We start from the raw sequence: 72,089 nt of genomic DNA on the forward strand, positions 1-72,089 counted from the left end.
GGTTCTAAAATCTAGAATTCATAGGATCATTGTAAATCATTGTAAATGTGGTCTCCCACAGCAAGTGTATTTAGCATTATGTCTAGGAGTGGGCTTGAGATTGAATTTGAATCTGGTCCCGCATTTGTGCTAACAAGTTATCAACCTCTAGGGGATCTTTGATATTATACATCTTGTTTCTCCACATAATTCTGAGAGATGCCGGGAACTTCATTTGGACTGTAGCCCCAAGTGATTTTAATTCGGGCATTTTTTGGCCCAACTCCCATTGCCTGTCTTGTGTCGCCTTCGCAATGTCAGATCGGATTCTAAAAGACCAGTCATCTCTGTTAAATGTCCCTATTTTTAAAGCCTCACTCAGAATCCTCTCTTTAATATTATATGATTTAAAATTCACCAGAATTTTCCTAGGGTTCTTTCTTTCTTTAGGTTTCCCAAAAGGGTCACGGTGAACCCGCTGGATATCATTTTCTAGGTCTGAGGATTTACACCACGGAAAATATTCCTCTAGTAGCGAGATGATAAATTTCTTTACATCTGACCCTTCTTTCCCTTCTGGCACATTAAGAAATCTCAGGTTTGATCTCCTAGACTGGTTCTCCAAGGCTTCCAATTTTTCTTCCATACTTTTGTCCTTTGCTCTTAGTTCTCTTATATTCTTTTCTGATGCTTCCACCCTCTTTGTCAAACCCACAGCTACAGCTTCTACAGAAGAGACTCTCTCATTTAGTGCCAATAACTTTGAGTCCAAAGATTCAAACCTTTCATGAAGTTTGGTTTGATTTTCTTCTGATATCTTAAATCTGGATGTCATCTCTGCGAACATTTTTTCCATAAGGATCTCCATACTACTGCTAGACTCACAGAGATTTTTAGTGGGGTTATCAGATTTGTCAAAGTTAGAGTTAGTGTTAAATATGTCCAAAGTACTGGCGTCAGGGGGTACAGAAATTGCATCATTCTCTGGCTCTGGAGCAAACGTCATAGTGGAACAACCAGGGACAGGTTTATTTCCAAGGGAGCCTTGAGGAGTAGTCGTAGTGTGAGATTGCTTCTGACTAGAAGTTTGATCCTGAGGTTGGGCTATCATCCGTGATTCTGCGAGGTCCTGACTTTCTAGTTCCTTCATTGAGAATTCAGACAAGAAGTTTACCGGATTGTTTATATCCCCCATTAGTGGCTGAGATAACGTTGGTAACTCTGGTGAGGCGGACTTTTCCATTGTTGATATGGAATGTATTCTATCTTGGGGTTTATCCTGCACTTTGAAATAAGTCCTCAAGGAGGGTGTAATTTTTATTACAGATTTTTTCCTATTTTCCGCCGGTTCCTGCCTTACTTCCAATACTCCTTTCTTGTTTATTGGAACCCCTTTATCTGATTTAGGGGCTTTACGCGAAACTCTCTTTGTAACTCGCGGAATTACCGGCTGTTTAAGTACAGGGGGAGCTAATTTTTTAAGAAAAAGCCTATTCCTTAGACAGTAGGAGGATTTCTCCTGACGAAACAAATCAAGTTGAGGCTCAGCTTTAGCATCCAAATCAAAAGAGTCAGCAACAACGGTTTTAATATTGGCTGTACCTGGGGGACTATTATTGGAGGAAACTCTTGTCTGTATTGCTATCTCTGGGATTACTGGGGGTGTGGTGGTGTAGACTATGCTTTCCTTTTTTCCCTCCACTTTTATTCCAGCCAGTCTCCCTAAAGCGATATGTTGGAGTTGTAACTGAAAAGGTTTTAACTGTGTATTACTCTCACAGGCTCCTGGTTGAAAAATCTGCTGGGGTAGATCTCCTGTGCTGATTAATTTGTATCTTTTATTTAATCCCCCCCGAACTGAGTTATCAATAAAAAAACAGGAGCAAGTCTCAAAGTTAAAGCACTTCGCTGTACAAACTGTCCAGTTTCTGAATACTTCAACAACTCCCGTCCTACCTCCAGCGCAGAAGGAAACTCGACTCACTGCTTTCCTGCAAATCTGACGAGCACGCAGGGCTACCTTCCACTTTCCAAAGTCTGAGGACTCTGAATCGAGCCCCGAGCCGCTGATGGGAAGGCGTCTCTCACCGATGCTCTCTGTCCCGAAGGCGAGGGCTGGAAGGAAATCCTGAGCGCAAACGCTGAGCGGGGTCAACATCAGACAGCGCTGCACACACGGCACACACGGCAGGTAAGAGACGGGGATACTTTTTTCTTTAACACGCCGTCTATCGAAGCAACCACCGCCACAGAAAAAAGCCAATTGGAAAAAGAAACAAACTCCCCCGCGTCCCCCGCATCCATTAAAGATCACTGATGCCCTCAGTGGCTGCGAACAATCTTTCTTCAAGAAACAAACAAGCTCCTACCTTACAGTCCTTCATGTTCACGCTAGTCACAGATATATCGCATTTCGCATTACACGAAATTCACTATACTCCCGAGCATCCTTCAAAACACAGAACCGCAACGGAGCTCAGGCACGGAGCTCCCGACCGGTCTCAGCAGCCGGCCGCCATCTTTCCCCCGCACCCTAAGTGGTATTTACCGATGGTCATCACTTTCTTGTACCGTTCTCTCAGAAGTTGGAGCGCTGCCTTGCATCTTCTCCCCTCAATCCATTATCGTCTGTGGTCCAGCCCACCTAGAACTAAAACAAACAGCTTTTATTTTTCTCGCAATGAACATGTACCGTAATAGCTTTAGAAGTGTTTGCCACATTGCAGGCAGTACTAAAGTCAGAGCATCAGGCCATTTCAGGCCTGATCCATCAGTTGCCTTTACTAATAATCTATTTTTTATTTTTTTATTTTTTTGGAGCTCATTTACTCCTCCTGGCCTCAAGTTGGAGGGTGGTATGGGTTATGCATGTTTTTATTTTAATGCCCTGGTGGGTCCTAACCTTGGAGAGATGGCTTTTCTGAAGTACTGCGCCCCAGTTGCTGCATTATTCTTACTGGTTGGATACAACTCCATTCATTTGCAAAACATATCCACCCACACCAGCAAATATCCAAATCCATTCACTGGGAAGCAACATGCATCTGCACATTCATCCTCCCTTGTGCAATAGCAGAGGGTCCCTGCTCCAGTCTTGTAAGGGAAAGGAGCATACTGCTGGGGACACATGCATCTCATCCTGGTAGGCCCATACTCTCTTCATTATTCAGCTCACATCCATCATCAATCCTCCCTCTATGTTCATCTGATGTTGCAGACCATTGTGCTTCCTTTACATTAGCTTGCAACAATTGTCTCTGAATGAGCTGTATTTTTGGAATGCTTTGTTCATTAGTCCCATCTGCACTGGCTGTAACATGCTTTCATTTAATGCTGTGTCAGCGATGGCATCACCTTTGGCTAACTTAGTATTAGCTCCTGTGTATGCTTTGCATTTTATTACCGCTATCCTGGTGTATAATAGTATTGTTTTTACCAAGATCCTTACAAAAGGACTATTTTTATTAAGGCGCCCTGCTTCTATTAAGAATCCGTAATACTTCCACACCTGCCCACAAATAAGAATTGCAAAGTATAATGTGAGTTAGTGTAAATGTTAACAGTTTTACCCTTGACTAGTATTCATGCTTTTGTTACAGCATACAGCTCATCTTATTGGGTAGCTGTTCCAAGTGGCAAAGCTGCACTTCAGTCATTGCTGTAGCATACCCTGCTTTGTAATCTGTGTCTATCAGTCTGCTGTAGGAACCATCAGTGTACCACTCATAGTCTGTTTTTACTAATAGTGTCTAATCTTGGTGTGGTGCCGTTTTCTACAATCTGAACACCAACTTACTTAGGGTCTCATCTGTTTCTAAGAGAATGAATCTCATCAGAAACACCTATTGCAGGAAATACTTTTGACAACTTAACTGGTGGGCATCTTATTATGACATTACAATTAGACAACATGGTGCCATTATAACCTGTGTGCCTGCTAGCAGAAAAATGTTGTGTTGATCCAAACAACAACAACAACCAAACCAAATGCGGCACCTCAACAATACAGGTACAGTCCAACACAATGAGAGCCTACCTCTCCACCATCACAGCTGCAGCCCCTAATCACTGCAGAAAGCAAAGTCACATAGTTGTTTCCCACAGGCCTTTCTTTTCCAGCTGTGTCAGCACACCATTGGCAGCACCACTTTAATTGCAATGTTACTTTTGCTCTGAAACAGATATGGAAAGGCAGTTTGTAGCCAGGCAGTCCCCATGATGATGCAGTAAAACAATGTCTCTTTCAATTTCTTGAAACAGTTTGCAAGTTCATTAGTTATAGCATCTGCATTCATGGACCCATTGGTGGCAGCAGTTCATTATCCCAAGGAAGGACATCATTCCTTTCTTGGTGGGCAGGAGCTGAATGCCCTGAAACAATTGTATTCTGTCAGGTGATATGTGGCGTGTACCTTGGAATATCACAAAACCCAGGTAAGTCAGCTCTTTTTAGCATCACTGGCATTTTGACAATGAGGCTTCTCTTTTGGAGGTAGTTCAGCAGATCTACAGTGTCTTATTCACAGGCTTTCATAGTCCTCAAGTGAAGGAGATGTCACAAGGAGGTCATCAGCCTACTGCAAGGCGATGCTACCACCTTCCAGGCATAGGTGGTCACAGTCTCTCTTCACTGCCTGCACATTGACATTGGGACTCACAGTAAACGAAGTGGACTTGGTATCCCAGTATGACGACAAAGAGGCTTTCACCCTGTGGATGGACTTTAATGCTAAAACCCACTGAGGAGAGAAACATGCTCGGCCTCTACAGGTATAAATGATAATATAGTACTGGAGTCAGGCACAACAGGCTCTAAGGGAACCACAAGTTCATAAGATAATCACTTTATGGGGACAGCATGTTATCACCACCCTCTCTTTTTTTTATTACATTTTTTTTTAAATATATCTTTAGGTGAGGGAATTTATCCAAAACCTCTCTGTTCCTTAAATCTATAAACTTATTGTTAGTTATGTGTACATCCATCCATTTCCTTTTCATATGTAACAAACTGCAGTCTAACAGCGTCATTCATCATCTCTCAACATATTCACATGTGCTCTACAGGGGGTGTTTACAACAGAGAATCCTTTTTGAAGCTGCAAGTAGTAAGTGTCCTGTTCTAACCTATCCTTAGGTATTTGTGAGTAAATTCCATTTATTAATATATATATATATATATATATATATATATATATATATATATATATATATACATATATATATATATATATATATATATATATATATGTATATAAATATATATATATATATATACACACATATATATATATATATATATATATATATATATATATATATATATATATATATATATATATATATATATATATATATATATATATATATATATATATATATATATATATTCAAAGAACACCAGGTTCCGGTTAGTACTCAGTCTCGCTCACGGGCGGGTCGGCGTAGGGCTACCGGTCACCCAATCCATTCAAAAGTACATTTCTCCATTTGGAAAAAACGTCGCCAACACACGAAAAGTTGCTGTGCACAGTAAAGTGTCCTGTTCTAACCTATCCTTAGGTATTTGTGAGTAAATTCCATTTATTAATATATATATATATATATATATATATATATATATATATATATATATATATATATATATATATATATATATTCCAGTGCTCTATCTCACAGAATCCAATCACCAACAAGGACTCGGATAGACAAACGCGGAACCCATTTTTTCGTGCTTCATTGTTTATTCAGAATTGTTTCGCCACGCATCCGTATGCCGCCATGACGCGTTTCGGTCCGACCTGGACCTTGATCACATGACGCGTTACAACGGACCCAAGCCAAATTTAAAGTGCCCAGTAACCAATAATTGTAAACAGCTGCAACATTATAAATGAAACTCAAAGACAGACTATGCAATGGATACAATGTGAATGGACCAAACTGCCGATAAGGAAAACCATAACGGTCAGTGATATGTACAGTTAAAACCCCACGTATTTACAAGTAATTTTATAAATGTACACTTTAGTTGATAAAAAATATAAATGTGTTATATACATAGATCAAAGTAGAAAAATATATATATCTATACATCCATTAATAGTTTTAGGACATCCTGAGTACTTAACTCCCTAAGAAGCATTCCTCACATGATCCTCAATATAAAATCAACTCATAGGTCCTGTATTGTACAAGGTTCATGCACAGTCTGCAATATGCTGTTTACATTAATATAGCCCAAGTGGGCAAACACTTTCACAAAATTATGGCAAAAGGATCCTGTATTAAATAGATCGATTTATCAGCTGCCTGAAAATAAGTAGGCGAGAAATTAAGTGATAACAAAACCTGTGATTCAGTGAAAAATTACAAATGAAGTTATAACCCAAGGTACTCCATTTGATCACTAAAAAAGCAAAAAACCCCTTAGTGTGTTGCGTGAATTAAAAAAAGACAATGCTAGAGATCATCTTATAGCGCTGATGTACATGAGAGAGACATATATCTAGGCCTTAATTGTTACACTAGGTGGAGATTCTTGATAGTGCCAAGAGGTAATTCAATGCATCAGTAAATAAAATCTATTACTTCTCGTAAGGCCTGTCATACCATAATGTAATTAATACAATTTTTTGCCAAAATCTAGAGACATCATTCATATGCAGGTGTATAAATCCTCTGTGGTGTTGAGGCCGTTTGGGACCTTAGAATTTAATTCCAGAATGTATTTTGTCTCTAATACTCTCAGGGCACTGTCTCTATTGCCGCCCTTGCGAGTTGGAGGTATGCAGTCAATGGCAAAGTACTGTAGCAGAGTGTTGTCGCTATTGTGCTTGGCTTCAAAATGCCGGGCTACCGGATAGGTTTGATCCTTATTGTTGATGGCCCTGAGATGTTGCAGGATCCTCATATGTACCGGTAGTTTAGTACTGCCAATATAACGCAAAGCGCAAGGGCATTCCAACACATAAACGACGTATTCTGTTTTACACGTAATACGTCGCTTGATTTTTGCTGGTTGGGGCAAAAACGGAGTACTATACTCCTTCACATTTTTGGCATTTTTGCAGGCCTTACAGTGGGAGCACTTGAAAAAACCTTTTTGCTTAGAGAGCCAATTGGATGGGGGTCTGATTTCTGGGTTGCATCTATCCAAACTGTTACCCATGGTTCTGGCTTTTCGAAAAGTTATCAGAGGGGTAGGGTTGTCTTTAAGCAAATCGTTGCCTATGACAGGGTCTTTCAACAGCAAATCCCAATGCCTTCTAAAGATCTTTCTAATGGCCGCCTGTTGTTTGTTATAAGTTACAATGCAACGTACCTTTTTATTTTCATCGCTGGCCATGGCAGGGGTTTTAGGGGATAATATGTTCTCCCGGCTTAAAGATTCAGTTTTCTTAATCGCTTTATCAATGATCGCCGGTTTGTATCCCCTAAGAAGAAACCGCTCTTTACAACTTTTCTGTGCCAGTTTGCATTCCTCATTGTCACTGCAAATGCGTTTGATCCGCAGCATCTCCCCATAGGGGATGCTGTTGATCAAATGCTGGGGATGATGGCTAGAGGCATGAAGGATAGAGTTTCCAGCCGTTGGCTTACGGTGGAGGCGGGAACATATTTTGTTATTATTTACATATACCTCCACATCTAGGAAGATTACAGAATCTTTACTCATATGGGCAGTAAACTGTAAATTCAGCAAGTTATCATTTAGCCTTTCAATAAACTTCCTAGCTCCTTCCTCTGACCCTCTCCATAAAATGAAGAGGTCGTCAATATACCTCAGCCATAAGGGAACATGTGTTGTCAAAGTAATTTCATGCTCCCTCTTTAGGACCTGCTCCTCCCACCAGCCCATATGGAGGCAGGCGTAGCTGGGGGAGAAGCAGGCCCCCATAGCTACCCCCCTTATTTGTTGGAAAATGGTGTTATCGAATAAAAAATAATTATGCTCTAAACATATTTTCACCATATCTACCAACATTTTGTTGTGGAGAGAAAAGCATGCAGGTCTACGATTAAGATAATATTCAATCGCCCTGATCCCATCCTTGTGACTAATGGAAGTGTAAAGGGATTTAACATCCATGGTTATCAGAATTAGATCATCAGACCAATGGACGTCACCAATTTTCCTCAAGAAATCAGAGGTGTCCCTGACATAAGATGGGAGTTTGAGCACCCATTCTTGTAGGAAGTAGTCCACGTACTTGGAGGTGTTCTCAGTTAGACTACCTATGCCCGATATTATGGGCCTACCAGGCGGCTTTACCATATCCTTATGCACCTTGGGGAGGAAATATATAGAAGGTACTGCAGGGTAATCATTATGCAAAAACAAGTATTCATCATTGCTGATTAAACCACTACTTTTCCATGCTAATAGTTTGCCATAATAGTCCAACCAAGATGACTTCATAATTTGAAAATTGCTGCGCTTGTAACATGCAATGTCATTAAGTTGGCTGTAAGCCTCTTCCATGTACATAAGTCTAGGCCAAAGGACAATGTTGCCCCCCTTGTCAGAATGTTTTATAACGAGTTCTTCCTTGGCTTGTAATTTTTTCATTAATTCAATGTAGCACCTTTGCTTACAATTCATTTTGGCGCTACATTGGTTGGTGACTCTGTACAAATCCTTTAAGTCTGAGGCCACAAGTTCATGAAACCTATCTAAGTTATCATGCATCATAATAGGCAAAAAAATCGATTTTGGTTTGAATGGAGTTTTAACAGTACAACCAAAATCCATACCTTCTAACCCCAAGACATCAATGGGTTCAGTTTGTTCCTCCTGGAGCTGCTGTAAATCGAAGAATAGGTTCACATCACCAGCTGAAATCAATGGTGGACTAGTAGCATATTGAGGAGTTTTATCACCTTCCTTGTTGCCCTTCGTTTTGTGAATTTTTTTCAATTTTAATTTCCGAATGAAGCGGAACACATCCATTCGAGTTTCTGAATAATTAAAATTACTTTCAGGGCTGAAAGAGAGGCCAAGGGATAGTATTTGACATTCTGCTTTATTTAATTCAATTTCAGATAAATTGATCACAGTGTTGGCAACATTATCTAAATTCATTTGCGGTTCCATCTGCCCTTTGTGGTTTTTTTCTTCTTCTGAGGATTGCTTTCGCTTGCGCTGCCTGTTGCGCTGCCTTCTGGCCCCCCGCTTGGCGTTGGAACGCTTTTTTGCGGCTGTTGTTTCTTCCGGGGTCTTAATTTGTCTCTCCAATCCTGGCAGAGCATATTTATTTCTTCTGCCCGAGACATGATTAAAATTCCGTCTTTTAGCTGATTGGAAGGGCCAGCTTCCTCCTCATTTTCGCTCCCACTAACACCACTTTGCTCTGAAGTGGAGGTGAGCGAGGGTGTACTGTCACTTGCAGTTCCCTGTTTTTTGCGCTGGGTGGCAATATTGCTTTTCTTCTTTGCAGCTCCAAACTTTCGGGCAAATGTAAAAACGTTCCCATTTAGGTAATCAAGTTTATCTCGGTTGAATTTGAATGCTTTACGCTTTTTAATTGCGTCCTCATCCTTGCGCAATCTAGTAAGCATGTCCTCTCGCATTTTTGTGATGATTTCAGTATCCTCAATAGCAGATATTTCCACTTGTAACGTGTCGATTTGAGCTTGCAATTTTACTCTGTCACTAGCTGCGTATTTTACCAGAATTCTTAGCAGCTTCGCTGATGATTCCAAATTTGCATCTGCCCATTCCTCAAGCATGGCAGGGTCAGGGTTCTCATAACTAGGCGCTAGAGTGATCCGCAGTCCTCTGGGAACCCTGCCCACCTCCAAGTAGCGAGTTAATGATTTTTCCTCCCACCACTTGGACTGCTCGGCACGCATTAGTTTCTCCATGCGCCTGAAAAGGTCTCTCGCGCTGTTATTCACTGAGGGTGCAGAACTCTGTTCCTGCACCATCACAGTTGATCCCCCAGCCGGGGAATCATCAAAAATGTCGATCGCCGCCTCCTCTCGGCTTCGTAACGCCTCTGCGGCCATGATGCAATAATGGGCGATTAAATTACCAGCGGCGGGAGTTTTAAAACAAACTTGTCACTCCACGCCTTGCACTCTCCTAACTGGATAGTCCGACACGCTCCTGCCTCACCAGATATCTTCAGGTGTCACGGATTCAAAGCACTCCGCTCACCTCGATTCCGGCACCATAGGCAGGAACTTCTCCACGATATCCAGGGGCTTCCAAGCGGCTCGCTCTTCACCAGAGCAATTGAGTACGTCCCGCAGAAACGGGACCAGCTGCTTCCAATGCCGCAACGCCACAAACAAGGAGGGGTTATCCGCTCGTGTCAAAGAAAGCAAGTTGACACCAATATTCCAGTGCTCTATCTCACAGAATCCAATCACCAACAAGGACTCGGATAGACAAACGCGGAACCCATTTTTTCGTGCTTCATTGTTTATTCAGAATTGTTTCGCCACGCATCCGTATGCCGCCATGACGCGTTTCGGTCCGACCTGGACCTTGATCACATGACGCGTTACAACGGACCCAAGCCAAATTTAAAGTGCCCAGTAACCAATAATTGTAAACAGCTGCAACATTATAAATGAAACTCAAAGACAGACTATGCAATGGATACAATGTGAATGGACCAAACTGCCGATAAGGAAAACCATAACGGTCAGTGATATGTACAGTTAAAACCCCACGTATTTACAAGTAATTTTATAAATGTACACTTTAGTTGATAAAAAATATAAATGTGTTATATACATAGATCAAAGTAGAAAAATATATATATCTATACATCCATTAATAGTTTTAGGACATCCTGAGTACTTAACTCCCTAAGAAGCATTCCTCACATGATCCTCAATATAAAATCAACTCATAGGTCCTATATATATATTCCAACAACCGCTCCCGGCTATTCCTCGTCTCGTAACACGGCGAGCCTGTGTGGGTGCCGGACACCCTTAATTTCATGAACAAAATTCCCCCACTCAGAAGAACGGCACAGGCTGCCTTTGGATGCTTCAAAATGTATTTATTTAAGGCACAGAATCGGCAGCTCCCTACCGACGCGTTTCGCCACTAAGAACCGTGACCAAGCCTTAGTGGCGAAACGCGTCGGTAGGGAGCTGCCGATTCTGTGCCTTAAATAAATACATTTTGAAGCATCCAAAGGCAGCCTGTGCCGTTCTTCTGAGTGGGGGAATTTTGTTCATGATATATATATATATATATATATATATATATATATATATATATATATATATATATATATATATATATATATATATATATATATATATATATATATACTGCTGCAATAATTATAAATATTTATAATAACATTGTGAAATGTATCCCTGTATCTCCCACATTAGTGGAAACATCTTCCACCAGATGTCTGATATCTTCATCCTGAAACACTGTGCAACAATAAAACAGATACCATACTCTTACCTACTCTGGTATCTATGCTGCACCCCTTGATAATATTATTCAGTGGAATAAACCCACCCTACATATCTCCAACAAAGGTATTATTTCTCAAGAAAACAGTGATATACCCATCTGCTCCTAAAATAATATGCAATAGTTCCTTTAGCTAATGGTACCTGATTAGATCTGTGGTGTCCAATCTAGTTCCAGGAAGGCTTAATCAAGGCCATAATTTCATTGTAAAAACTAGGTAAATTCTTCAATTTATCAAATGTAGTTAAATTACTAATGGCGATGGGCCCGATTCACAGACCTAACTTAAGACAAAACCCTAAAGTTACTACTTTTGGTATTCACAGAAGTTAGAATTTTGTCTTAAGACAGACTTAAGACAAAATCCTAACGTAAGTCTGTCTTAAGTCTGTCTTAAGAAAAACTTAAGACAAAATCCTAACTTCGGTGAATATCAAAAGTAGTAAGTTTAGGATTTTGTCTTAAGTTAGTTCTGTGAATCGGGCCTGATATCCCTAATATTATTAACATGAATTGAGAATTAATTTTGACCCTAATTTCCCTAGGCACATTATAGCCTCAGACATCATTAGAGCAAAATTTACATTTACCTGTAGTGTTGTACCATACAATGGTAAAATCAGAATATTTAATTAAATAAAAAAAAATCAGTTTATTAAACTACTCTGTACCATTACAGGCTTTCATAGTGTAATGTAGAAATCACATGCTGTCACAGTGGCTCCCTGCGTGGACATTTTTCTACATGCAGTAAGGCTGCTCAGTTCTAAATAAAGAACTTGCCCTTTTGACCCTTAAAACCTGTTCTCCCTTGTCTTAGCGACATTACCCGATGTGACTTATTTGTTCAAAGAAACTTCTTCAGAAGCATGACTGAGTGTGCGTGCCTCCGTGGTGATATTTTAAAATGTACTATCACATTTTAAAGTATCTCTCAAGAAGTATGACTGAAAATCCTTCCTACTCTGTGCCTGTCCTGATATTTGAAAGGTAGGATCTAATTTATCTGCTGGGTTTTTTAATGCTTATTTTCATTTGTGGGCAGTGTGCTTCCTAGCACCTAAAGAACTGGCATAATGCGCTCAGAACTATTGTGCATTAAGGTGTGCAATGTAATTCAGGTCTCTAGAGCTACTCTTTGCATTACTTTTAATAGCCTTTGTATTTGACACTGCAGTCATTAGACCATACTACATTTTAAGTTTGTCACTAAGAGACAGTAATATTGGTGTTGTTAGATAAACTAATATTCACAATTTTTATGTGGTGCAACAACATATTTTAACCAGTTGGAGATAATGTGCGTATTGAAATGTGAATATATACTTTGCACAGGATAATTTTCAACAGTGCTCAATATTATTACATTTTCACAATGGTGGTATTAGACATTATATGTATCACTATTTTGCAAAAACGTAGTCAGTTTTGAATTAATAATTACTAACCCTTTTGTTGTTTCTACGTATGAAAAGCAAGCAGGACTTATAAATCCTGTCTGACAAGTAACGTCACAGGGCCCCTTATGATGTTATCTGTTTGAATTTTCTTGAAATGTCATTATAAAGTGTTTTGCCATAAGAGTGCTGCAACATTTTGCATCTTTTTTTAATATTTGTTATGTCTTCGTTTTGTAAAAACACACACATTCGGTTTCCTCTGTGAGGCCTACTTTTCTCAATTTGGTGTCTTTTCCTAGGAAAAGTCAGTTTTAACATTCCATGTAACAATTAGTATTAAAGACCCACCAAGCTAACCATGTCTGTCTGTGGCCAAACTGCTTGCTCTGTGCTCCTAAAATCACCCCTCCTTTACAAATCTATTCCAGCCTGACCCTAGAGCCTTTTCTGCCCTCTTTGACACATCCTCAGCTGCCAAAAGCCTCCCATCCTTAAATGTTGTAAGCTCTGACTGCGCTACTGACGGTGGTTCCAGTGAGGCGATGTATAATGCTCCCAGAATGCTCTCTTATTATATTCAAATATTTGCCGATGCTTGAAAGCAAGTGTGATTATTCTTTGCTTTCAAAATAAAACGTTCACAAAAATGCAAGCGGGAAAAAAAACATTTTGCTAAACTACTGTAATATTTTAGGGTTCAAATCTTTGCAGCAACATGTTGTTGTATGCTAGTATTTCCCAAAAATATTCATAATGGAAAATCAGTTTAACCAGTTTAAATACATTTATAGAAAACAAAAATAAACAAGCATTGCCCAAGCCAGTCGGTCTGAAATTGTAGGTCAGTCTTTTGTTTTTGTCAATGCATGACTTTTTTTAGACATGGTTTTTGTGAAACCATATCAGTGTTGGAGTGGCTGGTCCCTCACCATTGTAAAAAGCATTGGCAAAAGTAAAAATCGTTTTTGGTCTCAAAAAGTAAACATTGCCACAGGAGTTCTGTGCACTGTACAAAACTGCTTTGTGTGTCAATATGCTCCTTGTGAAAGAGCAGAAAACTGTCACTCACAGTGATGCCAGCTGATAGAGAGAGAGAGTGATAGGTAGAATGTTAATATACACAAAATGTCATGGCTAACCCCAGGCCTAATTAGAGGCCCAATTATTAAAGAAAGTCTCAAAAGTGCATGCTTGGTATATATCCTTGCATATATATGGTTTCCTAGAAATCAGAAAAATTTTCATAAGTATGCTAAGAAAAAGTACTCCTAGAAAATATTTGTGAACTGAATTATCCCATGAGCAAATTTGCATGTGGAGATTTGCTCATGTGAAAATCTGAATGTTTCCAAGTTCACTTTTCCTCCAACCGCTTTTTTCCTATCCCTGGAAGTAGTTTTACGTCTGCCACTGTCAAGAGTAAATTTCCAACCTTTCTCATTATGAGAAGATTTGAGAAGAATTGGTGAAAACCCTTAAACGTGCAAGTTAGTGGGTTTGCACTGACTCAAAAGGGAATTCCACCCTGGAACTATTGCTTACCAATAACTTCAGCCCCAGTATGTAGACCTGCAGAAACGTGGCAACATAAGGGAATTGCTAGTATTCAAACCCTACAATGGTACGAGCCTTGGCATAATCAGAGATGCTATATAATAACTCTTATATAATGAGATTGCTGCCATAATTTGTTGCAGCATTGCATGGCACAAAAGGGACAGGTGGATTTTGTTACAGGACAAGTAAATATATGAAGCAACCTGCCCCATGGACAAGTAGATATTTTATTAAATTCCACACCCCTGTTAATATGTCAATTAGGTACAGAAACAAACACAAAATATATTCTATGAAATACAGGACAATGTATGCAAATCCAGTCTCTTTTTATATGCTATACTTTGTTACTGCTTCACTGTCCATAGTAGAGTGCAGCCAGTTACCATATATTCTATAATTCGTATTCTTACTTTCATTTGAATTTTTCTCTCCTGCCGTTTCTTTTTACAGCTTTCTAGTGAGCTTACCATGATTTTCATCTGAGATCCGGTCTTGTGAAATTTGCTTTTTACTCACAATGTGCGCTCACACCCTGAAAGATAAATTGAAAAGGTCTCCTACCAGGGAAACGTTGTTAGGCAGTGGATAGAATAGGTTAAAAAGAGGGAAATCAACAGTTATGGACCAGCCAGAGACATCACATATAAAACCAATCTCCTTCTCTCATGCACTAATGCGCTTCATTTTTTATATAAATCAAGGAAACATAGAGGTCCAGGACTGAAGATCAATGCCCTATTCAAATGCAGTCATTCATCCATGACATAGCTATGCATATTTCAAAATCATTTCCCTGTGTTCCGGTGCAATCCGCAAATGAGAAGCTAAGATGCCTAAGGGCATGCATGTCTGCAACATGGCACTGAAGCAATTTGCATTAAATTGCTTTTTTTTTTTCGTTATTTACCACCAACTTGTAGTTGGTGGTAAATAACGAATCCTAACATGGGATAAGCACTAATTTAAGTGCTCCCTACATTAGGAATTTGGTAATATACCGAATCAGTATTTAAGAACTCGGTAATATACCGATTCCATAAATTACGATTCGGTAAATTACTGAATCCTTAATTTCGGCCCCATACATAAGAAGAGCCTATTACCGGTCGGTAACGGCCGAAATTCGTTAATTTCAGCCATTACCGACCGGTAATGGGCCACCTACATCTGGCCCCAAGTTACTTATCAGTCACCAGCTTCACTACTTCTTATATGTGTAGAGGCACTGACGCATACAGGCCTTTCGCCTCTATGGGACACACACTGCCACCATGCAGTGTTAAATAAAATGGTGTGGAAGTCGGCGAAAACACTCTCCTTGTTGGAGGACAAAGCGACTTTTTCTGTCAGAGCGTACGCTTGGATGACTCTGAATTCATATAAGATCCTAGCCCCACAACAATATTTTAACTTGGGATATTCAAAAGTACTGAAACTAAAAATCCTAAAGCTCCGTCTGGGAGTGTTACCAACTAGGCAGCAGCTCCCTCCCTGGAAAAGGGTGCAGATCTTTACACTATGCAGCCTGTGCAAAAATGGCCAGGGTGACGTCATACATACTATCTGCACTTGTACAGAGATGCTACAAGAAAGGAGGCAGCTGCTAAAAACTCCCTTTAACCAAAGAGGGATTCGGACAAGGAGACAAGCAGTTTTGGCATGTTTTGACCCCGCATCGCCACAATTGAACCCTAGACTAGTCAGATTCCTTGAAGCGGTTCGGGCAAAAATACCAAACTGACTCTTAATCTGTATGGTATTGAACATCGGGGAAAAATATTTTACTAAGGGGGTGACTAATTGTCACAGCGGACCACATTTTTCTAATAGGCTGCAACGGCATGGCCAAATCTGTTTTTTAAAACTTTAATGATACAGAAGGTTTTTGATCTCCAACATCATGACACTTATGATGGAGCGCGAATATTTTAAATACGGTTTTATTTTGTATGTATTGCAATGGTTTTAAGTAACTCTACAAATAAATTAAAAAAAAATTTATATGTGTAGGTGCACATACATTATTCTCTAACCCAGGCTCTCCTGCAGTGTAATCCACATATCAATTAGTGTATTGATACAGAGAATATTTTAAAAAACATTTTCTACAGTCCCCTGTCTATTTTAAATGCCATTCAATTCCCCTTTTTTTAGTACTATGTGTTAAATACACATTTGAACGACTGAAAACTCACTTGCAGCAAGGCAAGTTAGTTATTTAGCTTACATCTCACCTTGTCCTCCAATGTTCCCACTTTTTGGTGCCATTTTGATGGGGAAATACTGGCACTCTCCCAGGAGCAAATGAACAAAACTCACCAGGATTGGTCAGAAACAGAGTGAAGTGCATTTATTGGTACCAAATGCATGCATCATTACTAATTAGCAAGGAAGAAGTCAGGTTTCCAGCCTTATGGGCTCTCAGGCTGCTTCTTCTCAGAGTGGCAGGTTTTTAGGTGTTATATACATTGAGTAATGCCATGTCAGCAGAACTAGAATAAGGCACCAAGCCAAATATGGCTAACATGGATGTGCAATGTCTGCACCATGCAAATTATTAACAGCCATGTATGGGCAGATCAGAAAGGCTGGCTCGGCACTGTGTAAGCAACTTGCACAACCAGATTAAGAAATATCATGTAGTCAGGACAAGCAAGGTGACCTCTAAGGGGGTACAGCATAGCTTGTTGAAGCTTGTCCAGTCAAGGTCAGATAGGAAGCCCTTTTGAGCTCTAGGTCTCATGTCTAATGTGATCTATCTAAGCATGATATCTTTTGAAGTGCATACACATGAATTTGTATGGATATTCACATATATTTTGCAATAGCAACGACCTTAAGATTATTTCAGACAAGACAAACGTTAAGCTTATTTATGGCTTTATCTCCCTCGAAATCAAAAAAATGGTGACTTGAAAACCTAGGTACTCCTTCACTCCAGTCAGCTCTGTCTGGAACCTGAGGTTCTGCATTGACCAATATATCTCCTGCCATTATCAAATCCACAAAGTCTCTTTTACCTGCTTCTAATGTACCAAGCTGTTTTGGGAAGGTTTCCCTCTTCTTCCCTCAGCCCACTGCTTAATCATAAAATAGACAATTATGATTTTGAGACTGGATTTTGGTGATACCTTCTCTATGGGTCTTCCCAGTAACTTGATTTTAAGCCTTCAAATTGAGCAAAATATTGGGGATCTTCCAGTTTTATGTCACAATTCTGCAATACCTGGAGGCTTGACTAAACTTCATTGGCTGTCTGTGGCCAAATGTGCAACTTTCAAGACCCTTTCCACATGTCATAGTGTAGCCAATGTAAGGAGATCAACATTTCTACAGAACTGATTTGTTTTTCATATTTTTACTTAAATCCTGTGTTCCTCTTTTCCTTGCTATTCTTCTGTTATTCCTAACATACGAAGAACTCACCAGGGTGGTCCCTACTTTTCTCATCTCACTGTTAAATAGAGGTGTGCTTTTCACTCCTACGCATTCACACAAACTGTCCTCAATATCTGATAAAGTGGCTTTTTACAGACCCCATTTAAATCATTGTTCTGCTTCAAACTTGAGTTAACTCAGGAAAGTATTTCCTCTAGGCTAACCTTGTACTATAGAAATAGAGAAAATAAATAAGAAAACAACATATTGGAAAAAATGTTTTATTACACTGCCTTTCAGTTATAAAATTCTGGACAAACCATTGTCTCTGGGAGAATATTTCTTGTAGATCATAGGGAGGAGGCATGGTTAACAATAAAGTGTTATAGTTCACCATCTAAGATCAGGTGTGAGAATCCAACTTTTTAGCTTCATGGATTACACTAGAGCTACAATGGAGCAGAAGACCTACTACTGTCATTTAGTCAGAAATAAAATATCTTGATAGCATTTCTGAAGGATACCTACCTTGGTAAAGAGGGGCACTTTAGGCTTACATGGAGAAGACCTGGTGGGTGTTTTATTCAACCACATAATATTGGTGTTTTCATCTGGCTTAGAGCTGCACCTCCATTGAATTTCAGGTTTCTATAATAGGGAGGTTTGTTGTGATTAACCCTGTATTCTAATTAGACATTTGATGATTGTATTTATAAGTCCCCGTTCTCCGAGCTAAGAGCAAACTTTGGTCAATTTCAATTTATGTACAAAGACATGAATCAATCAAGTCCATTACCGAGCACCAGATCCTGGGTCTCCAGATCACTGTAAGATGTTTGAAGGGAATACCTGCAGGTGGATGTATTGACTCTGTTTCTCACTATTGTTAGAACATCATTTCAGGGCAAATTCAAAGATATAATCATAAATTACTTCCATGAGAAGATGGGTTAAAGATTTGTTTGAATGTAATGTAGTAGAGTCAGGGGCAACATGCATAGGTGCCCATAACCCTCAACAGCACTCAGCAACACCTATAAAATCTTAGGGCCTCATTAAGATGGCGGGCGGACCTGCGTCAGGCCCCCACCCCCGAGGTGGAGGGACTGTCCGCAGGGGCAGCGGCGGTCCCTCCATGCAAATTAGGATGTGACTACCACCCTGGCGGTCATATCCCATACCTGTAACCTTGCGGCGGATGCTGCTTGAAGCAGCGCCCGCCGCAAGGTTAAAATGGCATACTTTGCATATGCATGCACAAAGCAGCAGGCACCGCGCGGTGCATGCCGCTTTGTGCATGCATATGCAGGGGGGTTCCATAGGTACCCCTCATGTGCACCCCCCACCCCACAACACCCTGGGGGCCCGCAACGGGCCCCCATAAGCAATGGTCCACATGCTTTTCCACTGCAGGAAATCCGCCGCAGAACTCTCACTAATAAACCCATACATACAGAGACTTTCACACCCACACTTACACCTATATAAACACTTTTACCCCACTCATATACCCATGCAGACACTGTCACACCCATTCAAATATCCTACAGACTCTGTTATACCCATTTACAAACCCATACAGAGACTCTCACACCCACACTTACATCTATGTAGAGACTTTTACACCTACTCACATATCCATACAGACCCTATCACACCCACTCATACACCCATGCAGACACTGTTACATCCATTCACAAACCCATACAGAGACCCTCACACCCACACTTACATCCATACAGAGACTTTTATACCCACTTACATAGCCCTACAGACCTTCCCACATCCACTCTTAATCCCATGTGTACACTGTTACACCCATTCACGAACCCATACAGAGACTCTCATACCCACATTTACATCTATACAGACACTCTTACACCTATACAAACACTGGCACACCGATTCAAATATCCTACAGAGCTGTTATACCATTTAGCAAGCCCATATAGAGCCTCTCACATGCACACTTACACCCATACAGACATTTTCATAGCCACTCACATACTGATACAGAGAGTGTCACATCCACTGATATACCCATACAAACACTATTCCAGTCACTAACATTTGCAAAGAGACACCTATCCACCTCAAATGATTCCCATTTAGAGCCTGTATACCCACTGAGAGACCCATTCAGGACCCTCTACCAGAAATATTAAATGTGTTCTTTTGCATTGAATGTGTGCTTTTGGTTTGTGGACCCACAATAGATACGCAGATTCGATTACGTTAAAAAAAAAGGATTTGTAGTTATAAATAATAACTGTTTGGGAAATAGCGTGGCTCTTAGAAGAGCCGTTGTGTTCACTGTGTGTTTATATGATGACTACATATACGAGTGGATACATAGTTTCAAGTTTCTCAGAAAAACTCTGTTGCCTTCGTCTGTGAACTGAACAACATTTCTCCAGTATATTCTATGCATGTTGAAGTGCAGGTTATTATTGTTGATAGAACCCATGTTATGGTCTCTGAGTAATGCTGACACAGATTTATTAATATGCTTCCTAGCTTTCTCTATCAGCGGAAACAATCAAAAGACCTCTTACATTTCTGCCTCTGGCATATGTTAGAGAACACCATTGCAGTATGGGGGAAAAGTTGCATTAATTGTTTAAAGGTATTCTTTATTAGGGTTTCCAGTCCTACCCCAGTCAGGGTACCCAGGTCATTGCCACCACAGTGTACAATTATGAGGGCTGCATAACTGTGCTGTTGTTGAGGTCCGTTGGGACACCATAATGCTTTCAACCAATGGAAGCAATTGATGCCACTTTAACAGGCATTCAATCATATCACAGATGGTAGCCTTGCCTCATTGGATCCTAAACTAAGCACATACAGAAATGTCTGAACCTGTGGTTCCTCTCATTCAGAGGAGGATTACTATTTCAGCAACACCTCTACAGCAGGGTAAAAGTAGCCTTTTTTACGATGGAATTAACTCAGATTATGGTCCCTATTCGTTGGTGAACAATCCAATGCTTGGCAAATTCTGCTTCACAATGATACCCTATCACACCCACTCAAAGAATCATGAAGAAAATATCACTGTGAACGCCTGGCTGCCACAAGTCAGTTATCCCTGCAGTAACTTTTCCGACACCTCCTGCTTGAAACCAAAAAAGTCAAAAGGATAATGAGGCCACATTGTCATGGTCTGTATTCATACTGAAGATCAAGTGAGCTTTAGCCCTTCAGTTCCTTGTTAGGCTTTTGGTCTCCATAAGCTCACCCTAGGACACTTGCATCAGCATTTGTCAACACTGATACCGCTAATCATTTGCTTTACCAGACAAAACTTTGAGTGCCAGCTATCTTGTGGGAAACGTCAGATGGAACCAACTACTAGATGGCTTCCTTAGATTTTTGCAACTATACCTAGGTCAGATAACTGATTTGCATGTCAGGACATTACGAACCTCCACCACAGTTTCCTCTATCTTCACCCTCCCCAGGTATGGTTGACCATCCTTTGGGTGCTATCATACATGTTCGTGCTCCATATCCCCTACAGAATGGGCCAGAAAGGTCAGTGGGGCATTTGTCCCCAAGCTGCAGCAATATCCCATCTCATTCAGCACCCACCAGTTATCACCTACATTGAGCCACAAGGTTTCAATTGGTCCTTTGACTGGCGAACACATTTGAATCCTTGATTCGTGTTTCACAATGGGTCAGGTAGGTAACCAGAATCACTACAGACCTCTGGCACCATGCGTGGACCTCCTTGCCCGGTGAGATGACTCAGTCGAGGTACACTGAGCTTCGAGGGGTACTGAGTCTTCACAGGGAGGAGATGGGTTCCCTCGTGGCACAGCTCCATTTTATTAAAGCTGCCCTGCTGGCGGAGACAGATTGTGTCTTGGTTGCTCAAAACCCAGGTGGGCGCGCAAGAGGTGCAGGATGGCCTTGGTTATAGAGCCTTTGGGGATTTCAGCCCAGGAGGTACTGAGATTTGGCTTTTACCACAGTCATGCTGGGTAAGGATGGTTTCTCTCTCAAGAGGGCTTTCTGATGCATCATGCCCCTCTCCGATTGGCCGGAGTCATCTGCTGTGGTCCTTGGTATGTCAGTAAGGTCCTCCCAGGTGAAACAGTACACCCTCAGTTAAGAGCATCGAGGGGCCACTGAGGGCAAGGGCTGGGATAAGTGGAAGCTTGCCTCGCTGCGGACTGCCAGCTTAACCCAAGTTCCAACTACGAGCTGGTTAACTAGAGCAACTTTAATAAAGGCTAATGGAATTAGAATTAGGACATCTGCTGACACCAGATTTGTTCTCTAATGGATCATTAAACAGGATTTAAGGTGCACTAATTCCAATTACAGGGCACCGAAAGAGTCCTGTATTGTTCTTTTTCATCACTGTCTCCCCAAGTTTGAAGTTGGTGATTTGCATCCCTCTTGCCTTCCTTGGATGTGCTAGCCATTTCTCAGATTCATTCTCTGAAATTGAACCCTGATTACCCATTACCCATGGTCACCATGGTAGGCACAGAAAGTACCATTGAAAGTTAATAGGGCAGACATCCACATGTATTGTGTTCACTGTCCCCGGTACATGCAATTGGTTGGGGCCGAAAGCTATGAAGTCGCTTTGTCTTCACTCTGCTTGGTGGAGAGTCGCTCAAGGAAGGCCTCAGTAAAATGCAGACCCTCAAGTAGAATGGCCCCAGGCAGAGTCGAGCTTTAATTGAAACAAAAGCCAAGGCTGTCTGAGCAGTCCAACCCTAAACAGACCAAGTGTGCCCAATCAACCAGGGCTAGCTGTGGAGCCCTCAGGCCAGAGAATGTATCCCAGGGTGAGGGGATTCCAAACCAGGCCTGCTGGAGCTCTGACTCATAGCCTGGTCAGAGCTTCTGAACTCAGGGAGTCAGGGGAGACCTTTCCTGGCCTTCTGGGTACTTTGCCACATGACAGTTCAGAGAATGAAGCCCATGGATGGATGCTTCCAGCCCTGGGCCAGGTGGAGCTTTCACCTAGCGTGAATGCTTCTTCTCTAGGCCAAGCAGAGAAGCTCTCCTGGTATTTGGCAGACCCCTTCCCAGGCACTTTGTGACTCTTCATCCTAGAGAATGGATACCAAGATGGAGCTTTTCATCCCCAGGCCAGCAAGAGCTCTGACCCGGTATCCGGTCAGTGGTACTTCACCTAGCCAAGCAGGGGAGCAACCCTAAGCCTACGGGACCCGGTCCAAGTCACTTTGCCTGCAACATGGTGCCTGCATGATACAACCGAGCGATAGAGACTTCAGTCCTGGGCCAACAGGGCCCAGTGAGAGCTTCTTCTCCCAGCCAAGCAAGCAAGCCCTGCTGGGCCTCTGTGTTCCCATCACTGATGCTTTGTCGCATGGAGGCCTCTAGAAGGGACCCCAGAATGGAGGCTTCCACCCTAGGACCAACCATTGCTCTGACCAGTGTGCTGTTACATCTTCTTGACCCAGCCAAGCTGTGGAGCCCTCCTGTGCCTAAGGGACCGAGCCTCATGCACTTTGCAATGCAGCGTCCTGTAGAACGGAGACCACTGACAGAGTATGTCAGGCCTGGGCCATCTGGAGCTCTAACCTGGGGCCCGGTCAAAACTTCTTCACCCAGTCAAGCAGGGTAGCCCTCCGGGGCCTGGGGGAACTTGTCACGGTCACTTTGCAACACAGCAACTTGGAGAATTGAGCCCAGGACAGATGCTTCTACCCCAGGGCCAACCGGAGCTCTGTCCAGGTTGCAGTCTTAGCTGCTTCATCAAGCCAAGCAGAAGGATCATCCAGCCAACCAGGAGAGTCATCTCTGGGCCTGTAGGTCGCCGTCCGAGGCACTGCGTGACACAGCAGGTCACCTCACTGACCCTAGGCCCCCGGGTCTTCACCTTCCGTCCACCAGAGCATTACCCATTACTGTAATCTGTTTACACTGAGTCACAGACGGGAACATCCACGAAAATCTATCTGGCCTCTTGGAGTCCTGACTGGACTAAAAGCTTCAAATGAGCTCTCATCTGGACTTTCAGAGAGCTTGGAATTCTGATTTTTGATTAATGTGAAAGAAATCATGTACTTTTTTTTTGTTTAGTTTAAGTACAAAACGTCACCAGTGAATGTGGCATAGCACATTTTACACCACCTATGTTGGAGTAGTTACATGACCTCTAATTACAAGTTCGCAAAGTCCTACTTTTAATGTAAAGCATAAACACACTTCACAGTCTGCTGCTACTTTGTTTACAGTTTTATAAGGCATCTTAAAATTCATAATATTTAACTGAAAATGGGAACGGATAACCTATGCTGCACGGTTCATAGAAAATTTGACAAACCAGATCCAGGCACCGAAGGGACAGCTTAAACATTATTTGAAAAAGCTCAGCTACTTTTATGGAATGCTTCCTTGAAGGCTCAAACACGTCCCAGTCTAATGCCAAGTCATCATTGGTAACTCCCTGCCTGGGATGTAAGCACACAATTGGATGGGCTCTCTGCGTGCGCGCGTCTGAGAATACTATTTATCTAGGACACAGTGAGAAGCCTATTATCTGTGACACCTAGCGATGAAGAGGAAAAAGACAGGGGAAAGGTGTTAAAATCAAAAACTGTTTTGCTGTAGATGTGCACGCACTGTACTTGACTCCAAAACATTTTTTTATCATTTGTGCAGCGCTAATGAGGATTTTCAGAAATAGTACAATACTTTCCTTCCACCTTGAAAAACTATGCATAATCTCCCTGACAAAAAGACATATTTTTTGTCTTGTCCAAAGGCTGTGTGTCTTCTTCCTAGAAATGGATACCCTAAAATGGAGTAAAACAGGACGCATCGTGCTTCCATTCATAGGTGATACAAAAAGAAGGATGTTCCTTCTTTCGATTGGACACAAAGGGGTATATTTACAAGCCCCTATTGCCACAGGAAAGTCACTTTTCAGGACGTTAATGTGGCGATAGGGGCTTTGCCTTATTGACAAGGCAGTGATAAACCACTTAACATGGCCTAACGCAGCCTTGTAAGTAAGGCCCCCTTTCAAGCTATGCTTAGCGTGAAAAGGGAGGGCAATGGGTGTTGCGGTGGGCATTCCACTGCAACACCCATTGATTCTGATGCTGCCCCCTATTTACAAGGCAGGTGTAAATAGAAGGCAGCGCCAGAATTAAGACCAGGGAAAACCTTGTCTTACCCTGGCGCATTGAGGAGAAATGTTTGATTTCTCCTCCTTTTTGCTGTTTTCATGTGTACTGCGTTCTGAAGCACACATGAAAACAGCAAAAGGCCAATGATTGTTTATGTACAGGAATGTTCTCTCTTCCTGCACATAAACAATCATTCCCTGTACGCAGACACCCTTGCACTATGGTGCAAGAGTGCTAACGTTGGCGCTAGGCTGCTAAGTGTACCGCCATCTCAGGGGGAAATGCAGGACTCAACCATATTCTTGTAAATATGATGCAGCGCTGCGTTTCTGAAGTGGCAGATGAGGCATTAAACCGGGAAGGCTAACACCTCACTCCGCCACTTCCCTTGTAAAAATGCCCCCATACTTCGCAATAGCCATATGTGAGGCCTATTTTTAACACACACGTTTGCTGAGCTATAAAGTCCTTGGTGAATCAGCCAGAAACCTACACCTTTATGATCACACCTAAGTTTGGGATTTTTCAGGCTTTTTTGGGATTCACAAAGAATTCCAGGAGTACTGCTTAAAATCTATGGCAGTATTTGTGGTCCAAATTTATTTAAGCATGTAGAAGGGCAATAATCTAAACATTTCTGTGGATCTATGACAAAATATAGAAAGACAAAATATCAACCTACAAAAATATCGGAGCAATAATATCAATGTCAACAATATGGACATCCTATCTAAAAAAAGGTAAGTACAAAAATTTCGAAAAAAAAAATATTCAATTCAAAAATATCGTTTTTTTTTTAAATATCGTTTTTTTAATAATAAATTATATAAAATTAATTAAAAAATACTTAAAAATATAATAAACATAGTACAAAATATATTATATTATTTAAAATTAATAAGTAATATACATAATGTATTAAAAATAATTAAACATATAAATATTATATATAATATATATACTTAATATTCAGTTGCAATATTTATTGTAATAACTTATAAATAATTAAAAATATTATATATTACAAATTCATCTATACACATAAAATATTAACATAAATACAAATTAAATATTTATGCAAAACAAATTAAAATAAATACATTTATTTTTAATATTTTTTCGATTAATTATATACTACATTAACTAAAACAATACAAAAAATATTAAGTAACAGAGGGAATAAAAGACTATTCCAACTCCCAGAAAAACAACAGTAAGGAAAATATTGGATAGCGGAGGGGTAACAATTACTATTCTCTACTCCAGAGAGTGCAGCATTAGGGAAAGTCTTGGATAGATTAGGGGTAAAAATTACTATTCTCACTCCAGAGAGTGCAACAGTAGGGAAAGTGTTGGATAGCATAGGGGTAAAAATTACTATTCCAACTCCAGTTAGTGCAACAGTAGGGAAAGTATTGGATAGCGTAGGGGTAAAAATTACTGTTCGAACTCCAGAGAGTGCAACAGTAGGGAAAGTGTTGAATAGCGTAGGGGTAAAAATTACTATTCCAACTCCAGAGAGTGTAACAGTAGGGAAAATGTAGGATACCGTAGAGGTAAAAATTACTATTCCAACTCCAGTTAGTGCAACAGTAGGGAAAGTGTTGGATAGCGTAGGGGTAAAAATTACTATTCCAACTCCAGTTAGTGCAACAGTAGGGAAAGTGTTGGATAGCGTAGGGGTACAAATTACTATTCCAACTCAAGAGATGCAACAGTAGGGAAAGTGTTGGATAGCGTACGGGTAAAAATTACTATTCCCACTCCAGAGAGTGCAACAGTAGAGAAATTGTTGGATAGCGTAGGGGTAAAAATTACTATTCCAACTCTAGAGAGTGCAACAGTAGGGAAAGTATTGTATAGCGTAGAAGGTAAAAACAACATACTTATAAATAAATTAATAATTTAAAATAATACAAAAATGAATTATTAAATAAATATAAACTATTTACAGATACCAATGCATATTTATTAAAAACATGATTAGCAATAAATAATTAAGTAAAAACGAATTAATAATCAATACCAATTAATAATAATAAATTACAAATTAATAATTAATTAAAAATAATATAATTTACTAAACAATGAATTAAAATAAATTATTACTTAATTACATTTAAATTACTTCCCACCCTATTCCCCTATAAACCCATAACCCACTACAGGAAATAATTATCAATTAATCAATTATTTAAAATTATTTACCAATTAATAAAAATTAATTACCAATTAATTAACATTAATTTATAATTCCTAATAATTAATAATTAATTTACTATAATTCAATTACTTCGCACCCTATTCCCCTATAAACCCAGAATACGCTACAGAACATAATTATCAATTATTCTATTATTTATAATTAATTACCAAAGAATTAAAATTAATTACCAATTAATTAAAATTAATTTATAATTCCTAATAATAATAATTAATTTATTATAATTAAATGACTTCCCATCCTATTCCCCTATAAACCCATAACCTGCTACAGAACATAATTATCAATTCATCAATTATTTAAAATGAATTACCCATTAATAAAAATTAATTTCCAATTAATTAAAAATAATTTATAATTCCTAATAATTAATAATTAATTTACTATAATTAAATTACTTCCCACCCTATTCCCCTATAAACCCAGAACCCGCTACGGTACTAAAATACAAAATGTACTTAAATTACATAAATAACAATTAAATACATATTAAATACATAATAATATACATAAAAATCATACAAAAATCGATATTAGTAACATTGATATTACTAACATCGATATTAGTAACATCGATATTAGTAACATAGATATTACTAACATCAATATTAGTAACATAGATATTACTAACAGCGATATTAAATATATCGATATAACTTACCTTCTATATTATGTCCCTTCGATATTTAAACATCGACATTATTGTATGTCGATGTTTAAAACTCAATATTTTGTCTGCCTCCCCATTTCTGTATGATCAAGTGATGCATAAACTAGAAATAGCAAGATTTACTTTTTTTATTCGTCTATGCCATTTTCCCTGAATTCCCATTACATATGCTCCTTCCCTTTTCCCACCACAAAAAGGCAAATACTTCTCCTTTTGACAAGTGTAAATGTGCGTCTGTTTTAAGGGTGGGAAGCTACTTGCACAAGGTATGTGAATGCCCTCAAACATACAGATTCATGGGCAGAAGAATGCCATATTCCTTCAACTACTGCTGCATTTACTGGTGGACATTTCGTTTTGTTAATGCACTTTACACATCTAAACATTCACCAGCCTTGATTCAATGAATCAGGATGTGGACTTTACCTTCTTTTTTTTTTTTTTTTTTACTCCATAAATCAGAGCGATCAAGGCGTTGTTACATCATTTTGTCAAACAATTATATAACATTATCGCATGCAATCCCCAAATTAAGAAGACACATAGAGGATTTTAAAAAAAGAGATAGAGGGATGTAGGCAAGTGACTTTACCTTCCGTACATCACTTCGTGTGCATCTAATTTCGAACCATGTGTTCATAAACGTGCATTTGAATCTGGTTAAAAATGTGTCAGGCTGTCAAGAATATTGCTGCAGTGTATGCTTGCTTTTGGTATTGCTGTCTGTCCCGTTATATCCTTGTTTTATTTGTTTCCGGTGTTAAATAACACATGTATCCAAAGCTACATCTAAGTTTTTGAGAATTGAGTCATAAAATCCTGGGCTTAAAACTCTGCAAGTGATTTCATCTTTCGAAAGTGGGAATATTCTTAAAAATGTTAGGAGTAAATTACTTCCATAACGAAATAATGGAATGCCAGTGGCCTTATATTATTTCATTGTTGAGAATACGGAAGAATAAGTCGCATATAAAAAAAAAATCCAATTTAAGTTTTGAGGTTGCAGAGACAGACTAAAAAAGAGACTCACAGGAAGGGAAAAAACTAAGAATAATTCTTAATGTTTGATTTTACGGCTTTAATTCTTGGAGGTTTTTACTGCCTTATTTGGACTTTAATATTTCAAGGAAAACACTTCTAGGGTAAGTACACACTCTACAGGTAAGTGTGAAACAACCAGCTACTCCCCAATGGAGCAGCATGCCCTGCTCATGAAAGCAATGACAGAATTTAGGGGCATATTAACAACGGCCTTATCTCTGCTTTTTTGGCTTTAACAGACAAAAAAGTGGAGATAATTTATTGCCCTATTTGCAAGCTGGTGCTAACATGCATTAGCGCATGTTAGCAGCCGTTTTGCAGACGCCTCGCTTAACATCGCTAATGAGATGCAAAGTGGGAGTCACTGGGCTTACCCCTGATGGACTACCTTGAAAATTATCGCCAAATGCACATCGCGATAGTTACAAAGTGGCCCTCAGGATTTTAGCAGACTGCGTTTTTTGCCAAAAACTAACGTCTGCTAATATCCTGACTTACCTATTCACAACATAGGGGGTGGATTATGCTGATACGACAACAGGGTCGTATCAGCAAGGTTATCGCCGTTTTCCATGGAACATCCTTGGAAAACCAGCAATTTTCCATGGAAAACACAGCTATTGCAGGAATAATTATCGCGATTGCGCTATGCGTTGTTGATACAGCGCTAGCATGGCGATAATTTCCTGCAATAAAAACATCTATCGCTAAGAGCGGCCAGCGATAATTATCACTGGCCTTTGTTATATGCCCCTGAGTTTGTGCTTGTGTATAAAGTACTATGTAAAACTATCTCTAAAGTCTGAAGCAACGCATCCACAGCAGAAGAATTTCTAGCGCTAAGTTAGCATCTGCTTCCCGAGTACAAACAATCAGTTAGAAACAGAAAAGTGCTTCCTTTCCCCATATCAGAAATTTGCATGAAACTCCTTGCACAGTTGGAAGTTGCTAATTTCTGACAATTCATTGTATACAATACCACTAATTTAAGTCCCAGGAAACAGTTTGCAAGAATATCATGCATGATCAGAACTGTTGTTAAAGAAGAGATATGATCATAGAGATCTAACTTGACATTACAGAATATGTAATGATTTTTTTAAAATAGGGATCGCCAATGCATCCCATTGAGAGCTCCTTTCCTAAATTAACTTTAAAATTAAGACTAATTATACTATGTTCAGCAAGTTTAAATTTGAATTGCAGCAGTTGTTGGGCTGTGAAAATGTTCATACTGACTATGGTAAAGAAAACTTATGCTAGACATTGGCAATTCTAAGGTCACCATGTTGTGACAGCCACCAGTTTTGAACTCAACTTTTTTTGTACATTTTGGTTTATCAAAAACCATTTACACACAATTAATCATTTCCATGGCACATGAATCAGTAAACAGAATTCATAAAACAAAGTCCTTTAGGATGTATTCTCATTATCCAAAAAGAATAAGGGGCAGATTTACAATGAAAGTGCATTCCGCAAGCTATTTGGCTGCGCCGCACTGAGTCACTTTCAAAGCACAGGGATGCGACATATTTACAACAATATGTCACATCTCTGTGCTTCCTCCTGCGCTGGCGTGCAAACCGCAGCCATGCGCCGGTGCAGGCACCCTTGCACCTTGGTGCAAGGATGTCTGCATCGTGGGGAGATTGTTTTTGTGCAGGAAAGGGCACCTTCCTGCGCAAAAACAATCACTACAGGCATTTTCCTCTTTCAATGCTTGCTGTAGAATACAGCATGCATTGAAAGAGGAAAAAACAATGAGAAATGAAAACATTTCTCGTTGTTGCGCCTCCCTACGCCTCCCCTGGGGAGGCATAGAATTCACACACATTTCCAGATTTGTGATTCCTCATGAATCTGGAAATGTGTCTCATTCCATGGGTATTGCATGGAAACACCCACAGCAACACCCATGGAACGCCCCTTTCATGCAAAATGCTGCAGGTTAAGGGACCATATTTACAAAGCCAGGCAAAGCCAGGCAAAGCCACGCAGGGTGGCTTTTCCTGTCTTTGTAAATATGGAGAAGTAAGATACACCACCAGTACGTCACAAAAAGTGACGTACTGGTGGCACAGAGGGCTTGTAAATCTGCCCCTCAGTCTTTTTGAAAATCAACACTGAAATCTGATTACATTAACATAAATTTCATCTAATTAGACCTCAATTGCCAATCATAGGGATTAACCACCAAAGACACTTTTTTTCCATTGCGGTACAGTGGATTCTAACATGACACGTTTGTTCCTTTGCAGAGCACAATCTACACAATGGTTGTTCCCCTGGAACATAGAACAGTGCTCATCCAGTGACCATCTAGGTAGAAGTGGCATCTGGGAGTCTTAGACATACTTAATCGTTATAACTTTTAAACTGTGCTATGATTCGCTGAATCACTCTTCAGGTACATGCCTACAGATGATTATGCATGTCTAAGTTTGTATGTAACACTGTCAAGTTATTGTCTTCTTGTTTTAATTGATGCTTTATTGACTCTTGCACACAAGATATAAACTTCCCCATTTATCAAACTTTCACGCAATGCAACAAGTCATCTTGCTGAACTTCACTATGTGAAAAGGGGAAGGGCAGGAACGCTCCGTATTTAGCATTGAATAACGCATTCCTGTCCTTTCCTTGCGCTGGTGCACAAATTGCTGCCTAGTGCAAATCAGGGCACCCTTGTACCATGATGCAAGGGTGCCTGGGTTGGTGACAGGATTGTTTTTGTGCAGGAAGTGGCAACCTCCTGCACAAAAACAATGCTGTGAGGCAGAATGCAGAAAAGAATGAGGAGAAATATTTCTCCTCGTTACGCCTCACCTGGGGAGACATAGCTTTATGATGCATTCCCAGGTCTACCACTAATGGTAAATTTGGGATTGTGCCAAAATCCATGGGTGGATACATGGAAACACCCATGCTCCACCCATGGAAAGACTTCCTGTGCCAGTGTAACACAATACAGTGATTCGCACTGCTCTGCATTTTGTTACTGTAGATTCATCCCAACTTGCGTGGCTTGATAAATCTTATTTAGTAGTTGTCTGGCCCTTGCGCTCCATTGTGCGGTTCAAGGGCAATGCAACTGCTTGATAAATCTGCCCCATAGTTTGCACTCATCTCATAAATGGATAAAACACATGACAAGCAGGTAGGTAGGTGTTCATCCCATGGATATGTATCTAGAAAGTCATCTACAATGGCCGCAATGATATGAGAATTGCTTGGAATATCTTGAGAGGGCAAATGCTGAAATATCCAAATTAACAGTGCCACCAAGTACAGTACTCAATTAGGTAAAGTACAATTCTACTCTGAGAACTAGATGAGCAGAAAATGTATTTTAATTCATTGTATATTGATGTGCTTCTATGATTTTTCCATGTAAAAATCGAATAAAGATATGCTACTACAGCTACTACTACTCAATTTAGGGTGTGTGGCTCTAGAGAAGATAACAATCAAGTTCTATGTTTATGAGTCTCCAGGAATTAGCACTATTCAAAGGAAAGGATATTAATATTCCCAACCACATGTCTCATGTCCACAAGAAGCCAACAAAAATCTGAGAATCAACATTAATCTCACTGCATGATTTAACGGCAGGCGAGGGGGAAAAATACCCATACTGAACATTAAAGCACAAGCAAAGCACACCATTAGAACCAAACAAGAAATAATTTCTTCAAGGAAAACTCTTCTTTACTTTTTTTCAAAGTCCACTCACCACAAAACACATAGTTGACATAAAAAGGTAGTGTTGATACTGTGGAGAAATCAGTATCCAAGACAAGAGATTCAACAATATGTCAAATCCCTAAAAAGAAAAGAAAGGCTTACATTATTTTGGAAAATTGTAGGAGTGTACGAAGAGTAAAAGTTGAATAGGTAATTCGTGCAAAAAGTACCAGCCTTTTGACTATGGATATTTCTGAAGCAACATATTTAGACTTCCAGGAGCCCTCACATATGTGATCTCAGATTGCATCCTGAGGGCTGTGTATTTTGTTCTGACATCTAAATAAGACAAAGAGACTGTGCAAACATAAGGAGATTGAATCAGACAGGGAATCGAACTAACCATGCACAATACAGATACAAAACAGTATTTTGCACATTTGCTAAACAGTAAAAAAGGGACCTGAAAAGCTGGAAGCATCAAAAAAGAATTAATTAGAGTCATCTACTTAAAGATTTGACCACAATCTTAGGTATATGATATGGGATAGCTCAGATTGCTCATTTGAGCTGGTGAAGCCAGAATAATCCTCTGATCACCAGTACCCGTCTCTGGATCCACATTGATTTTTCTGTCCCAAATAAAACCGATAGGCTAAGGAGAATAGATGTCTCAGCATACTTTGGGAGTGAGTAAGAGCACCTTGCTTTTAATGCATTTGAGTTATTGATGAAAAGATGCTGTCCACTGGAGAGATACTTCTATGTGGCCCACAGAGATCAACCTGCATGAATCCCACTTATGAGTGACGTTGCCCACTCTGAATCCTTGTTTAAGCTCATTAAGGTCTTCATGAATATGTTAAACAACAAAACAACTAGAAGGACAATATCGAGCCCTGGAGCACCCCAGACTGGACTTAAACCCATACATATGAAAAAGTCTGTATTCTCACCCTCTGGTCCCTTTCCTTTAGGAAGGGACACAACAATCTTACAACCTGCTCAGTTGTCTGGGCGACTATAGTTAACTGTTACAGCAACAATGAGATAAATATGGCAGCAAACATGTTATGTGCAATGAACTGAAATGAGTATGGATTAATCACTGATTTCTGTGTATGCAAATTTACGGTTAAGGCTTTGTAAGATTTTTATTACACAAGCATTATCTTGTAAATTTCCAGATTATTGGCTTCACTGTCACTTATAGACTTTCTTGCTTTCCCTATGTGTTTTTCTCATGAGTGCTAATTGACACCAGCAACTCATGTTTTTTTTTGTCTGCAAATGCATTACTTGCTCAGCCTTTGAGTACTGTGAAACCATGTTGCAGTGGTAACTCGTGAGCATTTATCATGCAAGAGGACACCCTGCTTAGCCTTTCCTTACAAATGACTCAAAATAAATTCTATAACAAATAAAACGTTTCTCACCCAGATATTCTCACAAAGGAAGCCCTTGTGATAAACTAATTTCCCTTCATGTAGTTGCAGTTTCAAACAAAGTAGATGTACTTCACAAGGCAAATAGGATTTTGCTCTTCCTGGTTCTGGGGCATCACTACAACCACTGTTGTACTTGTACCATGACATGGATAAAATCCAGATTGACAGGGATGTAGCAGCTGCTAAGAAGTACATGAACATGAAGTTGATTCACCACCACCACTTCCAATGCGTTAGATAGACATTGGCAACCAAACAATTGGGTAATACATCTATGAAAAGATGGAAATGATGCTGTTTCTTTTAATGAGTGTTGAGTAAAACTCAGCTTTCAAATGTTTTGAAACACTCTGGTAAATAAAGACAACTTTATCAGGTTAGTGACACCAGTGTCACCAAATTCTTTAGTCACTGACATGCAAAGAAGTTTAAAGTTTAAGCGGATAGTACAAAACCATTATTACCGTATCCTTAATTTCAAACAGCAATTTTACTGACCATTCTTTATCTATTAAAATGACAGTGTAATATTGTAGAGAACTCTTAAGATCTACCCTAGCAAACAGAGAAATTAACTGAGGAACTATGGCGAGATGGAGTATGAGATTAGGGCATCAGAAAAGGGGACAACATGACCACAAGACAATAGGTAGAAGAACAGGAGAGATGGAACTGAAGATAAGCACCTTGCAAGCAGATCAGAGAAGTAAGTACGTTTATTCATGCATAGTTAATTAAAACCATTACATGTACAGAAAAGCATATTAAAATATTCCTGTGATAATACAAAATATCCACTGAAACATTATGTTTTAAAAATACAGTAAGTCAGTGCACATCACATTTGACTTTGAACTGTTGAAACTTCACACAATGATAATTAAATACAATCAGTTACATTGCTACACCCAAAACTCGGGAAACCCTTCATCTAGTAGTAATAAAGTGGGGATGTGCTGTGCAAACCTTTTTCATAAAGTGCATCTGTTTTGCTTTATATTATACTAAGAAAAAAAGTGCATCTTTTTTACTTTATAATATTCTAAGAAAAATGCTGTTTTTTTGGGGGGAACATCCTTCACAACGCGGTCAAAACACTGCGGTGCCATTACGACGCGTCTTTTACAATGCAAGTCGTTACCACAACTTGCGCTGGAGGGCACTCTAGACTAAGGAATAGTAGATTTACTATTCCAACACCTTCCCTAATGTATGTAGGCTGGAGATGGAATAGTAAATCTTACTATTCCTAAGTCCAGGACCCTACAGCGCAAGTCGTGGTAACGACTTGCATTGTAAAAGATGCATTGTGATGTACCGCGATCATTTTGATCGCGTTGTAACATCATAGAACCTTTTTCTTGACATGAATGTCTAAGGAAGGTGAGAGGTGAGCGATTTTAATGTATACTACAATCCCTGGCCTAGTAGTGTTGGTATTCTAAAAAGTTTAAAATACAGACTGGACCATAGACAACAAAGCTGCTGTGTGCTTACTACCTCTGAGGAGAGTCATTGTTCTAATCTCAAATGGGAACACAAGTCAAAAAGTCAGATACTGGATTTCACCAGCTCCTTAGCAGCAAAGTTCAGAAATCTAACTGTTTTACATGCCAGTTGCACAGAAGCTACCCCCAGTAAGGAAACTACAGCTTGTAGACATGACCTGATTTGCAGAGCTCTTAGAGTAGGGAGCAAGTGTCTTTGTTTATGTGTTAGCATGGCCAGGCAAATATAAAGCAGATGAAGCAAAGATAAATATTTCTGGCCACCGAGCCAGCACTCTGAAGTTGTCCAATGCTGTCCAGGGGGGTGTAAAATCCTTTGATGTGAACACGCCTAGATGTATTAGCAGGAGTTCATGTTTTTTGGCCTCTGGCAAGTGCACCGATATATACGGCAGAGAACCCCAAGCTGCGTACGACAGCATGACTGCCCATGCATGCCCTTTACTTGCTACAGCAGCCTTGTCCAGCAGCTTTGTTTGTGATACGTTTAAAAGTGCCGTAATCCATGGGGGTGTGCCAAGCATCTTCTAATAAGTGCTGCAATTGTGTTCTATAATGCTGAGAACACAGAATTCTTTATGTAGGCTAAACTTTCTATTTTCACCCAACACTGATGTGCAAGCAAATTATCTTCTGCTGCCCTCGCTTTCCAACAGAATTTTACCAGGGCACTCAGCCTTCATGGACCCTAGTGAAGTAAAGTAAATAGTAGTCTAATTTGGGTTTGCGGCATGTACCGTGGAATTGAAAAGAGTTTTTTAAAAAGGCTTGATTGTAGATTGTTTAAGGTAACAGTGTTTTTTCCTTTGAGCAATTCTGAGCCATAAGTTATTGAGGACATGAATTTGGCTCCTATAATCTGAAGGAGCTGGAGCGTTGAGGTGTTCGATGTCTTACGTTTCAAGGATTTAATACAAACAGCAGATTATTTGCAATAGATCATCTTGATTGTAGCTGAAATGTATAGGATAGAACGGAATCTAGATGTACACTAAGGTGCTTATAGGTGTTTACCAGTTCTAATACATTGCCATCAGCCTGCCAAGTGAATTTAGGCCGCCTGTTGCTACCTCGACATTTGAAGCAAAGAACCTTCGTTTTACTATTATTCAGGCTCAGTCGCAAAACGTTGGTATACCCCAGTAAATGATTTATCAACTGCTGCCGCACAACTGGGGTTTTGCTGGGGAGGACAATATTGTCAATATGTTGGAGGTGATTACGCTAAATTCAGTCCTTGCCTTCCCTTCCAAATTTAGCACTAATGGTCTTTTATTTGCCTGCTGAAAGTGGTTGAGGGGAGTAAACACTTCACGATTATACTTACAATTTTGCCATGCTTAAAAGACCACAGACTCAGAATTCCAGTTTATGGATTTTATTATAAGGCCAAAAATAATTGGATGTAAACACATCTGAGAATCAGCGAATATAGGTACATAAGAATCAATACAGAGCTGAACCTGCGAATATAATCAATTTGGCACAGAAAGCATAATGTGATAAATTCTAAAAGCAACATACTACACAAAATGGTGGCTGAGACTAACTCCTTTTTCATTAGAAAGGAAAGCATAAGCTATCTCTCCCTACACTATGCTCATTAGGGTTCCTGGCTATGTCCCCTTCCCAAAGGTGTCAGCACGTGTAGACTTCCTAAGAAGTACTCACGTCAAATGGGTCAGAATAGCTTAAGGCTATGGAGCTTGCTCTTAAAATGCTCCTTTGAAAAATGTAGAAGTCTGATTTTTCTGTCCCTGCACATCATACAAAAATACAAGACTCAGCCCCCCCCCCCAAATGTATCACATGCCAAATTGTTTCACTTGCAAGGTTACCTAGTAGCTTTCCATTGCTTCTTTAATTAAGTTCTTCTTGTCTTCCAGTGGCCTTGAGTTTCAGATAGGCCAGGCACAGAAGGTATCCTCCCTTCCCTCTTTTCAGACTCTTCAAAGACATTCCGGTTATCTCCTTGAAGTAAGAATAACAAGTTTGAATTCTTGTACCTGCAGTGGGATGAGAGCATACTGTTGTGGCACACACAAGAGATTCATTTAATTATTTCTTTAGTAACCAAGGATTTTCAAACTGTCAACAACTTGTAACTCTGGGCCTACAATGCAGGCAACTTAAACAACACACAGTTATATCAATATGAATATAATGTCATCCTGCATATTATACATACAGAAATAATGGTGTCTCTAATACTTGTAAATTCTATTTAAAGGTGCACATTACATTTCTATGTTTAGGATATTGAATAAATGCATTTAATAAACATAATACACTGCAAACGATAAAACGATTTGTGAGTACATTTGAACTATGAGTATAATACACCCATACAATTTAGAGTGCTGTAAGCGCTCTATCAGAGGCTTCTTATTTGTGCCGTGCCCAACCTGGGGGATGTCCTGCCACTTTGTCCAAGTGGCTGTCGAAGTAATTCATATAAATAATAAAAAACATGGTGCAAGAATGCACCTCTTTTTTGAGCCCCTGTTCGGTTTGATTTTTTTTAACTCTTCGGCCATCCCCTATCTTTATTTGAACCTATGTGTGGGAATATAGGTTGATTATTGCCTCCAACAATTTCACTGGTGCACACCAATTTTACTTTTCTTCCACAGCTGGGCCCTTGGAACTTTATCAAAGGCGGGTTTAAGGTCAATGAAACAGGAGTTTATTTACTGCATTTGGTGGTCACATGTCCAGCCAAAACGCTTACCGCCAACAGGTTTGTTAGATTGCTTATTCTTGCCATGAAGCCAGTCTGAGTTTCTGGGATTATATTTGAACAAGAGGCCTGGTGGTGGACACTCTGTAAGTGCTGACCTCTTCGCACCAACCATACTTTTTACTGTTTTGATTTACTTTGATGATTTATTAATTTGCGCTATTGAGCACTGTTAAACCGTGCCTGTATTTTAAAACCTAATGTTGTAGCGTTTCACTTTTAAACGCGCATCGTTTTCCACTCACCCTCTGTTCTTCCTGCCTCCGTCCTCGTTTTGCCATGGCTTGTGCCTATTGTGCGGAGGGATGTGGAGGCATTAGTCTCACTTCCGTTCCATTGGCCTGCTAACCAGAAGTGCAATTAGCCTCCCAGTGTCTCTATCTGCCTTGTGCCCTACATAAGGTGGGGCTGTGCAGCGGACATGCGGCGCGCCAAAGTCAAGCCAGTCTGCGCCTGTCCGCGCCAGACCGCTGCCAGCTGCCCGGACCCCTGCCCATTTCTATTTTTGGTCTATCTTAATCTTCATAGCGAGATGTAATTAGTCAGTCCTATGATGTCCCTGCTCAGATATTCTAGTCAGGTACTGAAGGATCTTAATCCTTTATCGTCTCAATACCCAGTCGATCCAATCATTGCCGCAACTAGTGGGGATCATATCACTCCTTGTCTTCTTCCTCCTGTTTGTGAAACTTCTCGCACTTCTACTCATGTAAAAGAAATTAGATCACTAAGGGCACTCTATTTTAATGCTCGCTCTATTCTCAAACAATCTGGAGTCTCATTGATTCTGAGTCACCTGACATATGCTTTATCATGAAAACATGGTTGTTCGAGCATGCCTCTTTAGATGTGGCCATTGCGTTTCCTCCACAATATAAAATACCAAGAGTTGATAGGGAAAAGAACAGAGGAGGTGGTCTACTGATTGCCCCTACTCCAACTGTTTACATCACTTCCTTAGAGTCTATAAGTACAAGCATTATGGAAGTGTGTATTTTTTCTACGGATGGTTTGTCAGGTGGAGTATGGAGAGGTGCATTAGTATACAGACCTGCGGGTCCTAAAAAAGAGTTTCCACACAAATTACTGGAGATTATTGCTCCTCATGTTTTAGCCTCTGACTCTTTCCTCTTGTTTGGTGATTTTACCTATCATGCAGAATTACAACACGATATTGACACTGAACTGCTAATTTCTAGTATCAATTCCTTGGAATTAGTCCAACTGGTAACCGGCCCCACGCACATTGCTGGTCATACACTTGACTTATTAATGTCAAATTCTACTAAGATCACGGTAGAGTCTCCGTTTCCACTATTATGGTCTGATCATTTCTTATTAAAATTTACCATTCTGGACCATTCAATTAACACGGTCCCTTGCAAGGAAGTAGTATGGAGGCGATCTTGGCGTTACCTCTTTTTGCTGACACTTTTAGCCTAACGCCATTCTGCCCTATTGACAACATTGACTCTTCTGCAATTTCTGTGAACAGAAATATAACTAACACCCTGGACATAATTGCTCCTCTTACTAGAGTCACTCTTAAAACTCGAGCTGCTGCTTGGTTTTCTGACCAACTAAAGCTACAGAAGTTTTCTTGCAGGTCCGCTGAGCGTAAATGGAGGTAAACCAAGGATCTGACTGATCGTGTAACATATAAAGGCATTCACCATAAGTATATGGCAAATATTAGGCATACAAGGAAACTATTTCTTCTAAACCGTATTGAGAAGGCGGCAAATTCTAAAAAGGAGCTGTACCAAATTTGAAAAGACTTCCCTACTCCCCCTGCTCAATTTCAACTCTCCACTTCACAAGACTGGATCGATTCCCTTTCAAAATTCTTTGAGGATAAGATTATGGCTATCCATGCCTCCTTCCCAGTGTTGGGCGACTGTAATGGCTTAGGGAACTTTCCGTCAAGTTCTCTCAAGCCTCCTCACATATTGAAGGAATTCACCCAGTGTTGCTCAGCTGAGGTGACTGAGGCCCTTAATAAAGTCAAAACAGGTTCACTCACCGACCCATTGTCTTCAAAAAATTTCCCTGTAGTGGCTCCAGTGCTCCTTGATTGCCTTATGGATTTATTTAATAAATCTTTGTCTGAATCAAAGTTTCCCACATCATCGAAAATTTCCAGGGTCAGGCCTATAATAAAGAAATCTACAGCAGACCCAAAACTCCTTAGTAACTATCGTCCTATATCGCTGCTTCATCACTTCGGTAAAATGCTCGAGTTCTTGGTCAACAAGCAGCTTGTTGCCCACCTCGAGAGCCATGGACTGCTCGACCCTTCTCAATCGGGTTTTCGGGCAGCTCATAGCATCGAAATTGGTTTGTTGGAGGTAGCAGATAACATCAGATGGGAATTAGATAGAGGGCAGTCATCCATCCTTGTCCTGCTCGACTTATCTGCAGCGTTCAACACCATCTCCCATAGCATTTTAGAACACCGGCTCTGGGGGATTGGTGTCAGGGGAAAGGCTCTTCAGTGACTCAAGAACTACTTAACTGATCGTGCTACAATAGTACAGGTGGGGTGTACAAACTCTTGTAGTAGACCAGTTGAGATGGGAGTACCACAGGGTTCCATCCTGGGTCCAACACTTTTCAATCTTTATGTGACCCCTTTGGCCAAGGTAATCTGATCATATGGTTTTGAGGTTGTCTCTTATGGTGACGACACTCAGATCTTGGTCGCCCTTGGTCCTGATTCATCTGAAACGAAGTTGCACTTTATTGACTGTATGTCTCAAATTGAGAAGTGGATGAGCACTAACCAACTTCAGTTGAATGGTGAGAAAACTTAGATTTTACTTTTTGGCAAGGCAGATGAGTACTGGACACCAGACTGGTGGCCCTATAGCCTTGGCCTCTGTCCTACTCCGACTCAGTCCGTAAGAAATCTGGGTTTCCAATTGGACAATAAACTATCAATGAAACACCATGTCAATAAGACCTTTGGAGCTTGCTTTGGAATTATGCGTAGCCTGCGTAAAATGTTTAAGTGGATTCCACCGGAGGCAAGAAAACCCCTAGTCCAGGGTCTTATCATCAACCGTATGGACTATGGGAATGCCCTATTGGCCTCCACCAATGAAAATCTTCTATCTAAGTTGCAGGTTTTGCAGAATACTGCAGCAAGGTTAGTCCTTGATCTTCCTTCAAGATGTCCTTCGGCTCCCAGTTTGAAACTTCTGTACTGGTTGCCTGTACGAAAACGTATACGTTTTAAGGTACTTTGCTGGACGCATAAGAACATGTGCGTAAAAGGCCCAGCTTTCTGGGCAAAAAAATTAACCTTGTATCTCCCTGGGAGAACCCTGAGATCTAGCAATCAAGCGCTCCTTGTGTCTAGCAAAATACGCTTCTAATCAGGATAGGGAGGAGGAATTGGTGTCCAATCAGTTCCCCAAGTAAGATATCTAAATCAAATATAGGACAGGACACTTGTAACTACGTTACATTAGGTTTCTTTAGATAACCCTCATAAACGCTTTGTTAGTCGTTGTTGCGGTTTATATCGTTTTTCTTCCCACATAAGCATTGTGGCATTGATCATTGGGTCATCAAATGTGCTATATGCCAGCCTCAAGCCTGAGGCAACCTCTGGTGTGGCGTAGTAGTGTCCAGAGATGTGCACAGATACCCCCTAAGTGAAGGTTTCTGCTTAAAAAAAACTACATCCAAAAGATTCCCTTTATTACACTAGGATGTGGTTTGTTATTAAAATAAATGGGTATGTTCTTTGATCTAGTTACTAGATCTTCACATATCACTTTATACACAAAGTCAACATGTTTCTGCTCCTTATGGCCCAGCCGGGTCTATGGAGCATTCGTCAGGACAAACACAATAAAATTCTACTCACACCTTTTGTGCAGTATCAGTGGTCTCTTTGTAACCCACTTTAAATTCAAATCACCTGTAATACAAATCAGATGAAAACATTTTTTCAGTAGGGGGGGTTATCCTACGGCATATTTGATAAATCTTCCTTATTAGGAGGAAAGCATCTATTAGTGCATATTTAATTCACATTTTAAGTAGCTGTGGGGACAAACATGGCGAGTCACAGTGGGAGCTTTCAGGAGCGAGATCATTTCTTATTATTCTGGTTAATTAGTATCTTGTCTGGACACATCTTCCTTCATCAAATTCTCCTCATATATCTAGGTATTCTATCATTTTAGTTTTTATCAGATTACATCATATTATGTCGCACTAGCCAGAAGACATGTGTACCGTTGATCTTATATCTATGCGACAAAGTTAGTCCTATAAACCTGTAGTTATTCAAGCATGTGGGTCTGTATTGCTGGGGCTTGAGCTCCATCACTTTCTTCTGGATCCGTCTCAATATTGCTAAGTTCAGAGGAGGAACCAAGGCCATCCTCTGACCATTAAACCCCCTTTGAAACTGAGGAAAAGCAGTCACCGGATTCTTTCTCGAGGTCTCCTTTGTTTCATTTCTCAGTCCCCACCTCGCCTTGCTCACTGTGCTAACAATCCAATGGTTCTGCCCTCGAATAGGTATCCATTCCTTTTCTTGTTTCCTGCCTATTGATATTATTGCTTAGTTTTAGGAGTTTGTTACAAACTACTAAGGGGGCATTTTTCCCCTGACCTGGGGGTGTTACAGCATCATTCTTGGGCAGAGTCTCAATGCTCCCTTCCGCTCCATCTGACCCAATAGAATCCCCGCCTCCTGTTATCCTGGCAGGGGCTGCGGCCTCATATGCCACCCTCCCAGCCTACACAGGATCGCTCTGGGTCAGCGTCAGTGTATTTGTAAGCAGCGCATTTGATTCTGGCAGCCTAATTTCAAGGAGCCATAGATCTGAAGGCTCTATTGCTGGTTGATCCTGGGAACAAGCTTGTCCAGGACGTCCCTTCAGTTTATGCTCCACTCCCAGCTTGCTAGCTCCTCTGCGATCTACCTCGCCTCCCGGCTGCTGTTCCTGACCTTTCTGAAGCATATCAACCACTGAGGGGCCGACAGGACGTATTTTCCCTATAGTCCCACCTCTTCCTTTTTTCTCCGAGCGCTGCTCATCTTGCAGATGCAGCATCCGCCGGCTGCGCCGGGGGCCGACTCCACCGGGCTCTCCAGGTCATGCTCCACCGCGGGTCCGCTCCGCACCTGTCGGGCCCCTCCCTTCTTGGGGGCACCTCCTCTTCCAGCATTCTTTGGCCCCATTACCTCAAGGAGCCGGCTCAGCCCACCACAGTCCAGACAAGGTGAGTGTGCAGTTATGACCTGCTTCAGGATATACAGCTCTAGCCTGGCCCAGCCCGCCCACAGACAGCAGTGGCAAGGGTGGGCTCCGATCACGGAGGCTTCAATTCTTCGAATTGTGCCTTAAATTATTCTGGCATCACCGCAGGGCACAGGGCATTCCTAATTACTGTTTTCAGCCGCTTGCTCAGTGTGCTGCTACCGGCCACCTAACAGGCTGCCATCTTGCTTCCATGCATTTCCCTGGCCCTGTGATCCATTCATCCCCACTGTGAATTATACCTTGATGCTTTGAGGAAGTTGTTGCAACATTTCTAATGAGAATTACAAAAAAAATCACATTCCTGAACATGTGACAGACCTGAAGTGAAACTCGCCATTTTCTTTGGAAGGTTTTTAGAGATAAAGGGGCACATGTATGAAACTATTTAGCCTTTGCAAACAGTGCAGATATCAACATTTACCAACTTGTGAATGTAAATGGTCTTTCTGAATGTATGAAAGGCTTTGGGAGTCACAATTTTAGGTCATCACTATTTTTTGTGATTATCTAAATTGCGAATGCAAATAGGGTTTCGCAATTTCCAAATCCCTAATGCACGTGCAAGAAGCCTTTCCTAATTGCGAACTGTGCATTTAGGAGACGCTATTACCATCAACTTAAAGTTGATGGTAACCATGTGTAAACTTTGAAAAATATGCAAAATCGCATTTTTCAAAGTGCCATATAACACACACATGCCCCTAGGACATGTGTGGGTTTTGATGTGCACATTTTCTTTTTTGGGGTGCTACAGGTGGGCCTTAGCCTCAGGCACCCTTAGCTTTGCATCAGCTAATTTGTGATTACAAATCAGGTAATCACAAATTAGCTAATGCAAAACCATTTGCAACTATGAGCAGAGTCAAATGGAGTAATACCATCTCATAGTAATTCGCTATTCACTGAATCGCTACTAGGTAATATTAAGAAATCACGAATTCTTTGGTGATTCCTAAATACATAGCGTTTTACGAATACCAAATAGCATTTCGGTAAAAATCGTTTTTTGGTAATCGCAAAATGCTTATTTCACATATGTGGCCCAAAGTCCTTACTATTCCCTATTGTCTTTCCAAATAAGGCGACTCAAATTGTATGTCTCAGCAGATGTTGACAGACATTGTGCTTCTGGGGCCCGGGGAGGAATGAGTTCCAGATTAAATGGTTGAACAAAGTGATCACTGTCTGGTTTTACATTTATAGCTAAATTGATAAACCTCTTAAATAGATCTGGGTCAGCTAGGGTATAATCTAAAGTGGATCATGACCTATCTGTAACTCTAATAAAGGCAGCTGGATTATACAATGGATTTTGGGCATAGACCCCAGGTTTTCTCAGGCTGCTATGCAGGACACATTCACAAACATGTTCATATAGCAACCACTTTGTTGTTGACTTTACACATACTCAATTTCCAAAAGTAGACATTGCTATATTATACGCATAATAACTTATCACTGTTGGGCTATGAAGTGGGTGTTCTCATGGTCATGACTTGTTGCATCATGTCGATGTCTCTTATTGTGATGTTTTGTGGTGAAGAGAACACTTTGACTTTTGCACTATGGTGAAGGGTATTTATGGTTTGTTCGCAATCTGTATATATTAAAAATGATGTGCTGTTTTTAACAGCCCTGATGAAGCCCGCTGGGGTGAAATGCGTTGGCTGTGTGGATAACGAATAAAAGAAGATTTTTCCAAGAAGACAAGTTTTCACATTAATTTGTGTGATTTGTTGTGCTTATTGTATGCCATTCAATTTGTGCCTCTTTGAGCAATTATATTTGTAGCGGTTGGGGGTTACTTGAGGTTGCGCTGGTACTGGGTAAATCCAAAGTTCTGGCTGACTGCGATGGAGAGTAGGCCGGGCTCATGCAGGTCCAGTTGACAAACCCCTTTACGATACAGTCTCTGCATCGTCGTAAAGCCACACTGCCCATCGTCATCTAGCCACGCAGTCCGTTGAGGCGCTGTTGTGGATCAAAGGGCAATGCAGTGGTTCCGATCGGTGCAAAGTCATCACTGCGTCAATTTTGATGGTTCTGAAAAGCAAAAATCACCTTTCAAAGGCCCAGGACTGTATTGACAGCACTTGGGAGGCAGAGCCCACATGCTGTTGCAGAGTTAAAGGAAGTCTTTGATGGCCCTGGACTTCAGAACAGGGGGAAAGCCTGCAAGCCATTCGAGTCACTCTGGGTTCAAGTGAGATGGGTCTAGTCTTTAGCTTCAACAAGGCAGAGATCAGCAGGCAGCAGGGCAGCATAGCAAAGCATTAAAGCAGTTCTTCCAGAACAGAAGTAAGCCATGACAATCCTTGTAGCACAGCAGTCTTTACTCCTGGCAGAGTTCTTCACAGGTCTAGTAGTGTACTGTCTTGGTAAGGGCAGAACACCAGTACTCATACCCAGTTGTGCCTTTGAAGTGGGGGTGACTTCAAGAAGGGTCACAGGCCCTTTCCACCCAGCCCTGTCTCCAGGCTATTAGCAGGGGGTAATCAGCCCTTTGTGTGGGAAACAGGACACTACCTAGTCAGGTGTAAGTATCAGCTCCCCCTCTCTTCCTGCCCAGGAAGAGCTATCAGAATGCAGAAGATTGCAGATGAGCTCTCTGTCAAACCTACCCTTCCTGTATTTGTGCTGTCTAGAGGGAATGTATAAAGTGTAGCTGACACCCACCCCAGATGTGTATTGGAGACAGGCTGCAGGCACAAAAGGCAAGGAGAACAGAGAAATGTCCACTTTCTAAAAGTGGCATTTATAAAACAGTAATGTTAAATCCTACCAGTAAAGAGAATTTATCATTACCATTCCAAAGATTTAAAACATGATGAAACTACTCCATTCTAATCAGGAATTACAGCTTACAGGTTGTTTTAAGGAATTCCTAATGCTAATCTATGAGAGTAGTAGGCTTCACAGTAGTGAAAACAAATGTGGGTGTTTGTCACTACCAGGACATGCAAAGCTTAACAGTATATGTCTTACCTTGTGCTTACATAGCACCCTGCCCTATGGGCTACTTAGGGCCTACCTGGGGCCTACCTGAGGGGTGACGATTGTGTAATAAAAGGGGAGTTTAAGGCTTGATAAGTGGTTTTAAATGCCCTGTCGAAGTGGCAGTGAACTGCAAACACAGTCCTTACAATGGCAAGCCTAAGACAGGTTTGAACGGCTACTTGTGTGGGTGGCACAATTAGTGCTCCAGGCCCACTAGCAGCATTAGTTTACAGGCCCTGGGTATATGGTATACAGCTTTGTAAGGGACATAAAAGTAAACTAGATTTGCCAATTGTTTATGCAACAATACTACCATGTTTAGCGGAGAAGCACTTGCCCGTTAGCACTGGTCAGCAGTGGTGAGCATAGAGTCCTAAGGCCAATAAAAAGGAGGTCATAAAAAGAGGAGGAGGAAGGCAGAAGGTTTGGGGTGAGCCTACAGGGATGGCCATTTTTCAACACCATAATATTAATATTTGGCAATGTAATGGACTAATTACATGAGGATATATTTATACACTAATCTATGGTTTTGTGGATGTAGTCTTATTTAAACATCTACATGATCGAATCAAGGGTTTATTTGTAGATGTACCCTATGTTTCTTTGAGACTAATAACACATCAATAAAATTCATTCATATTATGTGCCTGTTTTTAAGCATTATTTATGCGTATGATGATATGACTGTGGGAGAGAGCCCACCACTTACCTGAAGCGAATCCACTGACCCTACAGCCGAAGACCATGAGAGCATCCCAATCCTGGAAAGGGGACGAAATGGTTAAAGTATTCCCACCCTCTCCCATGCAAGAAGAAGGAGGAGTCCATCGAGAGGAGCCCCAAATGGAGTGCCGGTGAGGAGGAGATGAAGTCCTTGCTACGGAACAGGAAATGTCAGAGCCTGAGGTCGAGAGGCGGAGCATGAGAGGACACTGAGGAAGTCCTTTGGGGGATTAGTGGAAGAGATGTGTAGGAAGGCGACCCTGAAAATGAGGCAAAGCATAAAGGCGTTCCCAAAAACAAGGAGGAGTCATTGAAAAGTGGAGCGGGGACTGGTGGGTCCCCCTCAGGAGGAGTGTGTCAGACCTGCAGCAACTCTGGAATGTTGAGGCAAGGGCGGTGAGTGACCAGGGATGTTTTTTGTTTAAAGGAGGGAAGGAAGGGAGCAGGGTAGAGGGGAAGGAAGACTATGGGAGTAGTCGGGCAAGAAACCTAAGCAGAGTGGGAGCTCTCTTGAACCTTCCTCACTACCTCATCTGGCCCGATAGAAACTGGCAAAATGCCACCAAGACAACATATACAGGCAGAGTACCTCAACAGCCAGACTAGGTGTGTAGGACATCCCTGGTGTAAGCTACCTCCATCACTGGGCCTGGTCATAACAGCAAACCCTCCAATCCCACTGAGGGCGAGGGACGGATAGAAGGATCATAGAGAAGGGTCCTAATGAGAGACCCTCAGACTGTAATAAGAAAACTTTCTTTCTTTCTCATTTTCCTTTTTTTTATTGGAACCTGTTACCCACTACTACTTTGATGCCAATGAATAATCATGGTGCGAGTGAGTGTGAGTGAGAAGACCACAAGACCTATCTCCCTTTCACCCTACCCACCTCACTTATCCCTCCAGAAAGTGTGCAGTCTACTCATAACAACTTTAGGTGTAGTGCAGGGCACTTTCATTAGCTAAAACAACCCCAAGGTACTCACCATCATTCTGTCTTCTTCTTCCGAGCATCCTGGGGCCCTTCGCCTGGAAACCTGTAAAAGAGAAGCAAGAAAGAGTGATCAAGCCGAAGCCTTTGGGACTCCAGAGGAAAGAAAATATCTCACTGCCCCTATAGAACCTGTATTACCTCTGTATAGTGAATAAAACAACTCAAGTGTGAAACGCATAAAGCCTCCTAGCTTCTATTCCCGCCCATCCCACCCACAATGATTTCATCTGATTAATTTCTTTTTGATTAATTTATATTGTCACCCCTCAGGGGACAAAGAATTCAGTTTATTTATTGTAATTTCTTGTAAATGTTAGCAAAGTATCTTTATTTTGGTTAATACTCATGCTCACAAGGAGTTATTGGGTTGTCCATTTTTCTTAACAATGAAACAGAGAGACACTGTCACTAAGTGAGGGCACCCAGGTCTTCAAACTGGGGAACATCTGCTATATCATAGACTGGAGACACGTGCTCTGGAACCGATAATCACCTTCATTAGGACAGGAATACATACACATTAGAACAGAGAATAATGTGACAGGGCATTCACGTAGAAGGGCACAGTCATTCACATCAATGTACTGAAACATGTGCACCATGGTTACTTAGGCAGGAGCATACAAGAATCCCTTACAGTCAGCTGGATGTAATGGTACAGGTGGACAGGAATCCATGGACCCTAGGTATGGAACACCATGATAATGTAGCAATGAATGCCCCAATATTGGGACAGGGAATACAGTGACATTGAATCCCAGAATGCAATGACACTGGGACAGGGAATCCACTGGCCCTGTGATAGAGAATACAAGGGCACTGAAATAATGAACACACTGATGCCAGGGATGGATAACATTAGTGCCAGTGAAGGCACAACCACATGTAAGTAATAGGACAGGAAGGTGCAGTGGATGGGGTGACGGAGACAGACACTTTAGGAACTAACAGGCACATGCATCAAAGCCTTTTGTGATCGCAAACAGTGAGATTTGCAAAAATCGGCCATTTGCGATCGCAAAATTAGCTTTTGCGATGCATCAAGGGTCAAGGCCCTTGCAATTTGAGAATTCGCAATTAATTAGGAAGAAATCGGCAATGATGTAGCCCCTACGGGTTATTCCTGCTGCAGCTGCAGTGGGGTGTGGTCCACCTGCCTCATCTTCATCATCGTCCGGTGCATTTGGCACTAGTATCCATGGGGCTTTGCTGCGTGCATATATGTTGTGCAACACACAACATGCAACAATCATCTTGCACACGAGGTCTGGGCTGTACAGAAGCCTTCCACCTGTGATGTCCAGGCACCTGAAACATGACGTAAACACGCCACATGTGCCCCTGGTGCTTTTGTGGGCCATACTGTAGTGCCTCTGGGCCTGTGTGTTCAGGTGGATATCCTTGGTCACCTGTGACAGTGCAGAGAAACATGAGCCAATTGCATGATGTGTTGGAAGGCTCACTGGTTCATTGGTGTGTGATATGTGTGACTTAGTGATTCCTGTATGACATGAACTGTTTGTTGCAAATGAGCAGCATACATTTGTCTTACATAGCCTCACTGCTGCTCCTCCCTTCCCCCAGGCATAGTCACTAGTGTGCGCAGCGTGGTTGCATCATTTGCACCCAATGGCACACCATTGTCATTCCTGTCTGCGCATGTCCACCAGCCTGACTACGACACAGAGATTATATGTGCAGAAGGTGGCCGGCCACGTGTGTGTTGGCCCATTGTAAGGACAGGGCTGACACAGATGTCGAGCACCTGCCTGGCTAAACTCGACATGCAGTTGAGGGTACATCTTTGGCTCATGCTGCGCTAATAGCAACACACACAACAGTTGGCATGTGTGATCCCTGACCCTGAGTGGGCATGACCTCCCCCATGTACCCCTGAGGCCGAGCACGCACACCGGGGGCATGCCAAATAGCAACATTGTCAATTGTGGGATGGGTGGTGTAGACAGTACAACAGAGACACATGCATCAGCCACATCCTTGGCAAGGCCTACACTGAACCACACCCAGATCCATGTGTGGAGGAGCCACACCCCTATGCTGTACTGTTGTATGCCTGTCCACCCCGCTTACGCTCACATGGAGGTATGACACGGTTCATATCCCAGGTCTAAACCACTGCCTGCGGTAACATGGTTGCGCCCGCTGTACACAGCACAATGTAATGTAGAATGGCCCCGGTCCCTCTTGCATACATGATGACCACACGGACACACTGAGTGAGTTTGTGGAACTAGCTAGGAGCATATGCGCCCGGACCCTTTTATTGATAGGGTCACATGTCCAGTGACGCCTGTGCTGGATATGTGTTGGGTAGTGTGAGCCACTCCTCAGGGGTTGGTTGGTGCTGGCAACAACCACAACAGTGAGCAGACAATCAGCAGTACAAGGTAGGAACAGCAAGGGTCCCTGACTTGAGCAGCACAGAGTTAGTGGCCCCGGATTTACTGCGGCCGGCATAGGCACATGGCCACGGGACGGTGACTTGCGGTGCACTGAGGTAGGGCCGTGTGAGCTGAGCGGCTCCTCGTAGATGTCCAAGGGGAATGTTGTGGAGGTTTGCGGGGTACAGTGGAAGGTGTCCTTCCAGGGCATGATGCAGAGGGCAGAAGCAAGCAGAAACAGGCAAATGGCGGAGTTGAATGCTATGTAACCATGTCAGTATCAGCTACATGAAGATGAAGACAACGCCCAGCCCATGGGCTCAGACACCACCAAAGTTCAACCTGAGATTGCCCATGAATTTCAGGGCACGCACTTGTGGCACCAGAGCTGAAAGGTGATGCAGTCTGCGATGAGGCCTGTACGATGAAATTAACTCTGCCATGAAGAGAGCAAGATTCAGTTCAAATTGTGGGACCTACTCCACAGCAGTGTGTGCTGGAGGCAGTGGTCAGCAGTGGCCCACAGCCACATGTGGTAGGCCTGCGCTGCACAGAGTGGCACAAGTGCAGTTGTTGGTAGTGTCCCATCCCCTCCGTAGAGGTGAGTCTACGGACTGAAGCACGCCTTCCTTGCTTACCGTGACTTGAAAATGCCATGTAGCAATCAAGACTCAGTTTGAAAAGTGTGACCTAGTTGGCCACAGTGTCGGCAAGAGGCAGCGGTCAGCGAGGGTTAACCGCCGTCCAGCCATCTCCTACTGGATCTATAACACACAACATTGGAATGGCATGTAGATTATATTTGTGGCTGAAGGCAACAGAGCTGTGCGGGTGTGCAGCCTGCGATGATCCTGTGTCCTGCCTGATACGGACTGCATTGTATTGATGTGAGACCTGCAGGACCTGCATAAATATGGTTATATGCCTGTATGTGATCTTATTTGAAATTGACATGGTGAGGAGTAGACACTTGACCCAGACAAATGTTGCTATATCTATGTCTTTAATTGAAGAACTTGATGCTATCATAGTTCCTAGAAAGATAAGGTCTGGTGGCATCTGCGCTTAAAGGCAGACACAAGATTTATTCTGCATAAATCAGGGTATATAGCGGCTTCCATTGTCTAAGTTAAGAAAGATGTCTGCCTCTGTGGATTAAGATGGAGTCAAGGCCTACTTTAGATGGAGTCAGACCTTAGGGACTTTACGTCAGAAGATTAGCACATCTCCCTTAGCTGCACAGTCAAAGGTCCAAGTTTAGTAAAGCAAAATGGGACAGAGCTAATAACAAAATAAAACACACTTTATTTCCCCAAAGAGGATACTATTTTAGCTAGTACCTTGCTTCTCTGGAGTTTATTGTCAGGATAGTCTGCTAGAAGTGGCATGTAAAGTTACTAGATGGTAGAGGTTACAATGTTCCACTGGATTCAAGATAGCCTGTCTGATGAGGATTATGAATCCGAAACCGGTCCCAGGATGCTTGTTTCCGGTCCAGGGAAGACATGGCTTGGCAGTTCGGGCTGGACTGTTCCCATGAGGCACAGGGTCAGACTGATTTGCATATGGCCATGTCTGAACTGGGGTGATGGAGTGAGCTAAAGAATGGTGATGGATTAAACCCAGATCAGTTGACTCGGGGTGAGTGTTTGATTTGCTCAAGCCCTCTGTCCATCATCCCCTTTGGTATTGCTTTGTTCGCCCTAAGTTGGCAGGGTATGCCCAGACGTGGGTCCCTTGCTCACTCTGGGCCCGATTCACAGAATGAATTTAAGACTCAATCCTAAACTTACCATTGTTTTGGCATTCACAGAATGCACTTACTACTTTTGGTATTTACAGAACGAACTTACTCATTTCGGTATTCACAGAAGTTAGGACTCCTAACTTTACTACCACTAAATTGAGAAAAATCGTAATTTTAGGACTTTCCGTATTCACAGAAGGCATTTAGGAGTCCTAAAGTTAGGAGTCCTAATTTTACTACTACTAAATTGAGAAAAATCCTAATTTTAAGACTTTTGGTATTCACATAAGGCATTTAGGAGTCCTAAAGTTAGGAGTCCTAACTTCTGTGAATACCGAAATGAGTACGTTCATTCTGTGAATACCAAAAGTAGTAAGTTCATTCTGTGAATACCAAAAGTAGTAAGTGCAGTCTGTGAATACCAAAACAGTAGTAAGTTTAGGATTGAGTCTTAAGTTCATTCTGTGAATCGGGCCCTCTGCCACTGGATTCAAGATAGCCTGGCAGATGGGGATTATGAATCCAAAACCGGTCCCAGGAGGCTTGTTTCCAGACCAGGGAAGACATGGCTTGGCAGTTCGGGCTGGACTGAGGCACAGGGTCAGACTGATTTGCATATGGCCATGTCTGAACTGGAGTGGCTGAGTGAGCTAAAGAATGGTGATGGATTAAACCCAGATCAGTTCACTGGGGGTGAGTGTTTGATTTGCTCAAACGCTCCGTCCATCATCCCCTTTTGAATCGCTTTGTTCGCCCTAAGTTGGCAGGGCATGCTCAAACGTGAGTCCCTTGCTCACTTGCCCACTGGATTCAAGATAGCCTGGCTGATGAGGATTATGAATCTGAAACCGGTCCCAGGATGCTTGTTTCCGGTCCATGGAAGACATGGATTGGCAGTTCGGGCTGGACTGTTCCCATGAGGCACAAGGTCAGACTGATTTGCATATGGCCATGTCTGAACTGGGGTGGCTGAGTGAGCTAAAGAATGGTGATGGATTAAACCCAGATCGGTTCACTGGGGGTGAGTGTTTGATTTGCTCAAACGCTCCGTCCATCATCCCCTTTTGTATCGCTTTGTTTGCCCTAAATTGGCAGGGTATGCTCAGAAGTGAGTCCCTTGCTCACTTTGCCACTGGATTCAAGATAGCCTGGCTGATGAGGATTATGAATCCGAAACCGGTCCCAGGATGCTTGTTTCCGGTCCAGGGAAGACATGGCTTGGCAGTTCGGGCTGGACTGTTCCCATGAGGCACAAGGTCAGACTGATTTGCATATGGCCATGTCTGAAGTGGGGTTGGCTGAGTGAGCTAAATAATGGTGATGGATTAAACCCAGATCAGTTGACTGGGGGTGAGTGTTTGATTTGCTCAAACGCTCCGTCCATCATCGCCTTTTGTATCGCTTTGTTCGCCCTAAGTTGGCAGGGTATGCTCAGACGTGAGTCCTTTGCTCACTTGGCCACTGGATTCAAAATAGCCTGGCTGATGAGGATTATGAATCCGAAACCGGTCCCAGGATGCTTGTTTCCGGTCCAGGGAAGACATGGCTTGGCAGTTCGGGCTGGACTGTTCCCATGAGGCACAAGGTCAGACTGATTTGCATATGGCCATGTCTGAACTGGGGTGGCTGAGTGAGCTAAAGAATGGTGATGGATTTAACCCAAATCAGTTGACTGGGGTGAGTGTTTGATTTGCTCAAAGCTCTGTCCATCATCCCCTTTTGTATCGCTTTGTTCGCCCTAAGTTGGCAGGGTATGCTCAAATGTGAGTCCCTTGCTCACTTGGCCACTGGATTCAAAATAGCCTGGCTGATGAGGATTATGAATCCGAAACCGGTCCCAGGATGCTTGTTTCCGGTCCAGGGAAGACCTGGCTTGGCAGTTCCGGCTGGACTGTTCCCATGAGGCACAAAGTCAGACTGATTTTCATATGGCCATGTCTGAACTGGGGTGGCTGAGTGCGCTAAAGAATGGTGATGGATTAAACCCAGATCAGATGACTGGGGGTGAGTGTTTGATTTGCTCAAATGCTCCGTCCATCATCCCCTTTTGTATCGCTTTGTTCGCACTAAGTTGGCAGGGTATGCTCGGACGTGAGTCCCTTGCTCACTTTGCCACTGGATTCAAGATAGCCTGGCTGATGAGGATTATGAATCCGAAACCGGTCCCAGGATGCTTGTTTCCGGTCCAGGGAAGACATGGCTTGGCAGTTCGGGCTGGACTGTTCCCATGAGGCACAAGGTCAGACTGATTTGCATATGGCCATGTCTGAACTGGGGTGGCTGAGTGAGCTAAAGAATGGTGATGGATTAAACTCAGATCAGTTGACTGGGGGTGAGTGTTTGATTTGCTCAAACGCTCCGTTCATCATCCCCTTTTGTATTACAATGTTCCTAAGCCAGCAAATAACTCTTAAAACAGTGTGTTGGATCTTAATTCTAATAATAAGGGTTAGCACGATGGAATCAAATATCCCAGCATTAGGGAGGCTGGTGTGAGACATTGCGAACCTACTTGAATTAGTAGGGGTAGGTTGGTTGATTTTTTATTAAAAGATCTCAGTTGGCCCCAAGGCCAACGTTCTAGGAAAACCAGCTCCAATCGCTGTTTCTTTTTACCTATGGATGTCATTTTCTAACATCTAAAAGGGGAGGTGAATGCCTCCTGATGCAAATAATTGAGAGAGCAAGAGACTCCAGGATCTAAAAGAAAGTAGTAGATTGAACCACAGGTGTGAAGATAGAAGTGTAACCCAGGGTGGGACATTTCAATCTTATTCACACAGCGCAGCAGCATAGCTAGCACTTTTTGTCTTATCCTTAAATGTGCAAAATGTCATCCTGGGCCAGGACAACTTGTGCTTGCCTGACTGGTGCCTGATCACCTTTGGGAATTTATCAAGTGTATGAGCATGAACCTCTGTTAAAAATGTAGCCACTTCAGCATAGTAGGAGTAGGTTATGCATGGGTGTTTAGCTACTAGGAAGTTTCTGCTCAGGTTGTCACCCTTTCTTGCTTTTCCACCACTTACCTCACTTCAGTGTATTTGTACACCAGCAGGCACTATCCCTCACTTAGAGCTGTATGGCTACAGTTCTTATCATCAAACGTTTTTTTGCTTCATGTCTTGCTTTGTTCATTAGTTTTATTTTACTCATTTTATTGTATCCCTGCCATGTGCATGGTGCATTTTGATTACTCTGCCTTCTGTGATCACCCCCACCCCCCTTGTGGTGTAAAGGCAAATTGAGCCCTGAATCTAATCTTGATCGGATGGTGAGATATATCTGCCAGCATATTTTAGTCCACTTATTCATTCCCTCCCCCAAAATGATATAACCTACGTCCTGCTTGTGCAACATTGGCCTAGAGGTTTTTGGCTTCTGGATGGGCCCTACACAGTGTATACACCCTTGTTGCTCTCAAAGTGCCTCAGACAGTTGAGTCAATATAAACTGTGTGTGCTTTGTCTCTTTCATGTCTTCCTAAGACCACACTATTAAACACTGTGACTTAAAGCAAAACAAGAGCACTGCTCTGGTCACTCACATATGACATCACAACACTGCCCACATATGCTCACAATAATACACAACACCCTTCCAATCACGCATTCCACATGTTGTAGCTTGTTGACCACAATGGCAAGAGCTTCAGTGCCCCTCATTGGAGCATTAGGAACATATAATTACTAAATACAATAACATACAGTGCTGTGTGACTAGGTGTTCATCAGCACTAAAACTATCTTTGATAGTCTCACAATTTCGATACATTCTAGGGACACAACTCCATTACCTTCACTTTATGTTCAGAATCCAGTGCGCTCCTATTTGACAATACTAGTATGACTTTCAATTGTAAAAACCTTGTACACTACCAAATAAACAGTGCCAGCACATTCCTAGATTGATAATCTCAGTTTACTTCAAAGTGAACAACTGTATTGCACTTTCAGTGTTGACAATTCATGTTAAATGAAAGCATAACTGCTGAGATTGAGAGAACGGTGACCTGGGTCACTCTGGAGAAGGTCTGCCCCTGCCTCAAAATCATTGTAACTAGCTGGAGCTTTTTGACCCTGGGTAGGAAAGTAGGATCTGCTTCTTATGGTTACCCACACTTTTTGCTTGATGTAATGCTGTTTTTGACTAGTCTGACTGGGATCATGCTAATCATGACCCAGTCTATCTGCTTTATCCCTAAACTATGTGTTATGTACTTAGGTACACCCCGGGTTGGATACGGGGGTACTCTTGTCAGTCCCTAGTAAATGGTACCCATGTACCCAGGGCATAGGTACCCCAGAGGTCTCCAATGGGCTGCAGCATGTATTATGCCACCCATGAGACCATTCAAAATGGAAGTACAAGCCTACCATTGCAGCCAGTGTAAGTTGGTGTATGCACCACTTACTTAAGATGTAGGTTTACTATATATTAGGGTCACTGTACTTAAACCTATAAGCTACCCCTATAGCAGGCCTTTACAATCCTTAGGGCAGGGTGCTTGGTTCTAATTGAGAGGGTGCCCCTGCATGAGCAGGGCACCCCTGCAGTCTACGGAGTCCATTCTCCCGAGTTGACAGTGAAGCAACTATATACTAATATAGAGGGGCATTACGGGACCGCGTGATGACCATCTAAAAAATGGCTGCAATTAACCCTATCGTGTTTGGTGTCAAACATGTTCGAATCATACAGGAAATATGATTCCACCCGCCAGGAAGGCCCTTTGTGGGGCTCTCTGTGTTCCCGGTACCAGCATTCTAGCTCCGGACAGCACAAAATGGTGGCTGCTGACCAGAGGCACATTTCTGCCCTTCTGCTACTCAGCCAAGTTTGAGCAGGGAAATGCAGGACAATAGGCATCCTTTCACAGGGAGGTGTGACCACCTCCCAGACAGGATTTAGTACATTAGGACTGAGCGGATGCGCTTGCCAGCACCTGAAAGTCTGCATGAAGGGCACATTTGGTGACTGTGCATAGTCCAGTTCAAACCAGTCCTAGGAGCCACTGGCTCCCGCTTTAGGGCGAAACAGGACAAAGGACACAGGAGTAACCTCCCCACTCCCCCCTTAATCTTTCCAACCATCTCCTGTGGGTACTTAAGGGCTTACTTGGCTGTAGGACCTTAGATTTGTCATGGACAAGATTCAGGATTGAAACCACTGCACTTCTACCATCTGGGCACAATGGACTTCCGCTGGAGTTTATTTGGGCCTGACTTTGTCTCCCTTCCAGACTGCTGCATCTTGTGTGCATCCTCTAGGATCCTTCCAAGGCCTGTGAAGAATCAAGGACAACCGAAGTAATATCCCTTGGCGTGAAGGAGTCCCTCCCCTGCATTTGCAGGCACCGCAACAATGTTGCCTGGTATGCAGATCCCAAGCTCCTCCGGACTCCAAGGGCTCTACAACTCATGAGGCAGTTTTCCTCATCCCTGGAGGCCTGCTCTCCCCTCTGACCAAGTTTGAAGCCAGTAGCTCGAGTGGAGGTTGCAATATCCAAACCCCTGTGTACCTCGTCACCTTTGCAGTTGCAAACGCTTGTTGACATTTTTACAAGAATATCTTCAGGCTCCAAGTAGCCCCAACCCAAGCACCACTTGTGACCAGAATCTTCAGCCAACCCACATCATGTGCATCGTGGCCTGCATCTTTTGGTGAGCTGCTCGAGGTCCTCTTGAGACTCATGTGACGTTGGCCTGTGGGTCCATTTGAGGATCTCCTTTGATTTCGGCCGTCTCTCCTGATTGCTCGAGGCCTGCCTTGACTCCCCTGCCTGTGGTGGGTCTACTGGACCTTGCTGGTCCAAACTGTACATGTTCTTGAATTCATGCATGGGTCGATTTTGCCAAGGCTTGTTGGTGCTCCCCTCAGCTCTCAACTTCCTTTGTGGGACAGCCCTTATCCAGCTCCTTGTCATCCTCAGCATCTCCTGGTCCCCGCAGCTGCAGAGTCAAGGTCACCGTCAACTATCTTGAAGCACCCAACATCGGTGGGCATTCATCTAACACGCTCCTGGTCACTCCCAAGTGAACGAGACTCTCTCCTCTCCGCTTTCAGGTACTCTTCACAAAGAATCCACATTCCGATTCCTCCATACACTTTCTCCTCTTCCAGCAGCGGCATTTTCCTGAAGTCCTCCATTGGGTTCAATGGCGGTTTACGACACCACTTCACACCTAAGCACCCGGCTTCCCTGGAATAGGTAACTTGGGTACTTCGGTATTCATGGGTGGGGTGACTCTCCAACCTTGTCTTCTACAGGGTTTCTTCAGGTTCTACTTGGAAGGGTCCCTAATCTTTAAAATTCCAACCGTGACTTACACATACACTTGTACGGGGCACGCAGTTGTGTTCACACACTGCACACGCAGCCCATGAGGTCCTCATCTAAGCACTTTGGGCAGTTCCTTGGGGTCCCAGCAATTCTACATCCTCTCAACATTATCCTGACTCGAGTCATGGTTCTTATGCCACTTTAGCATATGGTTTGATCCCCCCTGGGGCCCGCTATGTATTAGTGCTATTTACTGTGATTTATTTGCTAAAGTATTGTGTGCTTTGTGTCTATCTCCATGTGGGAGATACTGTAACCTACTGGATAGTGTTATATAATAAATACATATTTTTATAAGTACTGTGTGGTTCTCTTTTCATTTTATCTATACTATAAGATTGCATTCTGTAAAACAAGCTGCTTTACACTCCTTCAAGACTAAGCCTGAAGGCTGCTCTCCACAGCTACCACTTGGATAGCTTTCTAAGGTTGTCTGAGACCTCCGAAATCACCTTAAGGGTAGTCTGTACTGATGCAAGGTGACACTTACAGTACTCAACACCATATACCAGGCCAGCCTCTCACACCCTGCAATCAGTACACGGTAATCATATGTGTGCTCCCCTTTTATGACATTGATTGAGACCTAGACCGGACCTCAGTTGTCTAGAGAACATACTTTATGACCCTCTTTGTCAAGCATCGCTACTGCTTGCACACTGGCTTTACAGGACTGACAATGATGGCAGTGATATGATTTGTTAGACAGGACGCACCTTTTTACCTGCCGCCTGCAAGGGAAGTTGGCCTACCGGACAATCTCGTGTTTTCTAGATTGCTACGTCTCTGCCCTATAACCGAGTACTTTCCATTGTCTGCGTTACCATTAAAATACTTTTTATTTTAAAAACCAAAGTACTGGCTAGATAGTTAGTTATTGATGAAATGTCCATATGGCTTCACTCAAAACAGGAAAGGCACTCAACAATAACCTTCAGCTGTGGGTTTCAAGCACCATGAAGCAAAGCTTGATAAGTATTATTTTCTTCCCATATTTAATTTTCTTATCCCAGGCATGTGCCTCACTCTTCAATGGAATACAACAGGTACTGAGTTCCAAACTTGTTTGAAAGCATAACATCTAAAGACTAGTGCTTTACTAACTGTTTGCATGGCTAACTAAAATGAATGGTTGTGTTCTATTTTCTATGCAATCTAGCAACAAACTCCACAGCCTGGGCCTAGTTAGAGCAAGATTTGTAGAATAAAGGAAACTTACCATATCAACATGTTAAGAAATAATGCTCTAGTCCTGCAGTAATAGTTCTATTTCACGTGGTTGATCTACTTTAAGTACCACTTATAGAGTTGGAGTATTTGGGGTGAAATGGGTGGGCACGTGATTTAGGCGTTCCTTATAGTCTCTACGTGCTATTACCATGTTTATCACCTGGCTTCTATATTTCACAGAGGGAATAAAAACTGAAAGGCACATCTCAGTTACACAAGATTCGTACCTACCCGTACCTTTCCCTATCTGTGTGTATAGTGATACTTTTCTCATTTAGATGTCACTTACTATTTATCCTTTCTCATTTCCTAATATGTCTTACAAACATGTATATTCCGTTTTTCCTTCTTGTTACTCATGTCTTCCTTACCTTGCTAATATCTCTCAATTTCACATTTTGATATGCCTCTTTCTTTTCCTTTATTCTTTGGCTCATTCTAGTTTATATTACTTGTTTAAGCTGTAATCCCTCCATTTCTCATATCCTCATTTCCCTTCTTGTATGACTAGACTTATTGTCCCTCTCACACTCTCCCTTTTTCTCCCTGTCTCTTTCTTTCTAGCCTTATATGCTATATACAACTCTTCTATAGTTCTTTTCTATAGTGCAAGCACAAAAATCAGCCCTGCTCTCTGCACTTTGTACCTGCAATTGGGTGCACGCATTTCTGTCCCAACAGTTTGAAAGTTCACCTGCAAACACCCTTTGGGCTGCTACGTGTCCTGCTGTGTGTGACCCTCTGCTGTCCTATCACAGTGAGTTGGATTAGCCACACTAGAGGCATGTTGCATGACACTCTGTCAATATTGATAATATTACCCTACAGTAATATTGCGTCCACTTTATTGCCTACAAACACTTCATCCTGGAAAGAATATCATTACTACACATCTTTGCACCAATGATTACCTTCCATTGTAGTGGCTAGGTGGATTAGTGTATGCAATATTATTGTCAGGCAATATAACACGTGTGATATAATGGGGGTGTACCCTAGCATTGTTGGTATCACCTTTAACATCAGTACTACAAGTAACAGCAAATATTTAAGTAACTGCGATTTCAGAAGAAATAGGGCAGATACCATGGAATGATAAATGCAATCAGGACAGTGGATAAGGAAATCATAATGAAGCAAACATATGATCATGATCACAGTGTTACATTTATTAGAAACAGTTTTAACCTTTATTCAGCAAGTCTAAATAGCCTAGCACAGAGAGCAGATAGAATAATAATAGTAATAACAATTCTTTACTGGGATATGATTTATTTCTTTGCCTATTACAAGTCGCAATGACTAGCTGAAGCATAGAAATACAAATATCTATCAATCTCATGGTCCATTTTAAAGCACACATTTACACCCAAGGGGTCTCTCTGCTCTATAGAGTTGTTTTAGAACATATTAAGCAAATATATACATCTTACTGTGAGAAGTTACCTCACTGCAGATCTGCATATCTTAAGAGTCTCCTAAGCACCTGTGTGTTTGTTTCAAAAGCCAGCTGCATGGCCCTGTGTGCCTTGATTGGGCTTTGTTATATAATTATTACTTTGATATTTGTTTTGTGAAGAAGCTCCTTTCAGCCCAATAATAGCAACGATATGCAATAGAATGAAAGCATTCAGGGACCCCAGTGAAAATGGCTTTCATCTGTCTATGCAAGTATTTTGCATTCATTTTGTTAAGAATGAATGAAAGTGGGATGAGAGAAGATGTTTGGGGAGAGGAATCTCTAATGCAAATCACATGGATCTTTTTCGGCGTTGCTTATAGAGCAGGCAGACCTCACAGCAATCACTATCAAGTTTCCTCACGCTGAACAACCAGAAATCAGGATTCATTCAAGAGGAATATGAACAAAATGATGCAGTTTTTACTTCATTTCCCCCGCGTATCCCACCTGCACAGTGGCAGGTAAGTCTACAAGGTACGCATGTTACTTGGAGAGAATGAACAAATCAAGCTCCACATTCATCAAATTGTCTACATTTTTCTTTTTAAAGCAGCAGTATAATGCCTTAAAAAAAGACCAGAAAACACGCTAGAACCAGCACAAACAGGAAGACGAGTAAACAGATACTTTAGACAGGTAGGCTTACAGATGACCAGCGGCCATATAACGTAGAGTACCCTTTGTGAACCCCTGGGGCACTTTGGTATTGCTGAAGGGACCACAGATGCTTGTGCGGCCCCTTCTGTAATACAGATCATGCTGGTGCACATGTAGCACATGTAGCACATGCAGCGCTAGCGCTATCATTAGACGACATTCCCTAATTAGGGATTTACTTTGCCTTTGCAACTGTGCCGCTTTAGGGACACAGGCATAGGTGCAACTATGCCTTTAAGAGGCTGTAACGGCAGGATTTTCGGACCAGATAGAATCAGCTTACCAAGACACCACTAACCCAGCCGAAACATAACCATCTCCCTCCTCAGGACCTACTTACAAAAGGCACCTGTGTACCTACCTAAGGATGGGGAATTAGCAATATACAAGCTTGGATCCTTTACAACAACACACTCATACCTTATAGTCTCGCGGCAACAGGGGCCCAGACTAGACTACCCTGAGGCAGTTCCGATTACTTACCATTACACACTGATCACCATCAGTGCTCGCGCAAGCCACAATCTTGTGGGTATACGCCCTGTATCCTCCCAGTGCTCTCACTATTTCATACATACACAAGCCACAATCCTGTGGGTGTACACATTGACCACAGTCAATGCTCTCGATAACGCCGCTTTCCCTAGAGGCGATCTCATTAAACACTGTATCCCCCCGGTGCTATCGCAAGCCACAATCTTGTGGGTATAACGCCGCTACACAACGACGATCACTTTCCTATGAATACCTCCAGCTCTCTGTATTGGGAAATCTCTCTATCTACTAGGATTACAGATAATACAATATTATAGATTATGTGACAGATAGGCAGGTCAATCCTCCCTCACACAAGAATAGCCAAATTACACTGTGTAAAGGTTATTCCCCATTTCGAGTGCTCCTCTACTCCCTTGCTCAGTTACCATTTACCTGGACGGGAGACGCATCCGTTCACATAACAGCATCTGACTAGAAGAAAGGTTAACTTTATCATAAGGAAGTAACAATCACACACTAGTTCACTAAGAACTGGGGTATCTTTATTCATTAATAACAACAACAATATAATACTGCAATATAACACATAGCCTGAAAAGCAAAAGGAAAGGTTAGAATGTGTGTGCACACTAATAAGAAAGGGTCGATGTCACCTTATGAGTATGAAGTCAGGACTCGGTAGTCATCTGGGTTCTCTTCTTGTCTGTGCCTTGGCTCGTCTTAGGATCACCCCTGCAGTCACGGATACACGTCTGTACCGCTATGCTCTGTCTCCTCCGTTTCCCTCCAAGTCACTGGAACCTTCCTCTTATTTTCTGTCTCGTCTGCTGCACTCTCGCTGATCTGCACTACTCATCTCTCCTCTCAATCATGGACTATCTTCACCTTCCAGCTTCGATCTTATAAATCAGTTTCTGCCGCTCCGGTATTTGTTCTCTCTACTAACTGCTTCACTCTGCATGCTCTGATCTTAATATCAAAGCTCGCCAGCTGCTCCAGCGAAAATAACTTCAATCTTTCAAAGAGAGTATTAGCCTTCGGTCTTTCTCGGACTTCAAAATGGCGACTGTCTGCCTTAAGTTGATTAACTGCAATAATGCTAACGGCTAGCTGCCGCCTACTAACTGACTGACTAACTGCTTCGTACTTTCGCTAATATGGAACCTTGTTCGTGCATGGAAAGTTACGGCCAGTAACCTGCCGCCCACCAAATTCTTGTACCTCCCCGTACCAAGGACACGTTCTCAGCCGGCCGGCCTGATGTTATGTCTTTGACACGAAGAACAATACAGTCTTTCGATAAGGGCCAGCCTGAGCCGGTTCTCTCCAAGCGAACAACACCTTGTAACTAAAACATTACATTTGACCTAAAAGCATCTCAAGCTGCCGAGGCAGAAAGAAAGATGGAGTCTCTCCCGTTCGAGGCCTACAAGGCCCGAAATAAGCATAACTCCATTAGAAGTATACTAGCAACCTTACAAAAGGACGGATTAATACTAATACTAAGGAATCTATCCCTTAACATAAGTTTATAAGCCCTAGAATAAAGAAAAGGGTAGGGAATTACATCAAACGCCTTGTAAATAGGCTAGGTCTGAGGTTCTAGTCCTCCTATTAGAATGATAGCAGGCTAAAGTCACCTTCAGTCACCTTCACTCAAAAAGGGGCAGAAAACTCTGTCAGAACAGAGGCGCACTGAAAGAGTGTCATAAAAAGGTGTCAGTTGGCGCACTTTCAGTGTGCCTCCTCAAGGCAGCCATCTGGAAGGGAGAAAGGGAGTCCTATGGACCCCCAGATATCACCTTGACAGTGGGTCCAGTGACTCACTGCAATCACCTGCAAGGGGATCTCTATCCCCTCAATAAAGTGCAGAAGGGTTGCCCCCTGCACAGTGAAACACAGAGTAGTTTTGGAGCAGCCATTCCATATTTCACATGAATGCGCTGACCCCAATGCAGCACAAGTTCACAGCTGAGAATACTCTGGGCTGTTCCTATTAACTTTACTCTGGTCAATAAACCTTTTAAGTAGCCTCAGGGGAAATGGGGTTAACAACAATTTAAATCTTAAAGTACAGTGTGACCATCAGAACCACACAATAAAATTCTGAGTCAGTAACTGGAAGTTAAAAGGTTTACTACAAACTCAAAGCCAAACTAATATAAATCAAACGAGAGCATCCTATAAAAATACAAGATTGTCAAAGGAAGACCAAAGCGGTGTACAATATTGGTCCTCAAGAGCAAGGAGCATATAAGAATTTCTGTGGCAGCTTTGCAGAAAATAAGGAATAAGATTTGATGATTAGACAAATGATTTTGATCCTTCTTCCCGTACATGGAAAAGATTCACAACATCTACTAAACCCTACATTAAACTAAGGATAGGTGAAACCCCACTGAATCAAGGAAGCAAGAAAGGTGTCAGCATCAGAACCTCTGTAGACGTTGTATAGGTAAGAAATCATGTATAGCATAAATCAACACAATCAGAGATGACAAGAGAGGTCTGTACCTCTCTAAGTCTAAAGGGAATCTGACCAAACCCAAGGTAAGTTCACTAATTTAAATGCACAAAGAACATTCAAGAAATATGACCTAATGCGCATCATAGTACTTTTCCAGTCCCCAAGAAAAAAATTGGCGCCGTGAGTACTATTCCCTCATTCCTGTCCCCACTTTCAAAGTGTCCTTGGATTTCTCCCTTCATCTGAGCCTGCCAACTGGAAACACTCCCTTTGTTCTTTATTAACATTATTTGACCTTGCCAATTCTTCCTCTGAGAGACAATATGCTTTTTACTAACTTATGAATGCCTTTGGTTTGCATCTGCAGAAGGGAAAACATGTAGAAAAACAACGTTTACATCAGTATTTAACCCCTTAAGTACTGATGACGGAACCGCTCCGTCATCAGCTACGGTGGCGCTGTGCTGATGACGGAGCGGTTCCGTCATGGCCCGCCCGCCGCTCATGCGCGGCGTGAATTCCGCGCCTGCGCTGAGCGTTCTATTGAGTGGGCGGGGCCATGATGGAACCGCTCCGTCATAAGCACAGCGCAACCGACGCTGGTGACGGAGCGGTTCCGTAACCAACATGCGCCCATCGCTCTTCTGCCCCGCCCCCTTAGCACTGCGGCAGAATAGCCGCTGCAGTGAAGGGGTTAATGTCTCAGCCGTAAGGTTAAGGCCCACAATCACTCTTATTTAACAGTTTTCTTTAAATGTATATTAATTCTACAAGACTGGTTGGATGTATGTTTAAGACACAGGGTGACTACATATCATTCAAGGCCCTTCTGCATTGTGTACATATTAAGATTAATATCTGAACCATGAGAACATGAGTACCCCCATATCTTCCTGGGTACCTCTTCTGATTTGAGACTGGTACACCATCCATGAGACAGCTCCATAATGTCTTGTTTTTGGTAGGAAATGTAAAAGTCCAGTCCCAAATTTCGAACTCGGCACACATAAGAGGAGACTCTCCTTGGAGACAAGTAGATGGTTATAATATATATGAACCAGTATTTGTAACCTGATGTGAGCTCTCATTAATGTTTGAAAAAGTTCAGAATCAATGGCATTTGCCACTAATTACAGAGCACAGACAGTGCCCTGATACAGGTTGCACTATTTTCTTCAACTGTTCTTTAACTTCTGAAACGCGCGTCGGCGCAACTCTGTCTGTATATACTTTGTTTTATAAATGAGAGAAAGGACACAAGAAGTCCTACAGCTGTATGATAATTCTAATTATATAATATGGAATCATCGTTATGATATTGGGCTGTATCTGCTGCTAATGTTCTGGCATGTATGTTTTTTGTACAGTGTTATTGTGTGTGATTGTTTTTTCAAATATGCTATGTTGTCATGTTTCTTGCTTTGAGTTTTGCTTATGTATGTTCTGAACTAATGTGGAGATAGCAAAATCCATGTATATTTCTTTGATAAAAAATCTTTTTTATTGTAAAGTACAAAATATTTATATTGATGAACAATAAACTATAAATCAAACTTGTCTGATATGTGGTTCCTAAATATTGTAAACTTAATGTTTTACATTGATCTAAGAGGAGAAGTGTATGTTTGGTTTTGCTGCTAATATTGTTGTCTGGATTCTTCTCCATATATATATATGTTTTTACTTCAGGGTCCCTCTTTTGTCTTTGAGTATTAACTCTTCAACCTACATTTAATCCAATAAATGAAATCTTTAGTAAAGGAATCAAGCTATTTTAAATTGTACTAATACATGTGGCATATTAAACGAATACATCTTTTATTAAACAAAAAACGACAACTAGCCATAATTTATAAAGAAAGCATTGAACACACATATGTTTCATTCTCATTAGCCCCTGGTGAATGCTCTGCATTAAATGCATTTTGGTGCATTGTAGCACAGCACCCTACAATCTAAACCTACAGAAGCTTAATATCAGCAATCCAGATGTTTCAAACAAGGAAACACTTCACTATGCACACAGATATATGTCTCAACACACACAATACATGCACCAACAAAACCTTTAGTGCACTATATCTCATTGGTATTATTGCATAAGGCCAAATGTAAATACATATTGTCTAACCAAACGTAAAAAAATAGAGCGAAACTGATGCTACACCAATCTCCATCTGATGGCGATCAAGCCATCACAGATTACAATGGCATCATTATTAGACCAATCAAAACCTAGAGGTCTTGAACATCTTTTGTCTGGACTCTTCTAGAAGCTTCATATCAACATATTATCTGCTCTTACGTCCTTCTAACTCCACATCTTCTCTCTTTCCCTTCACTCCCTGCACTCTCTATCTATTGTGTGCATGCTGATATCCCTTAAAGAGCAGGAATAGGTATATCGCACAAAGGGCTATTATCAAAAGGGTTTTCAAAATGGCACCCATAATTCCATTTCTCAAGCTTCCAAACCATCGACCTATCGGAACAAACCCATTTCCAATAGTTTCCCAAGCACCTGTAGCTTCCAACTGTTTCAAATCCTTCGACAACCTGGATATATTCTTAATATATTTCTCCAGGTACTTACTTTTGTCTGTAATAGAAGTGCAGCATTGCTGAGCTTTCAACATCTGACGGATTCCATCAACTTTTGCAAACAAAAGGTCTAACTCAAGTCTGGTCTGGAAAATCATAGAGCTTATCGCAATCATCTCAGTATTTACAAGTAATAATGAATTTGCGGTACTAGTAGCCAATTTGTCCAATATTGTAGGCAGCTATCTAATTTTCAAATCATTTAGATTTACTCCTACAGATGGGATTTTTGCACCAGAAAATCTCCTACCACTTGTGCTGCCTAATACCTCACTAAGTTCTGGATTTTTCTTCCCATATAGGGTAATTAGAAAGTTCCACATGAAAAATCTTTGGGAAAACTATGTCAAGATAACAATGCCATCCATTTGGCAATTTGAAAGATGCATTCTGTCCAGAAATAGACTCCAGTAATCACAGGATCCTGTCCCTCAGGAAATGAGAATTTTTCCCTTTAACTTCAATTTTTTTTCTCACATTCTCTCTCCGCTAGAAACAATGGGTCTATATACCTATGACCAAAATGTACCAACTTTCCCTTGTGTTTCCCTTGAGCCCCTGAGAGGAGTATACACTGATTTGGAAGAAGGCCGACAGAGTGGTATCGTGGATACTTTGTGTGGAACCTTGAATTTGTTAGAGTCTCTCGCTGCTACAACCTCAGCGGTTGGAAAGGGATTCATCCCTCCTTATGGACGTTTTCATTACGGTCTGTTTGACTATTGATTTTGACAATGTGGCACCCCATTAACGGGATGCCCACCGTATTGTTGGGGGTGCTACATCCCTCAACTTAGGTCAGTACCCTTCACCACAATGGTCACTTTATGTTGACAGTGTGTGTACGTTTTGAAACAAGACTTTGATCTTATGGTTACTCTCCAGGTCCCCTTCCCTGTCCTGAGGAAGACCCGCAGCTGAGGTGTTTACTCACCCTTATTGCGTCTGGGTCGAAAAGTCGACAAACCCCCCCCCCCCATTGGGGTCTGTACCCTATGTACCCCCCTCCCCTCAACCATGATTACAGATGAAGTATCGCTGTGTAATGACAAAACAAGGATAATGGCTATGTTGTGAATGACAGACAGGGGCAGGCCCTTTCAAAACTAAGGACTTTGGCCTTAGCAAGATATTATACAGTAGAAATATTGCTTCCTTATATATTTTATCTGACCTTTTTCGTCCTTTCACATGAGCACCAATCTTTTCACTTCTCTTCACACTACCTGGTAGTAACCCCCTCTTTCCTCATTATATGTTCAATTTGTTGTTTCTGAATTTAATGTGAATATTTGCCCAAAAATAAATAAATGTGGTTTCGGCATTAACTATACCAGTGGGTCCTGTTTCGATTGCGAATGTATTTGGCTGTTGTTTCAAAGCAGTCTAAAATAAGCATTTGAAGTTTAATCCCATCTTGATACATCTGTGTGTAATTTCTTAACCCCCTGCCCCACAATTGCATGTTACTATCAGATGAATGTGGTGTGATGGGGCAACAAAAGACATATTCCACTGAGCTATCTGCAGCTAAATATAACCCTATCATCTGTATAACTAACACTACAACTAAAGTCAGTAGTGTGCCTACTAGGATGCATCTACGACTACTAGTATTAAGACTGGTTTCCATTACCTCATTGAAATCTAAACCTTGGGTGGAACGTAGCAGGTACAGAGTCATCTCTGTCGGCTTCCACCTGTGCAAACAGCAAAACCAACTTCCAAATAATATGAAACAAAATACATATACAGGAATCTTCATGAGTCTTCCTTAGCCCTACTTCATGGCCCTCTAAAGACAACCTTAGGCTCTTTCAGTTCCCCTGAACCCCAGTACGCTTCATTCTTCCCTACAAAGTCTATGGAATGTCTTTACAAATAAATAGTTTTACTTCACTCACTGTTAGTCCCAGTATGAAATGCTTCAGTTAATCAACTAGCAAAGGAAACTAGCTTGCATCCAAAAAGGGAAATTCAGTCACATCTAAGATAAGATGTCTCAAAGCACTTGTCAACAAAGGAAGTTCAAAGGTAATATCAAACTGGAGATCAAGTTCCCAAAGCTTCAATTGAACTTGCACAGTGGTCCCAAAATTTCCAGAACTCCTTCTTCCTGTAATTTGCAAGAAATTATGTCCAATCAGGGGATGAGTACCTCCGCAGGGCACCGTCGCTTGCTTTGACCATCCTGAGTGTTGTCTCTTCTCCTCCTTCATTCTTATCTGAATCCTCTATTTCCTCTGGGATTATAGAGAGATAACTTTCTTCTTGCAGGACCAGTCACCCTCTCTTCTGCCTTCTCAGCAAGCATTCTCCTGCTGCCCCTTGCGGTTCTTTAGCACCAGGCTGATTGTCAGGGTCGAAGTGTATGTTTTTTACGACCACTGGATTAGCATTTGCTTCACCAGTTTCATCATCCAAATCTTTAGAACCCTCTCAGCTGATCAAGTCCTATTTCAGATTTTGACTGTTCCCCTACAGCTCGACTAACCTGCTCCAGTGGTCTGTCGGCCACCACTGGCTCTTCTGGGAGAGGTGCTGTTATTTCAGCAAGGGGACTTGGAACGCGGTGAGTATGGGCAGCATGGATCCAATTGGGGAGACCTCCAAACTTGGCAGCAGTTTTAGTCATGAGTATGAATTGGTATCACCCTCGCCTATGAAGCTCCAAGCACGACTTCCATATGTGCTTTTTCAGCACCACGCAGTCTCTGGGGCTTAGGTTGTGGCACTGCTCTAGGTGTGGTGGGGCTGTAGCTGCTTGAACCTGATGAGACACAGAATGAAACATGTCAGCCAATCTTTTGTAGTAAAATAGTATCAGACCATCAGTAATGTTCACAAGCGCATTTTCAGATACAATTGGCAGTCTCATTGCCCTTCCCATGATGCTCTCATGGAAAGATAGTTCTGTCCTACCATCTGGTGTGCTACACAGACTCATAAAATCCAACAGCAAAAAATCTAGCCTTTCAAAGATGTAGAAGCACACACTTTGGCAAGTCTTGATTTCAGTGTACCATTGATTTGCTTCACCAGACCTGAAGCCTGAATGCAGTCTCTGTTAAAATACAATGCAGTCTCTGTTCAAACTACAAGTGCGTGCCTCTGTCTGATTTCAAAGAAGTCCGGAAGCTGAACCTAGGTATGAACTCCCTCAACAAGAACTTTGCTATTGTTGTGTAGTTCCTAGGACCCCCTTGGACCTGCGCGTTTTGGATGACCTAAACTGAGGGCTTGTGTGCAGACAGACTCTGGACACCCCCAAAGGATGAGTCAGCCATTATACCTGCTAGTTCTACAGTGCCACTACCACCCACCTGTAGTATACATTGTGTTAAGTATTTTCTGGCAACCACTGAACATGACAACCCTGATTCCTCATGTATTGTGGAAACAATACAGTATCTTTCATTCAATCACTCATGCTTACTTTTCTCAGAATTCATAAAAGGATGATTAGAATGGTTTCAATAATTATTTATTGATCAAGCGTCAGTCTAGTATGAAACATGTTAGCTGTGACAATCAACAGACAGGAGCAGGCAAATGTAATCGTAATTAGATTCAGGAAGTGGTACATCTTGTTAATCTGATCTCCGTTTGTTGCATATTTCAGTGACGTCAAGAGAGTCATGCTCCACTTTACCATCATCATTGTCATTCTCAGGAAGGGGTAGCAAAGTGGCAAAATTCAAAACAGAACACCTATTTAAGGACAAGTTTTCGGCCGCCAGAATGACTTGCTCATACTGGGTCAGGCGACTGCTCATGCAGTGCTGTGTCCTCATTCTACTTTACAAATTTTTGACAGAATGAAGAACATATACAGTTAAAGGATTACTAAACTTTCACATCTTTCGATGCTGTAACCTGTCACCACCTGAAGGCAGCCAGGCAGTGCTGCAGCCATTGGATCTAGTGGTGCTGTGAAGTAAGCAACTAGTCTTCAGGCGCCCCCACGATCCTGAGTTAATACTGAAAGAGCACAGCCCTCTCTTTCACTGCAGAAGAGCAAAAACACTTTATTGTAATCAGGTATTCCTAATGCTGGGTTGCGGCAGGCGCACTCTCAAATCTAGGAGGGCAAACAGACAGTCATTATCCAAAGGCACTGGATCAAACACTTCCTTGTGTGTATGCTTTTGTAAAGGCCTGGCCACTACTGAAAAGTTGGTTATCAACTTAAAACAGTAGTCTACAGTTTCTAAAAACATCCTAACTTCTTTCTGTGGTGTTGGCAAATTCATTTGCATAATTGCCGAAATTGTCTCTTGTGACAACCTTCATGCAGCTTTCTCAATATGATGATCAAGATATAGGGCTGGTCTAAAATTTTACTGCAACGTATTTGGGGACACCTTATGTCCATTCTCAGCCAAGTGATTTAGCAATGCAATAGTGTCCATTTTGCATTCTTCATGAGTATTTGACGCAACCAGCTGGTCTTCAATATATTTAAC

The sequence above is a fragment of the Lissotriton vulgaris genome, chromosome 3_1 (assembly GCF_964263255.1).
Source record: "Lissotriton vulgaris chromosome 3_1, aLisVul1.2, whole genome shotgun sequence".
Taxonomy (NCBI): Eukaryota; Metazoa; Chordata; class Amphibia; order Caudata; family Salamandridae; genus Lissotriton; species Lissotriton vulgaris.